Raw genomic sequence first — 70,927 nt, forward strand, 5'->3', positions numbered from 1 at the left:
CACACAAGCTAAGCAGGCACTGTGTCACTGAGCTGTATCCCAAAGCTTCTTCTGTTTATTAATTATAAGACAGGGTCTAAGTTGTCCAGGCTAGTCTGGAATTTGTAATCTCTCTGCCTCAGTTTGACTGCTTATTTTTCGGCCCCACCACTCATGTTGGTGTGACTACAGGTGAGTTCTTTTTTTTTTTTTTTTAATTACATTTCCTTGGGGCTGGAGAGGTGGCTCAGTAGTTAAGGTCTCTCCTCAAGGGAACCAGGGACACATGGTGGCTCACAGCTCTCTGTAACTCCAATCCCAGAGGATCTGATGTCTTCTAGCCTCTGTGGGCATAGGGTGTGCAATGGACATAGACGCAGGCAAAATACCCATATCCATATGTCTTAGTTAGGGTTTCTATTGCTGTGATAATTTACCAAAGGCAACTTGGGGAAGGAAAGGGTTTCTTTTGCTCACCCGTCCACATCACGGTTCATGGACCATGGACCATGAAAGGAAGTTAGGGCAGGAACTCAGGGCAGAAACTGAAGATAGGCCTTGGAGGAACACTGCTTAGTGCTCCCCATGACTTGCTCAGCCAGCTCTAGTGCCCCAGGAACACCAGAGGTTATGGCCCTCCCACATCAATCACTAGTTAAGAAAATACTGTACAATCCTGCCTCCAGGCCAATCTTAAGGGAACATTTTTCTCAGTTCACAGTGAACTCTAGCTTGTCTCAAGTTGAGGGGGAAAAAAACCAGCAACAAACAGCTAAGACAAAGTAAAATAAAATTTTAAATTGTGGGGGGAATGAGGGATACCTGTCATAGCACATGGGTAGAGATCAGAAAACAACTTGCTGGAGTCAGTTCTCTCCTTCCACCATGCAGGGCTGGGGGATGTAACTCATACGTCATTAGATTTTGCAGCAAACTCCTGTAGCCATCTTGCCCATCCCGGGGGTGAGCTCTTTGATCTCTCTGTCTTGCTTTTCTCCATCACATAGGAATACAGTAACGGTTCAACAAAATTCAATGGGCAGTCAGAAGAATCTCCCTGCTATCTCTCTGTCCTAAGTAAGGACAAGACAATGGGAACCGATGAGGACCAGCACACTTTGGTTTCAGACAAAGTTCATGCCCAGATAGCATGCCCAGTGTATGGGAGTGATGGTTTCATGCTCGAACACAGAACAGAATGTGTGTCTCTCTACCTGTAGCCACAGGTTCTCAAGGCACTGGTCTCGGATCCTGGGTTTTTGTGGGTTGAACAATGTCTTTACTGTTCCCTTTCCTTATTCTGAGTGTCTGTTATAAAAGACACCTCTGTACTTGGCCCGAAACCATGGCCAAATTCCCCCTCCTGTGTACCTGGAAGAATGGTGGAATTATGATGATGAGCGGTGGGCATCACCAAGATCTCTCTGCTGTTTGCTGGGTGGCCGCTCCAACCTAGTCTGTCTCCCAACTTCATAGCAGTGGGATTACAAGCACGTGACACACTTTTTACTTGAATTCTAAGGAACAAAGTCTGGGCTTTGGTGTCTTGCTGGAAACATTTTGTTTCTTAAGCTTGTTTTAAAAAAAATGAAAAACGGTAGCAAATTTAGTTTTAGTTGACCTTAACTTAGAATTTATGCTTGGAGTTGCCCCCCCCCCAAGTCTTCAAAGTATGGTGAAAGCTCAGATGGTCAATAACAGAATCTTAGGTTTCTTTTGGGGGATTGGATTTGTTTGTTTAACATGAAACAAAAGATGTCAGATGACTTCAGCCTACGTGATTGTCAGGGTTTAGAAATAAAAAGACTTCCTTAGTAGGATGGGGGAGGTGGGCAACTGCAATCTCCTGCTGCTGTGTAAAAAGTTCCTTTGTTGGGGAAATCTGCTTCCTTAACATTTCAGTTGGGCTGTGTGGCCTGGCGCAAGGGTGGTGACATCGAGGTCTGGTGGCAATCCTATGACTGGGTTTTTCCGTTCTGATGTGTTGGGCTTTCATACTTGTTTGAAAGTTTCTCCTGGACTCTTAGTTTTACTACAACCTCTAAATTACAGCTTAACTCAATAGAAAGCGAAAACGTGGGCACTTCAGTTATAAACATCATCCATTCGCTCCATTAACCCAACTACTTTGGGTTTGTTTGTTTGTTTGTTTGTTTGTTTTTGAGACAAGGTTTTACTCTATAGCCCTGGCTGCCCTAGAACTCAGGCTGTAGACCAGGCTGGACTCAAATTCACAGAGATCCTCCTGCCTCTGTCTCTGCCTCCTGGGTGCTGGGATTAAAGGCGAGCACCACCACCCAGTCAATTAATAAGATTTTAAAGAACAAATCAAATGGCGTTGGCGCTTACCTTTAATCCCAGCACTTGACAGGCAGATTTCTCTGAGTTCAAGGCCAGCCTGATCTACACAGTTAGTTCCAGGGCAGCCAGAGTTACACAGTGAAACCCTGTCTCTTTTCTTTTCTTTTCTTTTCTTTTTTTTTTTTTTTTCGGAGCTGGGGACCGAACCCAGGGCCTTGCGCTTGCTAGGCAAGTGCTCTACCACTGAGCTAAATCCCCAACCGAAACCCTGTCTCAAAAAAACAAATATATGTGTATTTGGTGTGTGTGTGTGTGTGTGTATGCGTATGCGTGTGTATGTGTGTGCGTGTGTGCATACCACATGCATACAAAAGTCTAAGGAAGTCAGAGAAGAGTATTAGATTCCCGGGAACTAGAGTTGTAGACAGCTGTGCTCCGGGCCATGTGACTGCTGGGAACTGAACCCAAGTCCTCTGCAAGAGCATTTTCCGAGCCATTTCTGCAGTTCTTCACCTAACCATTCATCACTGAGAAATGATTTGCCCCAACAAATACATAGTGGAAGAAGTGGGGAAGAACTGTAAGAGACAGAGGATCGGGGGTTTGCCTTGATGGTGTGTCTTGTAGAAATGTCAGAAGCTACATCGGAAAAGGCTCACCAACATGACAGCCCGGACATGAGCTGTGCAACAATAGACATGCCAGGAAATGCCCATGAGGCCTCAACCCTACACACACACACACACACACACACACACACACACACACACACACACATACACACACATACACATACATATATACACACATATACACATACATACACAAACACCGCACACACACATACACACAAATATACACAGAAATACCACACACACATATACACACACATACACACATATACACACACATACACATACATATATACACACATATACACATACACACACAAACACCACACACACACATACACACAAATATACACAGAAACACCACACACACATATACACACACATACACACACATAGACACACATATACACACACACATATACACATACACACAAACACATATACACATACATACACACATATACACACACATACACACATATACACACATATACACATACATACACACACATATACTATATATACACAAACACCACATACACACATACACACAAACATACATAGAAACACCACACACACATATACCCACAAACACCACATATACACATACACACAAACATACACAGAAACACCACACACACACATACATACACAAACACCACACACACACAAACAACAACAAAAACAAAAAAACAAAAAACCTAGAGGCAGGAAAGAAATGCTGAGAGCAGCAAAAATCATCATGCCCAGGGAGGAACAGACCAAATTGGTCTTAATACCAGTCAGCCCTGAAACTGTACAAACAAGTAACCTTATTTAGAGTGAGTAGGTTGTATTTATGTACATAGAGCAAAATGATCTTTTTATATTATAATCTTAAAAAATAATTTTGAAAGGAAGTGATTTAATTTCTCCCTGAGGACAAGGCTTCCTGTCATCTGCAATTAATTTTTGTATCTCATCTGGTATCAGAATTTCAGAAGCAAAGACAGTAAGAAGTTGAATATGTTTTTCCATCATTTTCCTATGTCCATAAGTGAAAGGCAGGAAGAAATTCATTTTCATTGTGCTTCTGCTCGGTATAGTTGGGCTGGCATTGCAGTCTTATGACCTTAGGAGTTAACATCTAAGGAGTAACAATTTTGTTACCGAGTAAGTCCATGCTAAGATTTGTACTTCTGTTGTACCCAATGCTGAAAAGACATTTCTGCTCACAGTTGTCAATTGACTGTGTCCGAAATGCATTTGTGTCTTTCCACATGTCTGAATTTATCAAACAGTGATAAGTATGCAAGCTACACCACTTCTGTTGGCTGTAACTTGCCAGAAAAATCCTGATTTCACTTGATAGCCTGGCCACTGGCAAGCGCAGATTTCTTTCTCTTGTCACCTTAATTACTAAGGTGACACATTGCACTACACAGTAAGATATAAGTTACAGAGTAACGGGAAGCAGTTAAAGAGGCTAGGCTGGCTCTTAACCCCTCTTACTCTTTGTTCTTCTCTGTTCTTGCCCCCTTCCCCCTCCCCACCACTTGCCCATGGCTGGACTCCTTTCCTCTCCTCTCCTCTTCTTCTCTCATTAAACCTCTCCACGTGGAAAAAAAAAGAGGCTAGGCTGTTCAAAGCAGTCGTGGTAATGATGGAGTCAAGGTCTGATAGAGTCTCAGGAAAATGTCTCTGTAGGGTACCAGATAACGCAGAGCTGTTCAGGATGCGGGGGTGCCAGATGTGGGTCTAAGCGAATTCAAGTGGGCCACTTTAAGCAGGGAAGATGCTGCTGAGTTGAAACCCTGGGATACAGTTAAGGTTCTGTTGCCTGTGATCCCGGGATGCACACACAAAATGGTCTGACGGCAGGTTGAGGGGCGTCAGCAATGTCCTGTGGGCTTATATATGAGGTATCTCTCCTACTAAGTGGTCTCTGTAAGAGGATATAGCCTTTGTTGGTCTGGTGTGTCCGATGGATTTATGGACCTGGCTTTTCTGGTGTGGTTTTCATCTGCCAATGTGTCTGTGTGTCTCTGATTTATTTGTGTAAGTTTGTAGTTAGTGCTGTCTGACCCGTGTGACTAGCTGGCTGTCAGTTTGTGTCACGGTTTGTGGGAGAGAGATGATGACTGTTAATCTGGCCACTGTGTCTCAGTATTTGTTCTCAAAATGGAGGGAAGTGGTACTTCATGCTTTTTCCTACAATGTGGAGTACACTATGGAGCAGGCACTGAATGATCTTTATAATCCACTCCCTGATTCCTGAGATCCTGAACCCAAGGTTCTGCATCTTGAGAAACCACACATTGTTCCTCTTATACAATGTATCACAGAGGCTGATGACATACTTTAAGCAGAAAAAAAAAGTCAAACAAACAAAATTACTAGCAGAGAGAACAATGTTTAGATAGAGCCGGAGTACACTGGACAAGTTAGAGTAGCCAGTCATAATCTAGATGAGGGGCCCAGTAGATGGTGAGCTGGTACCTGATGTGTGTGCTTTGAGGACTTTATGTGGAAGAATGTGTACTTCGAGAGCTAGCTTTACTTCCTTTGGCCACTACAGCTGGGTCTGTAGTCACTTTTGTTACTGCTCTCTTGTTGGGCTCAACTGAACCCTTCACATCTGCCAGCTGTTTGTGCAAGGCACCAGTTGTTTCCACGTCTACCCAGGAGAGTTCTCGGGGACAGGCAGGTCTCTACATAACATTTCCTGAGCACGTGAGGCTGGGAAGAATTTTCCATCCATCACTACATTAAAAGTATTCATCAACCTTACATATTCTGAGTCTGTAATAATCCAAGCTTTTCATGCTGAGTACAGGTAGAGACCCATACCTTAGTGGTTGATTTATGGCATATCACCTATATACAGTCTTGCATATTCCTAACATACGCAGATAGAGTTGTCATATACATTGAGCCTATGGTGAGGAAAAAATCCATATATAAATATATATATGTGTGTGTGTGTGTGTGTGTGTGTGTGTGTACATACATACGTACATGCATACATGCATACATACATACCATTATCCTGGTGTATATAAGTGTCTTAGTTAGGGTTTCATTGCTGTGAACAGACACCATGACCACAGCAACTCTTATAAAGGACAACGTTTAATTGAGCCTGGCTTACAGTTCAGAGGTTCAGTCCATTATCATGATGGTGGGGAGCATGGCGCCACACAAGCAGACACGGTGCTGGAGGAGAAGCTGAGAGGTCTACACCCAGATGGGCAGACAGCAGGAAGTGAATGCCAGGCTACCCCTGGCTTGAGCATTTTAGACCTCAAAAGCCACCCGCAGTGGCACTCTTTCTCCAACAAAGCCACACCTACTCCAGCAAGGCCACACCTCCTAATGGTGCCCCTCCAAATGAACCTATGGGGCTGTTTTTATTCAAGCTACCACAATAAGCCTTTATATGTCATGTATGGTAGAGTCGGTTTTTTAAAGTTTGTACTCTGAATCCGTTGACTTGGTAAGATATTTTGTCTCAGTGAGAGCTTATGGAAAGGATCCAGTGAGTGAGTTTCCTACAGTGTTGTCTGTAGGCTGACCTGTAGAATTTATGACCGTGCTAGAGGCTGATATACGTGTACTACAAACAGATGGACAGCAGCCATACTGCCTGGAAAATAGGTGAGATGTTGTAGCCATGGTGACGTAGATGATGAGATAGGAACAAGGCACGATGTCCGAGTGTGAGGAAGCATGGCTGACCACTCCATCACGTCTTGTCGCGCTAGGACATGAGTGTGGGGACACAGATGTCACAGCTGCAGTGCGATCACTGGGACTCGCCTCTCTCTGGGCTGCCGTACAGGTTCTGACAGTGTTACTGATGTCGCAAGTAGTCAGAACGACTGTGGATGTCAGTGTGGGCAATGTGGTTCTCTCACTAATGCTCCCAGCTCTTCAGGCTGACAGCATTGCCCTCTTGTTGCTGTTCTGTACCCTTGTGTCTGGTTTACCAGTACGTATGTCTGTCTCTGCCTGTGGGATTACTTCCATTGCTGGCTTTTATAGCCGTGAACAGCATTTCTGATTCTCCTTCCTTCCTCCTTCCTCCTTCCTTCCTTCTGCCTTCCTTTCTTCCCTTCTTTCTTTCTTCTCTTCTTTGTTTTTTCTTTCATTTTTTCTTCCTTAGTTCCTTGGTTTCCTTTGGTGCCTTTTTTTTTCCCTGAGACAGGGTTTCTCTGTGTAGCCCTCACTGTCCAGAAACTCCCTCTGTAGACCAGGCTGGCCTTGCACTCAGAGATCTGCCTGCCTCTGCCTCCTGAGTACAGGATTAAAGATGTGCACCACCACTGCCCGGCACTCCCCTTGGTGTCTTTAAACGGGAGTTGGGCCCCCCTTGATTCCTTACCCTCTCTAACTAGATGGAAACATGACTGAAGCAGTTCAGTTGGAAAATTGATCATCTTGGTAATAACTGAAATACTTTTTCAATGCCCCATTAAATCTTTGCTGCTATGTGGTCATATGGTGTGGTGATTTTAATATGTTTGGCCAGGAAGTGGCATTATTAGGAGGTGTGGCCTTGTTTGAGGAAGTGTGTCACTGTGGGGTGGGCTTGAGGACCCTCCTCCTAGCCACATGAGAGATAGTCTCCTCCTGGCTTCCTTCAGATGAAGGTGTAGAACTCTCAGCTCCTCCTGCACCAGGCCTGCCTGGATGCTGCCATGTTCCCACCTAGATGATAATGGACTGAACCTCTGAACCTGTAAGCCAGCCCCGATTGAATGTTTTCCTTATAAGAGTTGCCTTGGTCATGGTGTCTCTTCACAGTAATGAAACCCTAAGACATATGGTAAATCAAAATCTTATCATATTATGTAGGCTTTAGTGCCCCGATTATAAGATTATAAGAGTTGTTAACGGTTTAGCTGCTTCTAAGTAGAAATATAATTAATTCTATATAATTGTTGCTGTTATACTGTCCCTGTAAGTAGCTTGCTCCCCCCCCCCACCTCGCCTCATCATCTCCTTTACTTCTCTCTCATTGGTGCATCTCTGGACAGTTGGACTCAGGACTCATACTGGCTCTAGTTAGTGACCATCAGTGTCACTTTGGAAAATTAAATTATTTTACGTACTCCTCCAGGTGCTGGTGGATTAACTCAGAACAATCCAGCCGTTAATAGTGCACAGGCTGAGCCACTAGTAACTTGTCCACATGGGTTCCTCTCAGGGCCTCGTATATGGAATATACAGCCCTCTCATCACATCTCTTATGGGGAAGATGCCATGGAATTCAGAAAGAAGATGCATGTGTTGAAATAAAAGACACAAGTGGGCCGTTAACAAGGCTACCGGAATTAGGAGAGCGCCGCACCCAAGGTGGAGTATGATGGGAAATTATTATCCTTCTGGCTCTGCTCCATGGAGGAATCTGTATGGGACCATACTGGTCCCGCCTGCAAGTTTTACACCTGACTCTGGAATAACCAGATTCCCTTTTCCTAAGGCAGTACCTGAGTTTCCTCACTCTCCTTTAACGGCTGTCCCTGGATGGCCTTTGTTGAGTGAGTCACTTCCTTGGCTGCCCATCTCAGTTCTGCCTGCCGCAATGAATGGGGTCCCTAGCTGAGAGGCATGGGAACCAACTCCATTTTAGTGAAGCCAGAAGACAGAGCAAGAGGAGACTACTGAAGAGGAAAGACCATTGAAAAGGAAGGAGCGGTAGGCAGTCATCCACAAAACTATTTGGACCTCACCCCCTGGCTAGACCCAGCTGGTTTGCCCTGAAGGAAGAAGGCTCTGGTTAAGCTCAAGTAGAGAGATGTGTAGCTTTGCTGTGAGGGTTAGGGTTCCAGGGTGCAACAAGCTAGTCAACAAAGTTTTCTTAAAATGAAACAAGGCAGTGAAAATGTTTCACATTCCTTCCTGTCTTGTCTTCTCTTCTCTTGCCGGTGTCTACTGAGGTTAAGAGATACCAAAGACTGTCTAATGTCAGTGCTCACTGACTGCTTCTATTCTTCCTCGGCAGGGATGGGTCAGAGAATGGAGCCTTTAGCAGCCCTTGTCTTCAGAACAAAGGATGAAGCCTGTTGGTGGTGGTGCACACCTTTAATGCCAATGCTTGGGAGGCAGGGGTGGGTGGATCTCTGAGTTCGAGTCCAGCCTGGTCTACAGAGCAAGTTCCAGGACAGCCAGGGCTACCCAGAGGAACCAAGTCTCAAAAAACAAACAAACAAACAAACAAAAAACAAAAACAAAAACAAAACAAAGCAAAACAAAAAAAAAACCAGAAAAACAAAAAGCAATAAACAGAAAAGAAAGAGAAAGAGGAAAGAAAATCCATCCTGTTCTAGGAGAACCCAGCTGTCACTGTCATACACCTGTCCTGATTTAGCTCCTCAGGGATCAATAGTGGTTGGCACAGCTTTCAGGTCAGGTGCTTTCACCTCTGACCCGTGAAGCCTGAATCACAACATGGGGTACAGGATGTTCTGCAGCCCCAGGACCACTTGCTGTTGTCTGTGTGGTGAGGACCCAAGAGTCCCCCAGAAAACAAGGGATAGTGTCCTACCCACGTAGCTTTGTCTTGGAGGGTAGTGGTGTAGGAAACCGGACTGGCCAGTTGGTAAGGTGTCTTAGGACCTCAGGATTTGGAGGCGAGATGATCTGGTCCAGTTAAACTTTGCCTTGGGAAATCCTTAGGACACTCCAGTAAAATGCAACTGAGAAGATCTCCTTTCTCGGGAAAGCAATTTTTTACGATCAACAGGGCGTCGTTTTGAGAGTAGAGAAGTCACTTTGTTTTGGTTCAATCATTTTTATCATTGCCACAAAGAACCCTGGTGGGACAGGCCAGATGCAGGCAGCCTGATCCTTTGCTCGGCTGTGGTGGATGGAGAGGCACACAACTGTGTTCCTTAGTTCCTCTGAGAGCCCAGAGGCTGTGAGGAGTGGACTGTGGATAACCTTCCATTCCTTCCAAGGACAGAGATCTCTGCACGTGGCTTCATCTCCCTGCAGCTCCTTCCTGTAGGTCTCAGTCCCAGGACCGACCAGGCTGCCTGTGCTTGGTGAACCCCAGGTGCCAGAGGCCCAGGGCTGTGCCCGCTACCCCCTGGTGTTCTGTTGATGCGTCTGTGATGCAACTTTAGAGATGATGTTGGCACCCAGAGGCAGCATGGTGACCATGGCACACTTCTGTACCTGCGCCATTTGGTGGGCAGCTAGGCTGAGGGAAATGGCAATCAAGAGATGCGAGTTCCAGATCTCTGTGGTGGAACATGAAGGGCATCTGGTACAGTTTGGCTATCCTCACCTCCCCCAACCCTTACACTAGAGCCTCTTCTTGTTATATCACAAGGAAGAATGCCAAACTGACAAGTGGTTATGTTGTCTAGGTCCAGTATTTGCCAGACCTCCAGTTTGAGAGGGGTTTGGCCCTTGCATTTTGCAGCCGTTGAGAAGATCCTGGAGGGCAGAACTGAAGCAATCTTCAGACTGAGGGCAGAGCCCTCTCCAATGCCTTCTGGGGACAATGATATGAAATACTGCTTTACTCCCAGTGTGGACACTAGCAACCCATTCTTTGGGGTAGGGAACAAATCTAAGTGACCTGCAATATCACCTGAGAGCTGTGGTTGGAACAGACACCAGAGTGAATGGATTCTGGTTCCAGTGTCCATAAGGACAACATACTACTTTATTCTGAGGACACTGCACTCTACAGTATGAAACTACTGTTGATGGTTTTCTAGAGCTCAGCAGAGGGCTTCCACTTTGCTCTAAAGCCTTCCTCCTGGAGCTGCAGGACACAAGCCCCACTGAGATTTTTCCCAGCAAGCTTAAGTCAGATCCTGTCTGTGGGTTGCTGTCAATCTAAACATGGCCAGAGGTAGCAAATCACCGTGGGCTTTGTCCCAGCTCAGACGGAAATGTAGCCAGAGTTTCCTTGTTTAAATGCTGTCTCTGTGGCTCTCGTGAGGATCCGGTAAAAAGAACGGGAGGCACCACCTTTCAGGAGGCAAGAATAGGGAGGGGAGAAGGCTGTTTGAGAAACGTGTCTCTGCTTGTGAGGAACACAGGGAAGCTTGTACAGTCTGATGTCTCCAACTTCAAGTGAATTCTGCAGCTTCTGAAGGTCTATTGTTTGCAGGCGAGTCCAAGGGCACTTTAGAGTTTGTACTATGGCTTCAAGTGGGAAGAAATCAGGACACTCGGGATCCTGCATCCCTCCAGTGTAGGGAAAAAGCAGATCTTCATCTCAAAGATAAAGAAGACACCCTGGCAACAGGAGAGTATTCCTAACAGCCTTCCCACAATGGAGCCTGCCTGCTATACCCTATGTCTTGCCGGTTACATCCTATGTCCTGCTTACAGTGTCCTATGTCCTGCCTGCCATGCCCTATGTCCTGCCTATTGTATCCTATGTCCTGCCTGCTATACCTAAATGTCTTACAGCATTTTCTGCTATTTGAACTGTGTGAACAATGCCTCCATAGCCCACTGACCATGCAGACCTCAAACTTACAAAATGCAGCCACCCCCGTGGCTCTTCCTCATCATGGCCATTGCTGGGGCATTCCAGGTAATTAACTGGTGCTTCCTGGCAGTTTCCTGTCCTTATATAGTTAGCGTAGAGGTTCATATTTGAAGTTACAGGAAGAGCCCAGGCAGCCATGAGGGCCTTTGACAATATAGTCAGGATCATGAGTTCCGTGCTGGCCTTGTCACTGGGCTGGGTGATTTTCCATAGTGACAGAATCAGGATTGTGGTCCCTACCTCTTTAACAACACAGCAACACTGTAAGACCCAAGGCCATCTATCTTATACCCTCTGTGCTCAGGCTTGGTAAATGCATTAGGACCTACTCCCACATCTTTTGTTTGAAAAACTGACCCTCCTCCCTCCTCCCCCTTCCCTCCTCCCTCCTCCCTCCTCCCTCCTCTCTCCTGAGCTCCCTCCTCCCTCTTCCATGCTCCCTCCACCCTCCTTCCTCCACCCAACCTCATGAAGCAGAGAGGCTATGCCTGTGCTCTAGAATTTCAAGTTGCTTTTCTGTGTAAACTTCAGAGACAAATGTACAAGAGGGCAGCCCCACCACCCCTCTTTTGGAGACGGAGAATCAGGGACTTTATGCAGTTGAGCTGGACTAGAGGCCGTCATCTTGGGAAACCCATAGAGTCAGGCAGCATGTCTGAAGCCCAAACAATCATCGAACGCTCTTTGCGTTAATTAGCCCTTTAATTTGCCTTTCTCTGGTCATGTGAGATGCTGCTTTGTTTTGGAAAGGAGGTGAATAAATAGAAACGTAGAGTCAGCCGTAGCGTGTCATACTGGTCTATGCTTTATAGAGTATTGGAGAAATAATTATGACGTACTTCAAGCATGCCACTCTGAAAGAATTTCCATCATGTCTAATGACTCTCCCTTCTAGTTCCTGGCACCTTCCCCCATTTTGCATGTTCTTACATCACACAGCACGGATTATGGAAAACCAGGTGCTGAAACCTTGAGAAGTCCTGGCTAGAGTCGTTTCCTTGGTAAGACTTCTTTCTCTTCCGTATTGATTTATGTTTGCCACTCTAGCTGGGGGTGTTTTTCTTCAACTACCTACTCTTCTTACCTGTCCATTACCCTAACCCTGATGAGCACCGAGCATTGTTGGCGTTGGAGTAGGTTCAGGAAGAGGAATACTGCCAAGAACTGGCAAACTAGCGTGAAGCTTCCACATTTAGCCAACTGTGCTGGGTCAAGAACAACTTTGTTTACCTTTCGGTCAGAGAGAAAAGCTCACTTTGAACTGTGGAGGCCAGTGGGAATTTCTGAGACTCATGAGAGTGGTTCTAGGTGTGTGATTGTTCTGCTTTTGGTGACAGGCTCTTCTGTACTCCAGGCTGGCTTCTAACTCAACTATGTACCTGAAGGCCACCCAGAGCTGGGCTTTTTGCCTCTACCTCCTGTGTGCTTGGATTAGAGGTGTGGACAATGACCATTTTATACTACGCTAGGTATGGAACCCAGGGCTCCATGCACAGTAGATCACTTGTGTCACATCCATAGCACACATGGATCCCCTTCCCCCTATTAAAGGGTCAGAGCAGTCCATTGTGAACCAGTAGTGGCTGAAGGGAATCTTCTGGCCAGACCTCTGTTCATCTAACTCCTTGCTGATACTGTATTCTCTTGGAACTTCTTATCCTTATGGGGAACACTCACTAGTGTTGTGCAAAAAGATGTGTTTCTTACTCGTTTTTGTAAGAACCAGACCCTAAACTGGGCATCGGTGGTACACACCTCCTTGGGAGGCAGAAGCTGGCCAATCTCTGAGTTATACCCATAATTCCATTCTGCCAGTGTTATGGCTTTTCCTAGGAGAACCAAACTCTTCTTTACACCTTTGCACTTGATAGAAACTTTCTTCTCGTAAGACCATGGTGACCAGGGTTTCTGGAAACCCTGTGTAAGGGTCTTAGGATAGCAACTTATTACCTTAGAGTGGAAAATACTGTGTCTATCCATTCACTCACCAACATCAGGATTTCCCATGGTTTGGGGTACGTGATAGGGTAGACATGTGCAAAACAGCAACAAGCAGCAATCGCTGAGCGCCCTAACCGCTCTCCTCGCTTCTGTTGCAGGCGAGGGCTTCCACAGCTACCAGCACGCCTTCCCCTATGACTACTCTGTCAGTGAGTACCGCTGGCACATCAACTTCACCACGTTCTTCACCGACTGAGACAGCATGGTTGCCCTTGGCCTAGCTAATGAACAGAAGGGTGTGCAAAGCCTCCCATCTTAGCAAGGATTAAAAGAACCAGAGATGGAGGCTACAAGAAGGGCTGAGTTTAGAGTCATCTTGGTCCCCATTCCAAAAATTATGTGGTCAGAAGCTTACTGTTCCAGGATGCTAAAGATGACTGGCTTACCCTGCTCCGGTTCAGAAAAGAAAAGAAAGGCTCAGTACCGGAAGGTCACGCCGACCTTTCTGATGCTCACACAGATCTTCCTCCCTTCTCTGTCTTCCATTTCCGCCCTCTTTGTTTCCCTTTCTGCCACCCTCGTCTACCCTTTCCCTCACTGCAGCTCCTTGTCACCACTTTTCAAAACCTAGAAAGCTTTCTGCAGTTCAAAAGCAAAGGTCTCTCCTGGTAACCTGGTAACTCGTCCCTTGAGTTGTCTCGAGCCTGGGGCCATCTCTGGAGAAGGCCCAGTTGATTTTCTAGAGCCCACAGTTTGCTCTGCAGAAAGAGAAGAGATCTTTAGTAGGCAGAAAACTTATAAAGCAGGTGAATGAGGGGTTAGAGCTAGCCTACAGGGTAGAATTCATATACAACATTGGCTTGGAGCTGGAATAAGCCACTAGCAACGGCTTTCACAGTCTCTCCACACAGCCTTCTTTCCCTCCCGAGAGTGTGGAGATAGGGGGGGTGGGGGTAGGGTGCTCAGGCACAACACCAAGTTTCCATCTCACCTACACAGTGGATGAAGAAAAAGCATTTCCTTAGTAGAGAATGTGGTCTCTGTGGGCAAGGTCCCTATTCCCCATTAACAGCAAGTGGATTTCTTGTTTGACGGAGCAGAAGCCTGCAGGTTGGGTGAGTCCAGAACTGTCTGAAACAGAGTTTTGACGATTCGTCCAGCACCTTTTCATTTCTCTACTCATGGTATTGGTTGCTGCTCTCACAGTAATAACCAATCGATAACATTTCCAGGCATCTGAAAAGATTTAGCAAGCCAAGTTCAGTGGCTCATGCTTTGAATGAGAGTCCCCAGGAGGCAGAGGTGGGTGAATGTATGTAAGTTTGGAACTAGCCTGGTCTCCACAGCAAACTGTAGACCAGACAGGCCTAACATAGTGAGACCCTGTCTTAAAAGGGGAGGGGGGGAGCTTTTTACTAGGTAGTGTTGGAGCAACCCAAAATTTAAGGTGAGTTGAAGAACCAGCCTGCCTCTATTTTTGGCTTGAAAAATACCTTATAGTGAAGACAAGGCTAGGTTCATTCCTGTTTTAAACCTCTGTTTCTCAAGGATTGGGCTGTGCCCTGCCTGTAACCATAACTGCAAACAGTTCTGTACTGACTGTTCTAGGGATGGCAGTCACGCCTTTTGATTTCACAAGTTTCAAAAATTTAATAACCCTCTTGCAACCCTACCTTTGTTTCAAAAGGTTGTATGACCACCTATGACTACCTGGTTGTGACTGTCTGTTGCTATGACTACCTTACTCTGACTGACTGTTGCTATGACTTCCTTGCTCTGACTGTCCGTTGCTATGACTACCTTGTCCTGACTGCCTGTTGTTATGACTACCTCGCAACTGTGTCTATGTTTCAGGAGGGCTTTAGGACTAAGTATTGTTATGCTTGTTCTACTTCTGTAACCCCAACTATTTTGCCCACCAATTTCCCCACTTGGAAACTGGTTTTTCCAGGCAGAGTTTTTCTAGTGTAGCCCTGGCTGTCCTGGAACTGCCTTCCTATCCCTGAGCTATAAAAACCTTGTCTTCCTCCCCTCCAAGGCTGAGCTCTCCAACCCTGTCTTAGGTGGAAAGCAGCCCATGTACACAAATAAGAAAGGTTGCTTTAATTAATTGCTTGCCTGAATTAACTTTGCCATGATAATTTGGGTCAGGGGTCCTCCTCACATCTTTGGGATTAACAGAATGATATATTTGACTGGGTCCTGAAATGTTCCCACACATTTATCTCTGAGAGGGGATGCTGAAGAAACTTGGATGAAAACAGAATGAGCTGGGTTACCCATTCTTTCTATTACTGGGGAGGATATGGAACAATTAAGATAAGAAACTGGGTCTTTCCAGGACAGCCAGGGCTACACAAAGAAACCCTGTCTTGGAAATACCAAAGAGAGAAACAAAAGAAACAAGGTCTGCGGGCTGTTTCTTGTTTTTTGAACAAAGGCGTCCAGGGATTGAGAACTTGCTGAGTGAGTGACTGGGCGTGCTGATGAAAGGAGTTTGAGGCTGGGTCCTTTCGTGAGCCCCAGTTTCTCTGTGACGCATCATCGGTAAAACATTCGTTGAAAGACCGCCCAGCTGGGCATGGTGGGACACACCTGTAAAGTTGGCACTTGAGATACTGAAGTAAATCGATAGGGGGTCAACAACGCATGCCAGAGTGAGTTTCATGACGCAACTGACTGCTGAGAGTGATATATTGAACAAAAAGAGTCATGAAAGATGACCAAGGCCTTTCCCTGAGTTTTCTATTATCCCAATTATAGTCTCTGGTTTATAACTCAAATGAGTCAGTGGGGCATATGAACAAGTTTGCCAGCCTTTCCTTTGCTGGCATTTCTAAAGCTAGTTTTACTGATGTTTGTGCTTGCTTGCTTTCCTTCTTTCTTCCTTATTTTCTTTATTTCCTTCTTTGGGTTTTTCCAGGCAGGGTTTTTCTAGTGTAGCCCTAGCTGTCCTGGAACTCACTCCATAGACCAGGCTGGCCTCGAACGCATGGCTCTGCCTCCCGAGTGCTGGGGTTAAAAGTGGCAGGCTGCACTACTGACCAGACTACACTGTTAGGGAAGCTTTGGGGCTTGGATATAGTCTCCCGGGACCTGCTTCTGGCCCACCACTCTATCCAAGTCCTGCACCTTTAAATATCAAAAGGAAGCAGAATCTTCAAAGGCTGAGTCACACACACCCCAGTAGCCTACCCTTCCTAAGAGTAATGTGGGGTTAAACTCTGACAGCAGGAAACAGAGTCTGCTGGCTTTAAATCAAAAACTCCACAAGCTGACAGCACTGCCTGAGGAAACATTAGGACTCCATGAATCATAGGATCACAAAGACTCCATGTGGAGATCCTGGGAGAGGCTGAGAGCCACAAGCAGGACATCTGCCTAGGAGAGTTCTTACCTAAGAGCCCAGGTCTGGGAGTCAATTCCTGCATACAAGAGTGCCTGCCCCCAAGAAACAAAGAACCCCCTAAAATGCTGTTGCCTGTTGACCTTAGGAGAGAAGGAAGCAGATCAGTAATGGGCTCCAGGCTCCTAGACTAGGCAGTACTCCCTGGCCGCAGCAGGGAAAGGTAGGTTTTGTTCCCTTTTGATTTGTTTTTTTGCATTGTCTACTCGAGCCAGCGCAGGCAGACTTTACAGTCGTGGAACCTCTGTATTCCTGCACGGGCTTCCAGGCCCGCATCTTGCCTTCCAAGAGCTGTTGGAACAAGCTGTGCCCGCTCGCTTCACTTTCTAATTGGAGGTTGGCCTCACTCTGGATGAGATCACGGCTCGGAACTATTCTGAAGGTGGATCCCAAACAACCGTCATCTCATCAAAGGCTGAACACACTGAGGTGTAATTTGATGGTGACGTTTACTTTAGCATTTAAGACCTGGCTTTCTAACTATGCGTGTGAGCACGCTCTTGTCCACACGCGCGCGCGCGCGCGCGCACACACACACACACACATGCACACACTCACAGACGAAACAGTTCTAATTAAACTATCTGAAACAAACCAGCGCACTCTATGTATTTTGTTGTTGTTAATTCAATATCGAATACATTAAGAAAGTACTGACAAAACCCGTGGCTTTGGTTAAAGGAAGCACTCTGTACTCTAAACCCCAGTATCGTGGGGCCCACCATCTCAAGGTCAAAGGAGAAAAAGACTAACAATATGCCAAAGGCAGCTGCTTTAACTGGAGAAACTGATGGGAAATCCAGAGAATGCGTTTCACTGGCAAAGGAGGTGCAGGGCAAGGCACGGTTCTAAATACAACTTTCTTTAGACTCGGAGATGTATGTTCTGAGCAGGTGGAGGACACCATGATGCATCAATGACACTTGCCCAGTCCGATGACACATGGCAAGCTAGAGGAGACACCGCTGTATCAGCAGCAGATACTGTCACTGACTGACTTTAGTTCACCATGTAGGTGAGTTCCCCTGGAGAAAGACAGCAAGAGAGTAGTGTGTCTCCAGAATCCCGGCTTTGCCTCCTTGTGTGGAGGAGTGAGCATCTTGTTACACCCATTAACTGCCTGTTGTGCTCAGTTACACCAAGAAAGGAAGCCAGTGGAGCAGCCCTACTTCCTGCCTGGGAATGGTGGGAGGCGGAATTCACACAATCATTCCTGCACAAGCTCCTTTTGTTCTTCAGGAACCCCACTCAGTCTGACCACAGGACCATCTTAATATCCAGTCACGCCTAAGGTTTAGGCCATACCCTGATATCAGAAAAAGCAGGAACTCCATCTCTGCTTTTCCAGCCCAAGTCTGGTATCCTTTGAAATGCTTGCTTCTCAAGGCCAGCTTTCTCCTTCTGGGGAGCAGGGGAGAGAGCAGAGACTGAAGCAAGGACCTTTGCTATTCTAGGCAAGGGCTCCACCCCTGAGCTACATACTCGGTTCCAGTTTTCTCTCACAGGGATGGGCCGGTAACCAGTCCCCGGCTATAAGACCTGTCAACCAGGAGAAGAGAGGAGAGAGACGAAGGCGAAAGGCAGAGGGGGACCCAGAACTCCTCAGGGCTCCATACCCTCCTCATTTTTTTAGAAACACTTGAAGAGCAGCAGGATTCTTCTAGAGTCTGTGATTTCTGACACATACACACACTTACACTGAAGGGCTTTTCACAGCATAAAATTAGCCGTTAAGTCAAACGCTGCTGTGACATTTAGTACAGTCATAATAATGTGCCATTGTTACCCTTGGTTCTAAACCATTTTAAATCACCTCCACGGAAAACCCATTCTCATTCAAGAGTGGTTTTCCCCCCAACTCCAGCTCCTCCCAGCTCCCTTACGCCTGGCAACAATTAACGCTCTGTCTCTAGGATTTGCCTATTGGTGGTCTTTCCCAGGAACAGAGTCACGCAGCCGCATGACTTTTTGTCCATTCATTTCGTGATGTCTATCAAGAGCCCATTCCCATTGATCTGCTGATCGATGGTGGGCTGTAGTGTACCTTTTGTTGGTGTACACCTTTCAGTAAGTGTGAAATGTGTTGCTACAAGTATTTCTTTGCAAATATTTAAGAACCGGTTCTCAGTATCCTCTATGTGTAACCAGGAGCGGATTTCATTGCTCCTACGGTAACCTTTATTCTTGTGGGACATCGAACTGTCTTTCACAGGGGCTGCACCGTTTTATAGCCCCACTACCAATGACTGTCCCCCTTGGGTATCCATGCACACCGCCATCTGGTCCTTTTCTCCTCATTTATTCCAAAGTCCCCCACAGATCTTCTGAATTCCTCTTGCTCCTGGGGCAGAAGGTGAAGAAACCGCCTCTAGTATCCAGCCTTGTCTTTTCTCCAGTAGAGCAGGCTGTCAACACCCTGTATCATTAAGGTACACACTGCCGTCATTTGTGTGACTCCTACTATCTCCACCACCTCTGTGGTCTCTCTAAACTTCCTATTAAACTCCCACATAAGGAAGCTGGGGCAGTAGGAAGATCGATGTGGAAACCTAAGTTCCGAGGAGCGCACGTCCCTAACGTCCGTCTCCTCCCTCTGCCTCTCTGCCGTGGGCGGGCCTAGGGGCCCAGACGCCTTCAGAGACCTGGGGAAAGGCGGCCCCTCCTCGGGGTTACTCTCGGTCAGCACACACCCCCGGGGTTACTCGCGTTCACTCGGCCCACAGCGCCTGACCTCTCGTAGCCAATCAGCAGCCGCGCTGTGGCTCTGCGGGTGCCGGCTCCAATCAGGAGGCGCCGCCCCTGCAGCCTCCTAGCTGCGGGGGGGAAAAAGGGGGGAGGGGAAGGGGCGGCTGTGGAGCATCTTTTGCCCCCCCTCCAGCCCCCACCTCCCTCTCCCCGCCGCCCTCTTCCCTCTCCTGGCTCTGCTGGAGCAGGGGATGCGCGCGCACCTCGCAGACATCATCCCAGGTGGCGTTGATGGAGAGTTTCCTGGAGATCTAACTCCCCCTCCCCTCTATAAGTCTCCCTCTTTGACGAGATGGAGCTCGGAGTTGTGGGCCCTACACAGCCAGCCCTGCCCCACGTGCGACCTTGGGTATGGGCTCCTGTCCCCAACTGCCTCTTTCGTAGAGGGACCTGGCTAAGCAGGGCGGGATCTTACTGCTTCCTGTAGGTATCTCTCACGTAAGAGGCAGAGCTCCCATTCAAAGAAAGACCCCACAGTATGTCGCCATAAAGGAAAATGGTACAGAGAACAAAGCAAAGCGATTAGAAACGGTTCAGGCTGGTGTCACTGGGCCTGAAGGGGTGTGGAGAGGAGAATGTGCAGGGGAGGCTGTGAATGCCAGGCAGGCACACAGAGTCTAGATTGCTCGGTGATAAGGAGTCATGAGATGTACTCCAGCCCGACAGGAAAATCTATGTTTCAGAAACTTAACTGTGGTGGCCAGGGCAGGGCAGAGAGGACTAGATTAGGGCTGGAAGGTCAGAGCCAGGCTTTGTTACAACTCCTGTGAGCGAGTGGGATTTTCATTTATTAACAGTGTTAGTGGGAATGTCAAAGGACATCTGAGATCTTTCAGAGCAGAATTAACTGCACTCAGTTATCTGCGTGGGGTGGGGGGCATGGAGATGAGTCTCGGAGCTTAGTCTAAGTGTTTCCAGGAGCCGCACTCCTGCTAATTTTATGAAACGAATTAACTTTTTTTACGTGGAACTTTATTTTATTTTTTAAGACACTCGATGGAGACCAAGCTGGCCTCGAACTCAGAGATTCGCCAGCCTCTGCCTCCTAAATTCTGGGATTAAGGGTGGGTGCCACCACACTGGCTCTTTATTTTTTATTTCAAAGTGTGATGATCAATCTATTGTTAATCACTTCAGTATTGGGCAGACTTTCTCAGATATTGGTAAGGTAAAGCTATTATTTCAAGGAAACAATGTATGACAATGGCATAATAATTCTTGAGGCAACTATTAGACGTTTGGGAACCTTGCATATGGCACAGTTTGACAGCTTCCCAATAATTTAAGGCTTGTCTGATAAAATCAGTGGTGATGTTAATGAACATTTTTTTAATCTTGTAAAATGAAATACGCTAATATTTTTGGAGCATTTTCCTAACCCAGTGAACCAAAAACACCACATTGCGGAAACCCTGCATGAATAAAAGATGGCTTGAAAATACAGGTAAGAGCTGGGTGTGGTGATGTAATGCTTTTAATCCCAGCACTTGGGAGGCAGAGGCAGGAGACTCTGAATTGTGGACCAGTCAGATCTCCGTAGTGAGTTCCAGGACAGTCAGGGCTACAGGGCTATGTAGAGGGGGAGAGAGAGGGGAAGATTGGGCAAGACTAATGGATTCTTATTGTAAAGAATATGAAAACCCAGGGCCTAGGGCACATGCCAATTGACAGAAAGACTGCAAGAAGCCATTCTTACCTGTACTTCATACAGCAAACAGAGCATGCTGAAGTAGAGTGCTGGGTAAATATCCTTCGAGGAGTCACGAGTACTGTGGCCTGAAGCTTTCTGAGTCCATGCTTTCCCTCAGCTCACTAGCCAACTCCCTTTCTCGGGGTTGCCCCACTCCCCAACTTGTTTTTGAAATAAAAACTGTAGATTTGGCAAACCTGGAAGTCGCTATGTAGACCAGGCTGGCCTGGAGCTCGGGGTTACTCATGGCCCTCCCTGCATTAACAGAAGGAACTGGAAGGAGATGGAGGGCTAAGAACCCATCATCCGTCTGTCCGAGTGTTAATGCCTTGGCTGCTGTGAGTCCCACTTTAGGCGGGCAGATAAGGTCCTTGTGAGATGGAGTTCCCAGAGGAAGGAACCTGGGAGAAAGTCAAGGACTTGGAGTTGAGAAGGCAAAAGAGGATGGAATCCACCTAGTTTTGATACTTGTGGCCCCAGGGAGAAAGCATCAAGTGACAAAGAAGTACAGCTGGTGATGAAGCCTTCTGCAATAATCCTGGAAACACAGGTCCCAGAGTCACGCAGTCCTGTGTCCTATGGTCCCCTGGTGTGGGTGCTAGGGTGTAGCCACTGTGGATGGGTGGGAGTTGAAGAAATGTGAAGATTTGGGAGATTCCACACAGAGTGTCACACAACCGTAAACTCAGGAGACTAAGGCAGAAGGATGGAGAGTTAAAGGCTACATTTGATAAAATGCATTGCGTGTTATGTGAATGTTTCACTATTTTAAAAAGTTCAACACTGCCCTGGCTGTGGGAGGCCTGATAGAGAGAGTCGGTGGTGGAGGTTGGGGGATTGAGAGCTTGAGGGATGGGTTTCTAGTGGACTTTGTTCACCTTAAAAGTCTCTTGGCAGCCAAGATGGTGCAAACCTTTGATGTTAGCTCTCAGAAGGCAGAGGCAGAGGGATTCAGAGAGTTTAAAGGCAACTTCCAGGCCGGCTGGCTCACATTAGGAGAAAAGAACAAAAAAGTTCCTTCCAGTTCTTTTTCTTGAGATACAGTTTTACATAGCCCAGGCTGGCCCTGAACTTCCTCCACCTTCTGAGTGTTGGGATTACAGACATCTGTTTCCATCCTAGGTTTTATTCAGTCAGGGATCAAACCTCAGGCTCTGTGCATACTAGGTAAGCACTCTACAGATTTGCAAAACATCCAGATATATCTGCTCTTGGGCTATGGCCAAGTTAAACCTGTATATAACTTTGAAGGTGAAATAGTTTCATTAGGCTTGTTTTGGACATAGAAGCACCCCACTTTCCTCCCCGTTTTGTTCCTCAGAAGAACACCTTGAAATCATTTTGAGCTGACTCTCCAGCACTCCTTTCTGTATTCCTAAATGCATGCTTCTTTTTTTTTTTCTCTTTTTCTTTTTTTCTTTTTTTCAGAGCTGGGGACCGAACCCAGGGCCTTGTGCTCGCTAGGCAAGCGCTCTACCACTGACCTCAACCCCTAAATACATGCTTCTATCACTGAAGAATTCTGTCTACGACCTCACACCTTGGAAGACTGAAACATAATTTTAAAACAACCACCACCGTGCTGACCATCATCCGCTCAAGCCTTCGGGAAGGAACCTGCACCCTTCATTTTCTCCATCCTCTCAATAGAGTGTGTCATAATTTTATGTAAATCAGTAACTGGTATTTGTACTACAGTGACTGTGTAAATATCATTCACACGGTGGCTTCATTATTGCACAACTATCTTTTTTTTCTGGACAGGAGCACTGCTTTTTTCCCCCCTCCTGCTTTTCCACATACTTCATCACTGATACTCAACCCCTTCTGCCTCTTTGTCTTTACCTCCAAGTTACACATTGTTACACGTTACACATTGTTACAGGTTACACATTGTTACACGTTACACATTCGGCAGCATGGGGGGGCCTGTGTGAAGCAGTCTCTCCTGTGGCCCCTTCACCGGCTCTGACCAAGACAGCTCCCCTCTGAGTCTATCCCGTAGACCCTGTGTAGTGATTCCGTTTTTCTTTCTGAGTGTGGATCCTCCATCCCTGGGTTCTTTCTTACTCATTTACTTTGTTGTTTTGAAGAGTCATGTCTTAGTCACGGGAGAAACTGTTTCGTTTTTTGTTTTTTGTTTTTTTTTTTTAAGATATGCTGGTTTCAGTTTTTCCAAGTATCTTATCGAATTGTCAAGGACACTCATTGGGCCCTTCCCACTCTGAAACATTTGATCTTCTGAGCATTTTAAAAATGTAATAATTATTGAGTCCCTCCTCACCTGATTTTTGTTGTTTGCTTGTTTTCTCTTTGATTTTTACACTCTGTCCCTCTCTCCCTCTCCCTCCCCACCCCTCTGTGTGTGTGTGTGTGTGTGTGTGTGTGTGTGTGTGTGTGTGTGTGTTCCAGAGAGCCCATGCCACAGGTTGAATGGGATAATCTGAGGACAATTTTCAGGAATTCTTTCTTCCCATCATGTGGGGTCCAGGAATCAAACTCAGATAGATCTCCAGGCGAGGCAGCAAGCAGCTCTACCCACTGAGCCATCTCACCAGTCATGGTTCATATTTTAAGATTCTGGTGTCTTGCTCTCTAGAGAGGGTCGCTCACACTCATTGCCTGGGTGTGCACTAACATTTCTTACCCCCTCTTTTTCTGTCTCCATCCTTCTTTCTGCTCTCACCTCCTTTCTCCCCTGCCTGTCTCTCAATTTAAACTGAAGTCTATGGACACTTTCCCTCAACTTTGCTCCAAAAAGTCAAATAAAAACCCTTTCATCGCTCTCCTTTTGAATTTGGTTTTATCTGAACTTGCAAGCTTTCTTGGAGATGGATTTGACAAGCAAAAGCAAAACAAAACAAAAACTAAGTGCATAAACTAGCCTGGTTTCTCTCTAGAGCAACCTCTTAGTAGAATCTCACCCCATGCCACGCACGCACGCAGGCAGGCACGCAGGCACGCATGCATGCACGCACACAGTCTTATTAACTCTATCTGAGAACCGTGCTCTATAAATGAGAGGAGAACGGAAGAAGAGAAGGAGGAAGAGAAGGCGAAAAGCGTGGCTTTAAATTCAGTTTTCAGAAAAATACAAACTGTAGCCATTTTGAAAAGATGAGCTTTGAATAAGTTGACTTTGAGGCTTGGCTTTGTCTTTTATTAGGGTAGATTCAGTCTCATGGATGATCGGACCCTGAGGAGCAGTGAGAGACAGTTTACACAGAGCAAAGGCAGGGGCACTATGTGGGCAGGATGTCACATTACACAGGTCTGGCTTTCTCTACTTGTGACATGTGGCTCTCAAAGGACTGCCTAGCACATGTTTCTCCTACACCTGAATTATTCCCTGCCAACTGCTTTATAAAACACTCGTCCGCGATTCATAGCTATGGGGTGAAGAGCCCAGGAGCTATTTAATTTAGACAAGGTCTCGTAATGCAGCTTAGGCTTGTTTTGAACTCAGATTCCTCCTGCCTCCCACTCCCAAGTATGGAATTTACAGGCGTGAGCAGCAGCACACAACTCTCTGCCTTTTCTCTCTTTTTTGGAAGAATAAAGTGGAAAACAAGAGACCCCAGGACCCTAAAAGAGAAGAAACGCCCACATAGTATGGGTTTACAAAGCAAGCTAACAAACTTTTCAATAAAATTAAGAACAGAATGTTCCTTTTACCTTAACCCACATAGCTTCCTAAACTCGAATGATAGCTCTTGAGTAATAGTTCTCAAATGCTTCAGAGTTCTACAGCGGAAAGAGTAGAATGGGCAGAGCTTCAGTCCCTCTCTCTAGCCTCTTCCAGAAGGAAGATTACCAGAGACTGTTTCTCTTGACCCTCCTTAACCAACCAGTCACCTCGCACCAGGCTGCACCTCTAGGGGTGGTGGTTGTGTGGGGGTGAAGTGTGTTTTGCTTTCCTGACTCAGGCTCAAACATTCTCCTGGATAAGGGCTCTTTAGGGGTTTACACTGCAGCACCTGATTCTAGACATTTCTGCCCTCTGGAACTCCAACCACCCAGAGGACAAAGACCTTGCTTATGCGATGTCTGAATGGATGTTTGGATTGGAATTGTTTGTGAAGGAAAGAAAGGGAAGGGGAAAGGAAAGGGGAGGAAGGAAGAGGTAGAAAGGAGAGGAAGGGGGAGGGGAGCCAGATGGGTAGAAGAGTGACTAAAAAGGTTGTTACTCATTTACTTTCCCTATGGAGCTTATGGGAAGGGCTGACCTAATTCCACATCAGACGATGCTTACTTTGTATCTGAACCGTGCTGGGGAATAAAACCGCTCACGGTAACTTTGTTTCTTCCTTTCACTGAGATGAGATCACATTGTGGCAGTCATTTACCATGGAAAAAAGCTGAGAAAGGGGTTTCTCTAGCAAGTGCCTTGCTGAACAAGGACGAAGCAAGCAGGCAGAGCCAAGCCTGTGGCTCTCTCCTCTCTGTTCTCTTGGCCTGGTTAGCTTCTGCGGTTGGCTTAGATGTGAGAGTTAGAAAACATGCCTCCGTATCAGACTTACTGCAAGGTCAAAGGCCATGCTAGAGGAAGAGTCTATTCACCTGCCACATCTGCATACTCGAAAGTCCTATGACTTGTCATCCCGAGAAGTAAGGAAACAATGCCCACCTTGAGATGCATTTTTTTCACAACTCCTTTACTATACTGTTCATCCATTGCTTAGAAGAGAATGGTTCTGAAAGAGATAATAAAATAGGTAATATTTCAAATATCTATTTATGATTTATGAAACAAGTTCAGTGAACAAACAGCTGTTTAAAGCCCTTCTTGGGCCAGGCACTCAAGCCCGATTTTCTTGGTAAATTCCAGTACAACTGTCAGAAAAGTAGAAACCACACGACATGGGGAGCCAGCCTGGTAAACCATTGGGTGATTTAAAGACAAAAACAAAATACAAGCCCAGGAATCAGTAAGGTCAACAATGGGTAAAGGTTGGAGGGGCAGAATGCTCTAGGAGAAGGGAAAGGAATATTTTTAGGGCTTAATAGTGAAATATGGGACTGAAGAGAACTGAGGACATTTAAGGCAAAGACATAAGCACGGAAGGGCCAGGACCCAGAGGGCCTCCAAAGCTGTGGTAAGAAGGACAGGCTTCACACTATGGACAATAGGAACTCCCTACAATATTTATTTAATATACCAATGTGGGGCTGTTTTATTCTTACTCGTTTGAATAGAAGGGTCATTAAAAACCGCCACAACATCTTGTATCCTTTTCATACAGAAAAGTTTATAGCGCTTGTCTCCGTCTTCCAAGCATACACTGTGCACCGCTGGACCAACGGAGCCTGCACCTCTGCCCTGCATCCCTGCAAGCACTCATCCTGTATAACTTTTAACTTGATGCCACTTCATGATTCTTGATGCCAGGCCTCATGCTGTCCCACATAGCTTTATTTTGTGTACCCTTAGGGACTCCTGAGGTCGGCTCACATGGGATGGGCTAGGCAGCATCCTATCTTGCTTATCAACAGTTATATTGTCTCCCACCTTTTCTTCCTGGAACTCCCAATTAATTCCTCTTCTAGGTTTTCAGAACTTTCTCCCCAAGGCTGTAATTTGTCTTGGAGAGAAACATAGGACTACGGTTCTACACCATTGTCTTGGCAGGCCCCCCTGGCTTCCTCTGATAGACGATGAATGCAGATGGCAGATGGCTTAAGTAGCACCACCAAGCAGCACTGATGCAGGCAGCGCTGTGGACTGCAGGCTGAGAAAATGCAAAGACGAGTTTGTCTCTGACGTAGTGATGTCTTCAGCAGCAATGAGGCATCCCAAAGGAAACACTGTGTCTTCTTCCCCAAAGTGACACTTTGAAATCTGAACTCATCTGGTGAACCGTCATCATCAGTATCGGGAATAGAAGCTTGGAGGGTGATGCTTCAACTCTGTGGATGATGTGAGTGTCCTTTTAAAAGAGACCCCAGGGGCTGGAGATACCACTCTGCCATTAAGCTGAGCATTTGCTGTTCTTCCAGGGCACTGGAGTTGGAGTCTCAGTCCTCACATTAGGATTGCCTAACTCCAGCCCCTGGGAACCAGTCACCTCTGGCTTTCTCAAGTACCTTCACTCATGTGTACACACACACACACACACACACACACACACACACACACACACACGTCCATATAATTAAAATAAAGTAATACTAAACCTTTTTTTTTTTTAAAGAGAAACCCCAGAGACAAAGCTCACTCCTTCCCCATTGAACACAGAGATGGCCACCTATGAATCAGAGGCCCATTCTTGGCAGAATCAAACCCCCCAACCCCAGAACTGGGAGAAACCAGGATCTCTTGTACAGGCCTCACAATCTAAGGGAGTTTGTTTTTAACAGCCAAGGACAAAGAACAAACCCACGGCTGGTAAAAAGAACCAAGCAGATCAGACATCGCGCAGACAACCCAAGGGGGGGAGTGACACCTCCACATAACTTCGCACAGAATTCTGAGCGGCCGGCGGCCAGCCATTTGCTGAGGACACCTGGTCATGTTCAGCATTCTTGGCAATGGTCCGCGAGCCAGGCCTGAAATGGAGGTGTCTGGTCATAAGCCAGAGAGTTGGCAAGCCCCTGAGATCAAAAGGCAAGAGGTCCGTTTTGGTCCCAGGAAATGTCTGGCATCTCTCTTCTGGAGGAGACCGATCTCTACCAATCCCTTCTCCTGGAAGTGGGCGACACAGTATGGAGTGACCTGGATGGACGTGTTATCAGACTTGGTGAATGCGCCTGTCAGCTCGGCCAGCTCCACCACTGGCCGGTTGAACATCCCACCTCTGTATGTCCCTCTGTTCCATTCTTCCTGTTTGAAGTGGAAGAACGGAGGTACCCACTGTGCCGTCATACTGAGGCTTGCAGTAACAATCTAATATCCACTCTCTTCCTGTTCCACATGGGGCCCCTCGGCCAGGTGCTTTTCGATGTTTTCAATGTAGAAAACTGCAAACTTCCAACGTAACACAAGTGTCTCCTAAAGGTGTTACATACATTCGGGAGGCGTGAGGACCGGGGTGGGATCGAGCTATTGCTGACTGGCCGTGGCTGTGCTCTCGTGGAGTGTGCACAGTGACCACAGTGACCGAGCCTAGTGTGAATGGGCTAGCCACAGATCTTTGAAAACTTGATTATGGCACCAGAGTTCCAAGTTATTATCTGCTAAGCATCCTGGAACTGGTGGGTAAGGCTGAGCCATTGTTCCAAAAGGGACTACAGAGGCGCCTGTTGGGGAGAGAGGCCCCTCTCAGCTTTGCTCTCTGTTGGTGGTAGCCATTTCCCCTCCCACGCGCCTCTAGAACTGCAAAGACCGGATGGAGTTGTGAGTGGTCGGCGCAGTAGTGGCTTCCCCACTTTATGTACCTCTCCAAGTCTTCCTGTCCTGGTAGCCCACCCCCACTGCCAGATTGGGTCTTCTCTCCCAGAGAGAGCGTTGAATCGCCCCCGTGGCAGGGTGGGGGCTGGGTGGAGGACCAGCGGGGGATGGGTGAGAAGCCAAGAGCAGAAAAAGAAGGGAGGAGGGGGGAGGAGCTGGAGGCAGAGGGAACAGCAGATTGTGCAGAGCCAATGAGAGCAGCAGGACGAGGTGGTACCAAATTCCCATCGGCCAATGACTAGCCAGAGTTTACGAAAGCCTCATTAGCATCGCCCCCCTCCGCCTGGCTAGGGATGGGACAATGCGGTGTTGGTGTCTGCAGTATTCTGACTCCTGGACACCGGTGGCTGCAAGCTGCGCTTTTGGCGTCCTCTCATTTTTCTATCCTTATCTCCGTCCGCGGCTGCCTTGGCCAGCCAGTTTTTGATTTTTTATCTGTTCCTTGATCGATACAACGAACCTAAGGACATACAGGACATTAATACCCAACTGCCAGCTCTGGCCCAGGGCTTGTACTGTGCAGCGGGCTGGCTGCAGAAACTTAAGTCATAACACTCTTTGTCGCTGAGGTCTGAAGCTCTCTGCACGTTCTCATCCCTGGGAACGTGACCCCAGCATCCGACGCCAAGATGCCGGCTCACATACTGCAAGAGGTGAGCTCCCCCCGACGGCCCCTCCCTCTCAGGTTGGCGGGTGCAGATTGGACTTCTAGGTGGGTGGCTGTTGAGGGTTGGAGAGAGTTCAGAGCAGCTGGGAGCTTTTAGCCATCATTTCCGAGTTGCTCAACCTTGATTGATTGTTTCTGGACCGGGTGATAACCGGGTTTTTACTCAGTACAGTTGATTCCCCCAACTTGTGTTTCTTAAAGTAAAACCTGACCTTTTCTCGATATGCGCAGTTTTTCCTTTGTGAGTTGCGAAGGGCGCTGCTAATAAAACATCTCTCCTGCCCCTTCATCATAAGGTTTATTCCCCACGGCCTGCACATTTCAGTGTGCCATTTCGTGGTGCACCCCCACGCCCCAAGCCATGCAACCTTGGCACTGGGTAAGGCCTCTATTGCACCCTTCCCGCAGTTACATTAGAGGGAAGTACCCCCTGCTGCCCCCACGCGTCTGCAGCCCTAATTCTCCACCCCCTCTCATTGCAGATCTCTGGCTCTTACTCGGCCACCACCACAATCACAGCGCCACCTTCTGGGGGACAGCAGAATGGAGGAGAGAAGTTTGAAAAGAATCCTCACCACTGGGGAGCAGATGTTCGCCCTGAAATTAAAGATGACCTATACGACCCCAGCTACCAGGATGAGGAGGGGCCCCCGCCCAAGCTGGAGTACGTCTGGAGGAACATCATCCTCATGGCCCTGCTGCACATTGGAGCCCTGTACGGGATCACACTGGTCCCCTCCTGCAAGGTCTACACCTGCCTCTTTGGTGAGCAGCTCCCCTTGTCTTGGGCCAGTGCCTCGGGTTTCTCCTTGCTCTTTAAAGAGGTGGCCTCTGACCCAAGGCGTGGCCCTTTCTTTTTGGTTCTTGTTGGAGCAACTGGGCTGGGAAAAGAGCCTCGTGGTGTTAGAATCGGGGAGACCTGAGTCTTGAGAATCTCCTAACATTGATGCTGAGGTCTCTGAGCAAGCTTTTCTGTATGAGTCACTGATGGCACCTGGCCCAGCCTCAGAGACATTAGAGGCAAGAGCTAGATCACAGGCCTCGTGGGTGACCTGTTGAGTTCAGTGAGGGGACAAAGCCATGGGGTGGAGTTTAGGGGGAAGAGAACAGAGGGGGTTAGAAGCTCAACCATTGGACCTTCCTTGCCTGGCTAGACTAGGCTGGTTTGCCTGGAGGAAGATGAAGCAGGCTCCTGTATATCCAGATTCAAAGGTGTATGGCACCGCTGTTCGGCACAAGCTAGTCAACAAACCATTCTTAGAATAAAATAAGGTTGCAGAGGGGTTTTGCCTTCTATTCAGCTTGCAGCCCCTCTTTCCCTGTGTCCACATAGTGCTGTGGCACCTTTCCCTCAAACACCACACCCAACACATACCTCCTGGGCAGGAGGAGAGCCTGAAGCAGCCTCATCCCGACTATTGTGATGTGTGCCCCTGTGTCACTGACCTGACTAACTCAACTCCTGGGGGAGCCATGTGTAGAGGTTGGTGGCAGTGCTGCCCCCTAGCTGCACACACGTGCTTTGCAGGTGATTTATCAACTGCACCTTGAACCAGGAAGGAGGGACTGGAGGTCTGTAGTCTAGGACCTCTTGCTGCTCTCAGAGAGGTCAACAGCAAGGGGTGGTCTTTATAACAGTTGGAGGTTTTTCTGGAACAGTATCTGAGTGTAGGTACCAATGGCAGGTCTCTTGGAGGATGGCGTGTAGAATGGCTAATGGTCAAGATTGTTAGCTACCTCAGTCCTCCTAGGTCCTACAAGTGGTGAGATAGGATCCTTGAGAGTTTTCCAGGTAACAAACTTTCCCCGCAAGACAAGGCTTCTCTGTGTAGCCCTGGCTGTTCTGGAACTGGGTCTGTAGACCAGGCTAGCCTCCAACTCCTCCAAGATCCGCCTGCCTCCACTTCCTGAATGCTGGGATTAAAGGCGTTTGCCGCCACCACCCGGCTCCCAACTCATAGTCTTCACAACACACCTTCGTCAAGAGTAGGGATGGAATCCTTTAGATTAGTTTCACGCCCTGCCAGCCTTTTTCCTGGCTTGGTTGTTTTAAGAGTCTTTTGTACCTTTGTGATTCTGTAACCCCAGAACTGAATTTGACAGCACTGAAAGAGTTTACAAAGCTCCCCCCAGCCTGTTTCTGAAGTTAAAGCTATGCTATGATTCCTATCCACCATCGTGAACACTTTGGGAGACAGAGTATGGATCTGAGTCTCCTGTTTGTTGGACTGAGAGGCAGACTGAAGAGGCTGCCTAGGTTTGTGTGTCCTGTGTGGTTGCACACGCACAACATACTGCCCCACCCACCACCCCCCCCCCCCCCGCAACACACACACACACATCTGTGTTTATGGATCCAATCTGCCTGGGTCATCTGCAGCATGAAACAAATAGGGGTGTTCCTTTGCTGCTCAGCTAAGGGCTTCTGCTCTGCGCAAATTCACCCTGTAATACAGGGCTCTGGCTACCTGAGATTTTTCCAGACATAGGTATGAAGGCCTTTCATCCCATGGTTGCTCTCCCGGGATCTTGTAGGAGGGATGGGAGTTGGGAAGGAGGGAGAGAGCGTTCTTAGGAAACATGTTATCTGACTGCAGAAGGACACAGTACAATGTGAGGCGTTTCCAGTAGCAACTAAGTTCTGTAGCCTGTGAAGGTCCTTTGTTTCTTGGTGTTTTCTTGGGAGGCAGCCAGTATTAGCCATTCTACCAAGGCCCCTGTTCCCTAGTTCTGCTAATGGGTGCGAGGGTTGGGGGGAGGGATCAGATGGGCAGACCGCTCTCCTTCCCAGAGAGATCTCACGATTGGCACTTTCTGAGCTTTTTCTGCTTCAGGGACAGTGAAGCAGTGTCCTTCTGCCAGCTTTGAGCATCTAACATTCAGGGTGAGAGTCTGGATAGACAGGACCATGACCAGGGAGAGAAATGGGAACGGGCACACAGATCTTGGGGGCTGGATAGGACTGAAACAAGGGAAGGCGGATGGAAAATCCACCTTTAACAGTAGACGAACGACCTTCCCAGAATGTGTTTCTTCAAGAGATATACTTGGTACTGTTAGAACTCACCTTGTTCAAGGTGTGTGGAGAATAGGACAGTATCAGTGTCCTTGGTAATGTTTGAGTTAGTACGCTACAGTATTGAAACGCTTTTTCTACCTCTGCTAAAAGCTTTGTGTATAGTTAGCTACTCGGGCTGCCACTGCTTGCCTCCTCCAATTAGCCGTTGTCCACTGTTCTGGCTGGTGCTTCAGAATGGCCCTTGGGATGCGTTCTGGGCTGAGGAAATGCAGTTTCCTGACCAGAAATCTTTAGAGGGCTGGTAGAGGTCAAAGAAGATCAGCCCTGGGATGAAACCCAGTGATACCCAGACTCGTGATGACCAGTGGCATGTATGACAATTCACAGACTAATGCATCCCAGGGCTGCAGGGAAAACCGGGCCTTTGCCCAAAGGCTAACAGAGAAGCTGACTAGTGCCAGGAAACTGTCCTTGGCATCTTGTCCCTTACGGATCTGGCCTGTTGGTGACACCCCAATTTTCCTGTCCTACAGCATATTTGTACTACGTAATCAGCGCCCTGGGCATCACAGCCGGGGCTCATCGCCTGTGGAGCCACAGGACTTACAAGGCTCGGCTGCCCCTGAGGCTCTTTCTCATCATCGCCAACACCATGGCATTCCAGGTAAGAGGCTGCTGCTGTGGCAGTGTCTCCGCCCAGTGGTGGGCAGTTAGGGATCTGGATACTTTACTAGGACAGCCATTATTCTTTCTAGTCCCTTGAGGCCTCCTAGAGTGCAGACTCGAGTGCTGAAGTCCATTTTCGATAGTCACGTGTGAAGGGGAATAAGAAAGGGTCCTTATGTGCTGGGTCAGTTTTCATTTCAGGGTCCCAGTGGTGTCACAACATGGCAGTTGGGGGTCTTTAGCATAAAGGACACATGAGCTGGCTACTGGGCTGGAGAGATGGCTCAGTGGTTAACAGCACTGACTGCTCTTCCAGAGGTCCCGAGTTTGAGTCCCAGCAACCACATGGTGGCTCACAACCATCTGTAATGAGATCTGATACCCTCTTCTGGTGTGTCTGAAGACATCGACAGTGTACTTACATATAAATAAATAAATCTTTAAAACAAAACAAACAAACAAACAAAAAACAAAACAAAAACAAGAGCTGGGTACTGACTGGTTTCCTAGACCGTAAGGGAACAATTCACTTTAAGGTCTTACACTATACCTCAGTGGGACAAACGCACAGGTGTCATAGACCCTGGGGTTCTTTTAAGTCCTCACACCAGATTGAGGAAGAGGTCACTGTTGTTACTACTCCTGGACAGATGAGGAGACACACCTAGAGATTGGCTGGTGTAAGACTGTGGTGGGAAGAATAGTCAAGCCGCAAGCTCACAGCAGAGGAAAGATAGAGACTTGGTAGAGGACCCTCGAGGCTCCAAAGATCTAAGGACACTGGATAGCCACTTGTGGGTATAACTTGCAGCAAGAGGAAACTAGGAAATCAAATTAGTCCCCTCTGCCTTGTCAAGATTTGAGGTGATCACCAGGTTTGCCTGACCGTCTCTGTCATGGCAACTTCTGCTTTCAAAGATTCCTAGTGTTCTTGGTGGGGGAAGGGTGAGGTGTGGAGGAGGAGACGGTGGTGTGTTCTTGAGGTACAGAGGGCACAGACAGGCCCGGAGGTCCTTTGGAGATGTGCCCACGCTCTGGAGTTACATGCTGGCCTTGATACTGGGCAGAAAGGGCGGCCACTTGGTGAAGGTGTTAGGATGGGTTTCTCCACTGTTTCTACGGAGAGTACCTAGGAGCCAGGCCCCTTGCCTTGTAACTAACTCTGTTACCATAGGATAAAGTGGTCTAAGTGCACCCTGTCCCACAGTCACTGGTTGAAGAGCTGCTATGTGGGTCATCAAAATGGCTCGTTGGGTAAAGGTGCTTTCTGTGCAAGGCTGACAAGTTTGATCTTGGGCTATGGAAGGGGAGAGCTGATTCCTGAAAGTTGTCCTCTGACCACACATGGGCCATGGCACACATGCACCTGTACCCACACACATACAATTAAAAGGATTCATTCTCTTGCTAATGAAACATGAGGACTGTGACTTACCCCACACTTGCTTTCCTATAACCTCGGGGTGTGACCGTACCGTCCCTCCGCTTCGGGACCTTCAATTGCTTTTTCTATGTGTGCGTCTAGGGCACGTGTGAGGCACGTGTGCATATTCTTGAGTCAGAGTCTTGAGGACTTTGTGAGTCGGGCTGAGAGTCCAGTCCTTGGCAGATGTCTAGGTCCTAGCAGGCTCCTTGGAGAACTTCTCTTCTTAGCACTGGGTTCCTCTCTCCCGTTTCCAGAACGATGTGTACGAATGGGCCCGGGATCACCGCGCCCACCACAAGTTCTCAGAGACACACGCCGACCCTCACAACTCCCGCCGTGGCTTTTTCTTCTCTCACGTGGGTTGGCTGCTTGTGCGCAAACACCCGGCTGTCAAAGAGAAGGGCGGAAAGCTGGACATGTCTGACCTGAAAGCTGAGAAGCTGGTGATGTTCCAGAGGAGGTGCGTGAAGAGGGGTGGAGGCTGAGGATGGGAGCCCTGGGAATGCGCCAGTTCACACCGTGTGCATCTGCCATTAGGAATTACAAAGACAAAGCCGCGGCTTACCGTGTCCACATGTTCAGATCAATTTTAAAACTTATTTTTAACATCCTGTAGGCCACAGAGATAAACCGATGTGTGTTATCTTATTGGAACCAATTAATTGCAAAACAAAACAGCCCTGTTCCTTGTCCTAGGTGGGGGGAGACAGAACTGAGTGAAATAGAGACCTTATCTTGAAGGACTAAGTGACCTACTACAAGGGGGCTGACAGTCACCAAGCAAGTCAGGATTGGTCTTAACCCAAGATACAAAGAGCAGGGAGCAGGCTTAGAAGGAAGTGGTGTTGAAGCCGCAGCTGCATAGAGACAGCAAGAGTGTGCCAGGGAGAGGCTGTGCAGACAGTGTGGTGAGCTAAGAGTATTCAGGGTTGCAGCCCTCTGCTTGAAATCCCAGGTGTGAGAGAGAAAAAGAGCAATGAAGGAAGGCATCGCCAACGTCCTTCCTACGGACTCCTCCATGCATACTTAGGTAGTTGAGTTAGCAACTGAATTACTGATGGGTTCTCTAGCAGCGTGAAGCAGAAGTGTTGCCCACTCTTGGGAAGGGCACAAGTGAGGTGGTAGGAAAGACTGAAGCCGAGAAAACAAGGAGTTAGGTGCAGGGAACGTCTAGGATTTGAGAGGAAGATGTGACTCCTGAAGGACATGGGGATTCAGTTCCCTTGGAGTTTCTATGTCCTTGTATACCTCAGGGAGAGGGATAGTGTTGTGGTCTGGTCAGAGGCCTACCGTTGGGGGCAGAGGGTGGCACAGAGCTAGGAATGCTGGTAGCAGGAAGTGGAGATACAACACCTCCATTTCATGCCAAGTGAAGATTTCTAATGGTTATGAAAGAAATGGAGATATAACACCTCCATTTCGTGCCAAGTGAAGTTTTCTAATGGTTATGAAAGAAACAAAGGCAGGGGCTAGAGAGATGGCTCAGTGGTTAAGAGCACTGACTGCTCTTCCAGAGGTCCTGAGTTCAATCCCCAGCAACTACACGGTGGCTCACGACCATCTGTAATGGGATCTGATTGCAACAGTGTGCTCACATATATAAAATAAGTAAATCTTTTAAAGAAAAGAGAAAGGAAGATAGACAGACAAAGGTAAGCCAGGAAGCAAAGGGGCTAATAGCGTCAGCTACCGCATCTGTATTGCCCCATCTAAACAGTGAGCTAACAGCGTTGGCTCTCTAATATTCCTCCACAGTTTTCTGGACTGGTTCCTTCTACTCTTTACTCATGGGACACGGGGACAATCAGCCCTGCCTGCAGGGAGTGGATAGTCCATGGGAGTGTGAGGGTCCTCTCTCCATGAAGTCTAAAATGTGCTGTGTCGTTGTAGGTATTACAAGCCCGGCCTCCTGCTCATGTGCTTCATCCTGCCCACGCTGGTGCCCTGGTACTGCTGGGGTGAGACGTTTGTAAACAGCCTGTGCGTCAGCACCTTCTTACGGTACGCTGTGGTGCTCAACGCCACCTGGCTGGTGAACAGCGCCGCCCACCTCTATGGATATCGCCCCTACGACAAGAACATCAGCTCTCGGGAGAACATCCTGGTGTCGATGGGAGCTGTGGGTAAGTCCCCAGCAGGACCGCATCTGGTGGCTTGCTGCTAGACATATTTGGCCAGGAACCAGAGGAGTTTTGATGAGAAGATTTTTTGAGATTTCCCACTCTGAGACTTGGGGGATGTAGGGGTGGTCATTTTTATGGGGGAATCTTTTTGAGAGGCCATAACTTCTCTGGAAAGGGTGTGGATGTATCTATAATGGACCCTTTCGAGTTCCTCTGTTTCCTGATTACCTCTGGCAGGTCTCGCTCAGGGCAGGGGGGTCAGAAATAGAAATGTAGGGTCATCTCCATGAATGCAAACCTCTCATTTATTTAGCCACGCTGTCTAAAAAGGTAAAGTTAAAATTCAGTGCGAGTCATTCCAAGGACGTATGCGGGTAGCATTCTTATCTCTCTAGAGTACTTGGGCGTGGCTTATCCACTAGTGACACCCGTACGGTGGCCATTAGCACACAAACCTTCTCACCCGGCCACCCTCTTCCAGCTTATCCTTTGCTTTTCTTTTTTTTTTTTTGGTTCTTTTTTTTCGGAGCTGGGGACCGAACCCAGGGCCTTGCGCTTCCTAGGCAAGCGCTCTGCCACTGAGCCAAATCCCCAACCCCATCCTTTGCTTTTCTGATTTCTCCAGTCCTACCGGATCACTTGATCGTAATTGGTTGGATCTAAGGTATAAATCCAGTCCCGGTTGTCAGGACGAATGCCCGTGTGTGCCTCTGCTACATGCGCCCACATCATTTTCCTTTCTGAGAACAGAGGCCTCAAGTTTTCCCTATGCAGACCTGTGGCATAAGAGCTGTGGTCATCCAACAACACTGCTCAGATTGGTGCTTGTATATCTTGGTACAACACTCAATAACTTAGCCACTTGGGATGGATGGAGACACACACACACACACACACACACACACACACACACACACACACACTAATTTATTATGTAAGTGCACTGTAGCTGTCCTCAGACACACCAGAAGAGGCATCGGATCCCATTACAGATGGTTGTGAGCCACCATGTGGCTGCTGGGATTTGAACTCAGGACCTCTGGAAGAGCAGTCAGTGCTCTTAACCGCTGAGCTGTCTCTCCAGCCCCCACTTTGGTTATTATTAAAAGCACCTTTTCTGGGTTGGCATGAAGGTTCAGCAGGTAAAGGTACTTGCTGCCAAACCTGACCAGCTTCCTTTTGATCCCCGAGACCCACATAGTGGAAGGAGAAAACTGACTCTTGCATGCTACGGCACGCATGTGGACGTGCATAAACTCATACAAGTATTAAAAATAAATTTGAAAAATACCTTCTTTATAGCTTAGGTATGTCTTTTCCAGAGCCCCACAACGGGTCATGTTCTTTAATTTACGTTTGAAATAAATTACCCGTACGCTATAGGACTGCTATGATCTTCACAGAAATGGGATAATTCGGGCAAGATGGATAGGTCCCAGAGTGATGCCTTTTGGTGGTGTCTGTCTGTTTGTTCAGAGTAAAAGAAACTGGGTTTAGCCATTCCCTCACCTGCAGTCCTGACTCTCCAAAGTCTGGGGAGAGCCCTCTGGGTAAGAGGTGTGCAGAGGAGGAAGCCACAATCGCTGAGCCCCTAACTCCCCTCCTTGTTTCTGTTGCAGGCGAGGGCTTCCACAACTACCATCACGCCTTCCCCTATGACTACTCTGCCAGTGAGTACCGCTGGCACATCAACTTCACCACGTTCTTCATCGACTGCATGGCCCTCCTGGGCCTGGCTTATGACCGGAAGAGGGTGTCCAAGGCCGCTGTCTTAGCCAGGATTAAGAGAACTGGGGAGGAGAGCTGCAAGAGTGGCTGAGTTCGGGGTCTTCCAGTTCCTGTTCCAAGAGCCGGCTTGGCAGAGGCTTACTGTTCTGTTAATTAACTACTGAGTATTGCTACCCAGATGCTAAAATGATGAAGTTAACCCATTCTGGTACAGTATTGTAAAACGGACAAATATCGGAAGTCAACAGCTCTACCTTTTGATGCTAAGCTGTTCTCCCCTTCTATCTTCTTTTCCCGTTGTCTTTTTCTTCGCTTTGTCCCCAATGACCTCACCCCTCATCGCCTCCCCTAAGCCAGCAGCCACTCCGCTGTAGTTCAGAGTTCACCTTCCAGAGCGTACCAGCTTTTCAAGGGTCTACAGTAAAGGTTCACGCCCCAGCCCCAACTTAACGTTGCTCCAAGTTACAGATAGAAGAAAAATCTTGAGAAATTTCTCCTGTTATTTTAGTCCAGACTTTGCCAGATGGAATGGGAGAAAAAATAGTTTTATTTGGCAGAGAGCTTGCGAAGTGGGTAAATCTTAAGGGGCCAAATTCAACACTCGGGCTGTGATTCATCAAAATTGTGGGAGAGGGGGATCTCCTGTGATCAGGCTCCGCTCCGTCTGGCCGAGGTGCTGGCGTCTCTTGACACAGCGTGCCTCCTCTCCTAATTCTGATTGGGTGACAGCCGTGGAACTTTGTGACACTAAAATATGGCAACACATCGGTATCTCAGTGTACTTTAGGCTAAAGATTTAAAAAAATAGAGAAGTGAAAAACAATTTGTAGGAAAAGTGGTCTTTCCTAAAATAAGATTTTCTTTTCCTTTCATAACAAGGACCTGGGGCCAGGCGTCGTGGCACGCGCCTCAAAACAGTTGAGAGGAGAGGGGCAGGTGGGTCTCTGAGTTTGAAGCCAGCCAGGGCTAGATAGTGAGGCCTTGTCTCAAATAGAAAAGCCAACAATTAGCAGGACACACGGAGCCGGGGGTCCTCTTGCGAGGCGTGTCTGGAATCCATGAGGGCGGTCGCTCGTGGTTTTTGAGCTTCCTGTGAGCTGCACCCCCAGACACTTGTAATTCCTGTTCTTCCGTCTTTCGGATGCAGGTTGCTCCCACAAATTCAGGATAGCTGTGGCGTTTCCATGCATCCCACAATGGAAGGAGTGTAAGACTTGAGCTTGAGTCACAGCTAAAACCCAGAAGACACAAAGTCAGTCTGTCCTGGATCCTACAAACACTCAACGAGTGCCTCCCTCTGGAAAAGATGGTGAACACCTTCCTTCCACTGTTGGGCAGTGGACAGGGAAGTTGGAGGTCGCTGTAGGCAGCTCCAAGGTTTCTAGGGGCACCTTGCCAGGGGACCTCACAACTTTGGCGGTCTCTAGTGGAGCAGGTTAGGTTTTAGCTCCCTTTGGTCCCGCTGTGCTTTGTGGTAAGGCTTTTCCCTGGGCTGTTGCCTCATTCCTCACTAGCTCTGTGACCAGGTAGGACTCTGGGATACATGGCTGAAAGCTCTTTGCTCTACCACATCTGCCTCTCTTTCCCTACCCATTTTTTTGTGTTTCGGGGTGGTATTTTTGTGGTGGTTGTTTTGTTTTATTTCTTCTTTCCTCTTTGACGTTTAGTCTTGCTCTAGGCAGAAACGTCCTGGATATTTACGGTCAGTAAAGATGTCCGGTCCCAGCAGAGATACAACCTCTATCTGCAGTAGGTAGAGAAGGCTGTCCCTTTCCGGTGGCTTTCAGATTCTCCACCTCTATCCCTCCCAGGCCTCTGATATTCTTTAAACTTTAAAGGAAAAGTTTGGCCGACTTTCTAGAAACATCCCTGGCTCAGAGAGGCTCTCTGTCTCCTCGGTTGTTCTAAAACAAATGGTCCGGGTGGTGTGGGTGCTGGCCCAAGACTCGATTCCTCTGAGTTAGGGCAGAGCATGCTCCCTGCACTCAGCAAAGCCTCTCGGGCTGATCAGTGCTCCTGGGTGATGCTGTGGTGCTTTTAGGAGGAAGACAGTGTTGGCTGGCTGGAAAGCACGACAGTTAAGGTTGTGTTCTTAAGTGCCTCAGTTTGAAAGCTTTGGCTAGGGTAGGAGATCTGAGATGCCGTGGACTTTGCAGAAGAGATTTTGTGCAGCAACGCAGAAGCCTGGCTGTGTTAAGATTGGCTGTACAGGATAGCGAATGCTGTGGTTGGAGGGCACAGTCTTCCCGTGTTAGTTAAATAGAGAGGCTTTAGGACGTCTCTGCGCCCACTTGAAGGTAGCCTTATCCTTTAGCTGTTCGCTAAAATAGAATCCTTGAGAGATGACAATATATTTGCTGGCCTGTCGCCCTATTCCTTGGAGAGGCCTTTTGAATGGTTTTAATTCCACTGGTTATCCGGTGCCCACTTAATCAAATGTGAAAAATAAAAGCAGCTCTCTTCTTAGCCTGCCCCGTGGATCTGAGGACCCCGTTAGATACAGCTGTCGGTAAGGGTGTACCAGCTCACTAAGAAACACTACTGTCAAGATTTTAAAGCTCAGACCAAGTGACACGTTAATAAGAAACTAAGATCTGATTGAATTTTCTAACAGTCCTTGCCTCGTGGACACGCTAAAATTCGACTTGGGTGCCTTACCTCTTTTCTAGCTAGTGTTACTCATGGGCCTGCGCTCCCTTCCTCTGCGGATTCCTTAGAACCGGAGAGCCTGTAAGTGTGACAGGCTCAAAACTGGCCTGGCTGGAGGGTTAGGTGGACTTTGATCTGCAGTGTTCCCTCTGGGGTCTTCGTTTGGGGAATATTTCTTGGGGCTGTTTTGCTGAAGTGCCCGTAGCTGATGGATGGTGGAAGTAATTTGAACGTACGCGATTTGTAGGTTTTGTTATTTGTTTTAAGATTTAAAGGCTGGTTGTAGCATTTAAAGTGAAAGCTTTTTCTTCCTGGTTTGCTAGTGTTCTGCGTGTCTTCTTTAGTTGAAATAGGTTAGTGGAGAAGTTAAGAAAGCGGTGGCCGTGTTACGCTGGTGGTGAAGGCCAGGGCCGCCTACAAACTCTCAGTTTTGTTTTGTTTTGTTTTTTTTATAACAGTCCCACTCTGACAATAATGAGTTCACTCCTTGGATAAGGTTGTTAATGAGGGAAGAGCCCTTCAGACCTAATCAGCTCTTACTGGACCCAGCTGTCAACACTGTTGCATTGGGGATTAAGTTTCCAACCCGTGAATCATGGGACAGACTCAAACCGTAGCACTGGGCATGTCGCCTAACAATATAATGTGACTCAGTATTCTGTGAGACATGGGATAATATTCCTGACCTACCTCCACGGGTAGGTGCGAGCATGAGCAAATGCTCTTTATAAAACATTTGGGGATCCTCAGCAGAGGAGTATTTAAGTCCTGCACATTTTTATAGTAACCGTCCACCATGGACTTGACACGTGCCTATGTCCCAGACGACATTGTTAATCTACATCATTCTTCTCAGAGGTTGAATGGATGCATTAGATAATGTATACTCATTGCTATGGAAACCTGCAGGACTCCTTTTCCTTCCTTGGGTGGGATTTTTTTTTCCTTTATTATGTGCAACAGTAGCTATTTGTAATCTAATAATTTTCATTAATACCAACTCTGAAAGTATTTCTACTCATCTGAGGTTGTGTTTGTTCATAATAAAATGAAATGGATCTGACTGCAGAATGTCTCACAGTGTTTGGACTTCGATCCAGTCTCCCGGGAGCCGGGGGTGGTGGAGGAACTCAACTTTAATCCCAGCAGTAGGGAGGCAGAGGCGGGCGAATCTCTTTGAGTTTAAGGCCAGCCTAGTTTACAGAGTGAGTCTTGGGACAGCCAAGGCTACACAGGGAAAATTTTAGAAGTTTTAAAAAAAAAAAAGAAAAATTATTTAGAAGCCATGAAGATTGAGTCATATGCCCGTGGCCTTCCCTGCCTTTCTTAGGTGTTATTTGAGATTCATTTCCAAGGTTAGGAAACCAGCAGTCAGCTGATATTAAATCAAAAATGTCATCAGCTGGGCCTTGACTTGGAGAATGCCAGGTCTCTGAGTAGCTCATGGCCAAACACGCCCAGCCAACAGAAAGTCTGAGAGCAGACCTTTTCCTTGAAGCTCAGGATGGGCAGCCCAGCTCGTTCTAGTCTCAGGAGCACCCTGTCTGTAGGGAACAGGGTAGCCTCTGAAAGTGCTGATGCCGAGGAAAGTAAGTCATCCAGGGAGGGCGTCATGATCACAAGATGGGGGCGGCAGAGCGTGGTTTCCCTCATGTTTTCCCCCTCAGCCTGTTCTGCTTCCTCCCAGGCTACTTAACGTTCAAAATGGGAGCACACAGATTGTGGAAGACTGGGCTCCCAAGAGTACACAGGGTGATTGCCTCCAGTTCACCACAATTCCTGAGTCCGTTTTCACCTGAGACGTCTGTTCTAAAGGACTCTTGCAAGGCCATGGTGCAGTCCTGTAATTCTAGCTACTTGAGATGGTGAGGGAGGCGGATCTTACCGTTCAAGGCCTGCTGGGCAACCTAGTGAGATTGCCTCAAGATTTAAAAACGTAAAGGGGACAGCCAGGAGGCCTGGTGGTGGTGGTGTCTAGCATGAAGGAGACCCTGAGTCAATGAAGGTGTCTTCCCTAGCAACTCTATCGCTCTCGGCAATTTTGAATACCCCAGTCAGGCACTGTATGCTGATTCTTTGCCAATTCTTGGGAGCCAGGCCAACAGTTGTTTCTCCTTGTTCAAGGTAAATAAACATCTCTAGAAGACAGCAGTAAATTCTGTTGGGTTTTATTGTTGTTTTGGAGGCTAAAAGCAGGTTAAGGTCCTAGCAAAATTAAACCATGTCACAAAGGGGAAAGAAACAAAAGATACTGATGAAGACAAGTGATGCCCAATGCCCAATGGATGCCCAATGGCCACCAGTTTTTTCCTATAGAAAAACCAGGAAGTGCCCTCCAAGATGTCTACCGGGGCAGGAAAGGGGGAAGAAATAAAACCAAGGCACACATGTAACTATTGGAGGCCAGAAATAGGCAAATTTACCTCCATAAACTAGCAATGAATAATTTAACAATGACGTGGAACTGGATTGCCACAAGATCTAAAGCAACGGCTGTCATGATCTGGAAGAGCCCCAGGATGCTGCACAGAAGTATGAAGTACCAGGTGGGCACAGCTCTGATCCCAGCACTTGACGTATGGGGATAACAGAGGGAGGTGGATCTCTCTGAGGCCAGCTTGGTCTACATAGTGAGTGCCGGGCCGGCCAAGGTGCACAGCGAAACTTTGTCTCAAGAAAAGTATCAAGTGCTATTGAAGGAAAATAAAAATAAGGAAGAGGAACATTATAGGTTGGAGGCCTTAATATTACGACGGTAAAGCTCCCAAAACAGACCTGCCAGGTCAAGGCAATCCTTAGCAAGTGAGTTTCCACTTAGGTGGATGAATAGATAAGATTGTAACATTCACGGAGAAATTCAAGAGACCCAGAATAGAGAAATGGAAAAAACAACAAAACCACACACACACACACACAACAATGGATGAAATTTATTCTTTCAAACTTTCTTCAAAGGGCCATTAATAAAAGTATAAAGCCAGATCAGCCAGATCAGCCAGATCAAATGGAGTAGAAAATAGATCATACATTTTCAATTAAGTGTCTTTTTTTATTTTCATTTTTTTAATTGTTTTCAATGGAGTGATACTTGACAAGCATTCAGACAGCTCAACTGGTAAAGAGACTCTTCCGGCAGAGTTAAACAAGTGGAGATCCACATGTAACTGTTACTGTTGTTGGCCCACTATGTCATATCACATACAGCTGAACGCAAATATATCATGTGAAACTAAAAATCTCTGAGGAGAGAACGCTGATGTGCATTTCCCCTCCATTACATAGGATGGGTCAGGGCGATAATTTCTTGGATGTGACAATAGAAACAACAACCCTTTTAAGTATATGAATTTGGTTTTATCAAAATTGAGGCTTCAGATCTTTAAGAGATAACACCGGGGAAACTGAAAAGGTAGATTGGGATGGGTGACGGCCTAGTGCTTCAAGTCTATGAAATGCATGCCCTCATTTTGCTGTTAGCAGGACTGAGCCAAATCCTGCACGGAAGCAAAAGCTACACTACTGAGCTAGACCCACAGCAAAAGGACCCTTAAGGTCAACGACAAAAACGAAGATACAACAGTAAGTAAATAATACCAGTAGATATCTGGTAGTAAGCATAAGGTATTTGAGTAGAGGTTTGTGAACCGAAGATCCACGGGTGAACATTAAGGACGTGGAAAGGTACTTGGTGTTAGCAGCCCTCAACTCTACACCAAGCAGCATAACTCAAATACCTCATTTCCACTAAAATAGCTGTAATAAAAAATAAAAAGTATGTCTCAGTCAGGGTTTCTATTCTTTTTTTTTTTTTTGGTTCTTTTTTTCGGAGCTGGGGACCGAACCCAGGGCCTTGCGCTTCCTAGGCAAGCGCTCTACCACTGAGCTAAATCCCCAACCCCTAGGGTTTCTATTCTTGCACGAACATCATGACTAAGAAGCAGGTTGGGGAGGAACAGGTTTATTCAACTTACACCTCCACATTGCTGTTCATCACCAAAGGAAGTCAGGACTGGAACTCAAGCAGGTCAGGAAGCAGGAGCTGATGCAGAAGCCATTAAGGGATGGTGCTTACTGGCTTTTTCCCCATGGCTTGCTCAGCTTGCTCTCTTATAGAACCTGAGACCACCAGCACAGGGATGGCAACTCCCTACTCCCCCGTCCCCCTGTACCCCCGCCCCCATTGATCACTAATTGAGAAAATGCCTTACGGCTGGATCTCATGGAGGCATTTTCTCAAGGGAGGCTCCTTTCTCTGTGATAACTTCAGCTTGTGTCAAGTTGACACACACAACCAGCCAGTACAAAATAAGTGTTGGGCTGGAGAGATGGCTCAGCGGTTAAGAGCACTGGCTGCTCTTCCAGAGGTCCTGAGTTCAATTCCCAGCAACCACATGGTGGCTCACAACCATCTGTAATGGGGTCTGATGCCCTCTGCTGGTGTGTCTGAAGGCAGCGACAGTGTACTCGCATACATGAAATAATTTAAAAAAGAAGAAAAAAAAGTTAAGCGTTGCTGTTTCACTCACTGCTGATGCGAAGCGGGGATTGTCCATCTCCGGAAAGAAGATCAGCTGTCTCCCAACCCGTTAACAGCATGCAGGTACAGACCACCACTTCTAGGCGTCCACCCAAAGGCTGTGGAAAGGTTCGTCCACACAGAAACCTGTATATGAATGTCCATACCTGTATTGCATGACAGTGCAAAGGCAGAAACAATCCAAATGTCCATCAGCACACGTGTGAACACAATGTGCTTTCTTTTTTTTTTTAACATTTATTCATTTATTATATATAAGTACACTGTAGCTGTCTTCAGACACACCAGAAGAGGGCATCAGATCTCATTACAGATGGTTGTGAGCCACCATGTGGTTGCTGGGATTTGAACTCAGGACCTCTGGAAGAGTAGTCGGTGCTCTTAATCGCTGAGCCATCTCTCCAGCCCCCACACCATGTGCTTTTATACAGTGTAGTATTTCTCAGCCATAGGACGAAGGACAAGAAAGAGCATTTTTCCAACTCTGACGTAAGAGGGACTATTTCTATGAAGCGTCTGAAATAGGCACGTCCAGAGCCAGCAGGCAGCCTGGGAGTTAGTGGGGTCAGAGAAGTGTGGGAAGGAGCGAGCCCTCTTTCATGGCAAATAACCGACATTTCCAGAAGTTACATGGTTAGTTTTTGGTTTTTCAAGATAGGGTTTCTCTTTGTAGCCCTGTCTGTCCTGGAACTCTCTTCATAGAGAGTCTGGCCTCAAAGTCAGAGATCCACCTGCCTCTGCCTCGCCGCAATGGCGGGCTTAGTAACCATGCGTTTTTAAAGTGAGATTTTATGGTTTACGGACCACGTCTAATAGCAAACATTAAATGAGAAGAGCACTTCGTGTTGTAATGTTTTTAGTCCTAAGAGAGGCTGAGGTTGGATTGCAAAAGTACCAAGACACCACCGGCGAAATTCAAGTCTTTGATCGAAGGATACTCTGTCTTCTATATTCTAATTCAATAGTGATGTGGTTTCTGGACTTCAAACAAACAAAGACTAAGCAGGTGACAAAAGCAGCTGCTATAATGTAGCCTGTGAGATCATAATCTGGCCCCATCAAATTACAGCGGTCAGGGAAAGCCAGATCCCATCTTCTATATAAACGAGAGGGTTTGTGCCAAGCGCAGCACCTTTTGAAAGGCAGACAGTCAAGTTCGGAGGCCGGAAGAGGCAGTGGTAATGCCAGTAACATTTCTCTGGTCAGGTGTGGGGTGGTGGGCTGTTAAAGGTATCATGGTTCCGGGTTGAGCTAAGGCTTGAAACCACGGTGACCCTAAAGGGACGGTAGGCATTTTGCCTGTTCCTGGGCTCCAGGCCCCTGTCACATAGCTACAGCTCCCCCCCCCCCCCCACAGCCCTATGTAGAGAGGTTTGTGGCCATCAGTCACATAGGAGCAGCACCCCAAGCCCTCCCACATGTGAATAAGCTATCCCCAGGCTCTCAGACCAAGCCAATAGGAAGCACCTATTGTCAGACCCTGACCCACCCCAAAACTGTATGTAAGGATCCTATCCAGAAGGAATAAAGGTGTGCGAGAAATATTCCGTCATCTGAGAGTTTCTGTCATAAGAGCTGTAACCCTGCTGCTTGGGGAGGAGATCTGCTCTTCCAAAAACACGCCGTTGGAAGCTCCCTCGCACCCCTCGCCCCTCGCTGGCTAGTCGGCCTCCTGCCGGTTCAGCCCCGGGCGACTTCTTGGAGCCACTGAAGCAGCAGCAGCACAGACAGAGGTGGAGCAGCTGCAGGGAGGCAGCAGGGGAGATTGCCCCTCCCTCGAGTTCCCTCCCTTTTGCCTGAAGCCTCACACCAGGCTGGCCCGAGATCTCAGTGGAAAGCCTCTCACAGGTCCACAGTCAGGCACTGAGCCAAAGGCTGGAGGATGTCTCACATCAGAAGCAAGGGATGGGAGCATTTCGGTTTGGCCCGAGTGGTAGATGAGTTCATTTAGAAGCAGCAAGAGTGGTGCTGCTGCAGTCAGGCTCCACAGAACCCCAGACACCTTCTCCCTTCGTGAACTCTGAGAACCAGGCCACCAAACCAGCTCACTCTGCTCACTCTCCGGCTGTGACCTACCACGCCCGAGTTTTACACCCACCCCTCAGACCACATAAACAGTGCTGCCATTTCCTCTCAACTACAGTCTGGGCTCCTGTAACGTTCTGAGCATCGCAAGGGCAGCTTCCATTACTGCAAATGTCTCCCTGCACCTCAACAGTGGGACTCGGCGGCAAATGTCACGGGAAGTGGGCGTTCTCTTCGGTGACCTGTACTTGATGCTCTATGCAACAAAGAAAGCACTGAGTTTTGTACAATGAATTCTGAGCACGCGCCACCAATCCCAATGATAAGCTCTCCAAGGCACAGAGACTCTGTCCTGAGGTCGCTGGAGGCAGAAAGAGCCCTCCTCCTCTGGAGACCACCCCTCCCACACTGTCAGCCCAGCCTGCTCTGCCCAGGCGGCAGAGAGCTCACAAAAGGGCAGTGTGTGCTGTGCTGACTCATGGTGATTTTGGTGCTGGGGACATCCAAGAGTCCACTGACATCTTGGCCATTTCCCACCAGAAACAATGAGTAGTCAGGGTCAGGCTGTGAAAGACTTTGTGAACAAGAACAGGAAACGAGAGAAAACTGGTTGTGAAAGGCATGGCTGACCCAGAACCACGCCTGGCTCTAGTCCTACGAGTTTTTTCTTTTTCTTTTTCTATCGAAGTGGAAGAGGGAGGGAGGGATAATTCTCCTGAGTCTCTTCATGTTAGCTATGCTTGTTAACTGAGGCCGCATGTCCTCGATGTGGAAGCGATTCACACTATAGAAAGAAGGCTGTTTATTGATTTATTGTTTATTTTTAGGGCTGATGATGCAGGTACAACTCTTGTCAGGCATAGATGCCCTGGACTGCATTCCCAACACTGGAAAGACAAAACAGAAAACCTAACTAAATGAATAAGGGACATCATAAAAAACACCATTTCAGGGGTTGGGGATTTAGCTCAGTGGTAGAGCGCTTGCCTAGCAAGCGCAAGGCCCTGGGTTCGGTCCCCAGCTTCGAAAATAAAATAAAAGAAAAACAAACAAAAAACACCATTTCAAAGGTCACAAATCCATAGTACATGGGTTTGTATACTTCTGATACTGTCTAGTCACTACCACTTACTACTACAACAACTACTGCTACATCAGTCAGCTGGTTCTTTTGAGACAAGGTTTCTCTCTGTATCCTTGGCTGTTCTGGTTTCTCTCTGTTAGACCAGACTGGCCCCTGCCTCTGCCTCTCCAGTCCTGGGATTAAAGATGTTTACCACTACACTAGACCTAACTGTCTTTAGTTTTAAAAACTTTTATTATCCTCACCCCAAAAGGAAACACTACGCCCATTTGAATGACTCCTCGTGGCCTTCCCACCGCATCGACAACCAATAGGCTGTGTCTGAGAATTGGATGTTCTGCTTATGTCAGAGAAACAGTCACCCCCTGTGTGTCTGGGAGCCTCCCAGCATGATGTTCTATGTGTCTCTTTGTAACAGGCCCCCCAGACCTTAGTTGGCTCCCAGATCTTAACACAACTAACAGGGCGAGCTGATGGAGGTACTCTTCAGGACATGGGACCCAGCACGTAGGCAGCACCATTTGCCAAACTGAAAACAAAGACCTAATTCATCAGAGTCCATAGTTTTGTACTAACCTTGTTTTTTGGCTTCTGTAGTTTCCCTTCTGGGTAACTGTTCTTGCTGAGCTGTGGCAACCAAAGACATGTTTTGTTTTTTGTGCTTAAAGGCTCACCCTAAGAGAGCTGGAGAGATAGCTCAGCGGTCAAGAGCACTGACTGCTCTTCCAGAGGTCCTGAGTTCAAGTCCCACCAATCACACGGTGGCTCACAACCATCTGTAATGGGATCTGATGCCCTCTTCTGGTGTGTCTGAAGACAGCGACAGTGTACTCACATAAATAAAATTCATTAAAGACAAACAAAAACCTCATCTTGAGAAAAGCTCAAGACTATAGTTACCGGCCAGCTAATAGACTTTCTACTGACTGAAATCTGTACCCAAGTCATTTCTCTGAGCTCATCTTTGATAGATCTCTAACATTTTTCACATGGTGGCAAAATCAGTTTTTAACTCCTCTTTATGATTAACGGTCCATTGTATTTATGGTGAGCAGTTGAGTGCCCCCCCCTTCATTGGCCACTACTAATAGTGCACTCTGCACATCCTTGTACGTATATTTTAGCTTCTGCTTTCTGTCCATTTGTGTACACAGGGATGGGATTCTTCTGTGATAATTCTGTTTAAGTTTTTTTTTTGGAGTGAACAGTTTTCAACAGCAGCAATGACACAGTCTCATCCTTCACCGTAACATTTCTCCCCATTTTTTCCTTTCTGCTTTTGGGGAAGGCCAGACCCCTTGGAGTAGAGTAGAAACTTCACTTCCACTATAACGATTCCTTTATCCAAAGTCTCGAACCGTGTCTTTAACCTCGCCTTTTCCAGGAGCAGACAGTGTGGCCTACCTCCCTGAATCACTAACGCACCCTCCACCTCACTCCCGCCAAACACACATACACAGCCATGTGTCATCATAAATTACTGTCTTAGTGACCTCTCATGGAGCCCTACTAAACTGCAACTCAGGTTAAGCTGAGTGCCCGAAATAGAAGAAACATGCAACGCTCTTTTTCTTCCAGTCCTGGCCCTCTGCCAGTGCCTGCCGGGCGAGGTCCAGCTAGGGAGAGGAGAAGCAATGGGCAGGCATGCGGGCCCCTCCTGGAGTTACTATCGGTCAGCACTGGCCCTCGGAGTGATCCGCCTTCATTCGGCCCACAGCGCCTGACCCCTCACAGCCAATCAGCAGCGGCACCGGGCTCTGCTCCCGCCGCTCCAATCAGAAGGCGCGGCTCCTGAAGGCAGTCCTTGCACCCTGGAGTCACAGATGGAGCCTATGGAGAGCTTCCTAGTGATGCAGCGTCTTGGACTGTGCAAGGCCAACCCTGCCCCCACCACCATCCGGTGACCTTGAATGTGGGCTCTGGTCGCCAGCTTTCTCCAAGGATGGGGGGATGGGGACCCTGGCAAAGCAAGGCGCGTTTTATTTTCGTCTACATAATGCGAACGCTTATGGGGCAGAGGAGGCAGAGCTCTAGGAGTTAGCAAAACAGACCTCAGGTTGGGTCGTGGTGTAGAGGAGAGAACGCTGAAAAGCACAGCATTAAAGTGTTCAGGAACGATGTCAGCCCTCATGAAGGGGCGTGGAGTGAGCAGTGGGAGGGAAGAATGCAGGGGAGGCAGTGAGAGTCTGGAAATCTCGATATTTAAGAAAGTTACTGTGGTGGCAGAGGGGACCGCGGGGCGGGGGGGGGGGGGAGGCTGGAGAAGGGGAGGGTTGGAAGCCTAAATCCAGGCTTTGGAAAACTCCCGGTGAGGGGCTTGAGAATGGAAAAGGAAGTACACATCTGAAAAGTAATTTTGGAGCAGAATAGACATTCAATGGCTGGAATGGTAAAGTGGATGCATGTAGGAGGGGGCCCCATGGCCGGTTTTTAGCTTGAGTCACTGCAGGGGGTTGGGGGGGCAGCCTCTGCACCAACTTAAAATAAGAAGCTTGAAACAGAAGCAGGCTTGGACTGGGAGCAGGAAGTCAATATTTAACACGGGAGTGGGAGTTGTAAAAGGTTTGCTAGGATTAAAGGCATTAATCACCACACAATCTTCTTAACGTGCTCTTAAATTTGGATTGCAAGAATTGCACTGAGAATTTTTTCTGTCTCCATGTTCATCAGGAAAAAAAAGGTTTATAATTTTCTTTCTTTCTTTCTTTCTTTCTTTCTTTCTTTCTTTCTCTTTCCTTCTTTCTTTTTTAATGTGTGTGCTCTTAACCAGTTCACATACTGAGGTAATGCAGACTTTGCAGAATGAACTTGGTAGTGTTCCTTGTACCATATGGAACCGTTTAAGGAGGTTGGGTTTAATCCTTTCCTTAAAGATTTGATAAAACTTGGCAACGAATCCATCTGGTCCTACCTTTTGACTCTTGGGGAAACTCTTGGTTACTGTCTCCGTCTTACTGACTTATGAATCCGTTTAAATCGTTTATATCCTTTTGGTTTGATTTTGTGAGTCATCTATGACTAGGAGTTTATCCATTTCTAAGATGCTGGCTAATGTATTGCCAATTATCATGGAACTGAAATGGTAAAAAACAAAACAAAACAAAAAACCCTACTTTAGAGTATTAAGAAGTGAAGCCCGGCAGTGGTGACACACAACTTTCGTCCCAGCGCTCAGGAGGCTGAGCAAGGTGGAGCTCTCAGTTCAAGGTCAGCCTGGTCTACAGAACAAATAAATAAGACTGTTAGAAAGTTAAAAGGTATTTGAGGTACAATCATACATGAATGAGATGAAGACGGTGGTCAGAGAAAGGGAAAGACTAGGAAAACAACTGAAGATAGAAGGAGAAAGAAAAGTAGGGAGAAGCCGTGGAGGGAAAAGAGCGGGAGCCTGGGAAAAAAATAAAGATAAAGAACACACACAAATTTGTCCCAAAAGTGTAAAAAGGTGTTGTTCTTTAAAGATTGAATTCACTTTAATTTTATGAATATGGACGTTTTGCCTGACTGTATGCCCATGCTTAGTGCCCACAGAGGCCAAAAGAGGCTGTCAGATCCTCTGGGACTGGAGTTACAGACGGTCGTGAACTGCCATGTGGGGGCTGGGAATCAAACCCTCTATAAAAGAAACAAGTACTCTTAACAGCTGAGCCATCTCTCTGACCCCCAAAAAATGGGGGTGGGTGTTTGAAGTAGATAAATGTAAATGCAAAAGGGGGAGTATGAGACTTATAAACAAAAAAATAGGGCTGGAGAGATAGCTCATCGGTTAAGCGCACTGACTGCTCTTCCAGAGGTCCTGAGTTCAATTCCCAGTGACCACATGGTGGCTCACAGCCATCTGTAGTGGGATCTGATGTCCTCTTCTGGTGAGTCTGAAGACAGCAACAATGTAGTCATATTCATAAACAAATAAACAAACACCCAACAAAACAAAACACCCAGGCTGGGTGGTGGCTCATGCTCTTAATACCAGCACTCAGGGGGCAGAGACAGGTAGCTCTCTGTGAGTCTGAGGCCAGAGCTAGTTCCAGGACAGCCACATTTGCACAATGCTGTCTGGAAGAACAAAACAACCTCCCTCTTGGGGTGTGGGGTGAGGACAAGAAGAACAAAATAAGTTGAAATATTGTAAATTAGAAGAGAAATGAGGAAACTTGGGAAAAACAAAAACTAAGGTAACAGAAAAAAATATTGCCCAATAATGAAAATGGGTAAGCAAAACTGAATGGATAAACAAGGGACAATATCCAATACGGCATCAGAAAAATAATATATAAATATACAATTATAGTAAGAGGGAATCGTGGGATTAAAAACAAAAGATGGGGTGCCAGGTCAGCTCCTTTCTGGGTCCTCAACAATAGAAGATTATTAGTTATATGTCTGGAGGTTGAGGAGGTCAGCTGAACTCGTGGGCTCTTGCCTGTCCTGTGTGTGGTTTCCGCCATTGCTGAAGCTGTTGGATTGGTAGCTGATTTCTACAAGCTGTACCCTCACCCTGGAACCTTTCCCCCAACGCACACTAGCAACCTCTGCTGGTCACACTTATATTTAAGTTTGTGGTCTGGTTGAATTCTCTCTCGACGCCCCCCCCCCCACTCCCGCCCCTTTGTAACCCTGGGCTTCGGTAATGCTTTAGCTGTGAGGCCTCTCCCAAGTACCTTGGGAGTGTGGACACAAACAACAGCAGTGAGATTGGCCCCTGCCTTTGTGCTTTTAAGACCTCCTGTAGATTGACCACCCTGCTGGAGGGGTGTAGCTGTGAGTATCATACGCACTCCTGGAACTTTTGACCTCTGTGGTGGTCAGTGGCAGGGGGAAGACTCCAGAGACTTACCCACCCGCTGGGCTCAGGCTCAGAGCCATTACACTCCAGGTTCATTCTCAGTTCCTGAGAACTGCATCCAGCCACCCAATCTTTCTCTATCTAACTCCCAGTTTGAGCTTAGTCTCCTGCTGCCAACCCCTCAGCCTGTCAGCCTCTGGCCCCCTTGCTTCCCACAACTGTCTCATATTCCTGTGGCAGGCCCAATTGAGGTCCCCCAACATGTGGGGGGTCCCCTGATCCCAAGACTTTAGAGTAGCTCAGTTTCAAATAAATTAGCTTTAAAAATGACTCCTGGTGCTACTGCTACTGTCTAGTTTATATGAGAGAGAGAGAGAGAGAGAGAGAGAGAGAGAGAGAGAGAGAGAAACAGAGACAGAGACAGAGACAGAGACAGAGACAGAGACAGAGACAGAGACAGAGAAACAGAGACAGAGACAAAGACAGAGAGAAGGAGGGGGAGAGGGAGGGAGGGAGGGAAGGAGGGAGGGAGGGAGAGAGGGAAGGAGAGAGAGAATGGGCTTTCTCTTTACTTAACTGACAGAGGAATCTAAAGATGAAGCTGGATTGAAGGCCTGTGAGGGCTAAGGGTTAGTCTTGGGGCAGGACTGCCAGTCTCTCCTTGTCACGGCCACCTGGCTTACCTTTTGAAAGCTATTTCTGTTTGCCAACCTCACTAAAGGGGAACTGTGCACTCGAGGATGTGGCTGATTTGTTGGTACACTGCCTTTTCTTCTCTGGTATCCTTTCTTGATGTCTGAAGCATCCCTCTCTTTTTTTCTTTGGAATAGTGTCTATTGCCATGGACCAGCCTTGGCTTGGAGAGGGGTACTAAGGAAGGGGTGTTTGGGAGTAGCAAGAGAATCAACTCAAAGTCAATCATGGGGTGCAAGCTGAAAGCCTTGTGTTCTGCTTGAGACAGCTCTCTAGAGGTCTCCAGATAGTTCAACTCCTCTTAGAAAAATTCTAAAGGAGCTGTGTTCATTCTCCAATCAGTTTTCTCTGAGTAGCTTTCTCTCGGTGACCAAAACCCAGCCTTTTATTTGCATATCAATTCATCATTTGCCCAAGTTCCCTTTCGATTATTCCATAAATCAACATTCTACAACCTTAGTCCCTTCATTCTTAGGACTCAGCAAGTATACTTTCTTTTTTAAACACATGGCAAATGAATTCAGAGATTTGTCTGCCTTTGTAAACATAGTCAATAAACTAGTTGGGTGGGGATCTTGCCCTATGATTACCACTCCCCAAATCTCTTTATCTCTTTCCTTAATATTTTTTTGTCAATCTGGTTCATAGTGCAGCTGCCCTCATAATTTGTATTGAATCCTTATATTTTGTATGGTTGAGAAATTACACATTCTTGAACTCTTGTTTTCAGAGTTCTTTCCCACAGCCTTGAGGGCTGTCCTGAAGGTCACAACAGTCACTAAATCCTCAACTACCAGATTGTTGCTGCTTCTATTTATTAAGGAGTCAATAACTTTGGCATAGAGGGCATTCTCTGATAACCTTGGAATGGAGAATGTCTCTTGGTTGAGGAACATAAATTATGTAAATTATATAGACAAGCCCCATGCTCAGAGCAACTGGCAGCACTTGCGGAGGCCCATGCCCTACTGGGCTTTGTTCCAGGGGTGGGAACTGAGTCACACCATCCCTTCCACACGGAAGGACTTGGGAGTCTATGTATTCTTTTTTTTTTTTAAGATTTTTTTTATTATATATAAGTACACTGTAGCTGTCTTCAGACACACCAGAAGTGGGCAACAGATCTCATTACAGATGGTTGTGAGCCACCATTTGGTTGCTGGAATTTGAACTCAGGACCTCTGGAAGAGCAGTCAGTGCTCTTAAAACACTGAGTCATCTTTCCAGCCCCCAGTCTATGTATTCTTACTTTGCTTCTACTTCCCTGGCTTATGTGGAGGCAGCTCACACTAAGCCATAAGTAGCTACCTGTCCCTACCCTCTTGCCCCCAGGTTTTCACTGTGTCATCCTGGCTGACCCAGAACAAATTATGCATATCAGTCTTGCCTCCAGCTCATAGAGAACCATCTGCTTCTACATTCCCAGGTGGTTGAAATAATGGCATGTGCCACCATGCCTGACATCGAATAACATTTTAAATGATATTAATTGCTATTAAAAGATGTGCAGGCAGTAAGCCAGACAGAGACAGTGAGGGGTGGGCAGAGGTCTGAGGAGGTGGTATGATGATTAGTTTTCTTGGGCTGGAAAGGGAAGGTGCATGGCGGAAGAGGGGAACGGAACGTTTCAGAGCTGTTGGGTAAACTTGGCATATCATTGTGTTAGCTGCAAGGCTTTGTGTCTCTGGATGCTAACACACAGGATTTCCCGTCCAAATTGACCAAGATCTCCCCCACTATTAAAGATTCAATCATGAAGAATTGCTGGTTGTTAATTCCCAGCATGGACTGTACCATTAAGATAAGAATTTGGGGTCTGCTGTGGGAAAAGTAGTCAAGAGCTAAATCAGCAGCATTAGAACCATCTTGATTATGGTGGGGTTTTGTTTTCTTTTTAAATATATATGTATATGACATATACATATATAGTAAAGATTTATTAACCTGTTTTATAAGTACAGTGTAGCTGTCTTCAGACACACCAGAAAAGGGCATCAGATCCCATTACAGATGGTTGTGAGCCACCATGTGGTTGCGGGGAATTGAACTAAGTACCACTGGAAAAGCAGTCAGTGCTTTTAACTGCTGAAATATCTCTCCAACCCTTAAAGATTTGCTTATTTTATTTTACATGAGTATGCTGTAGCTGTCTTCAGACATACCAGAATATATATTTAAATATTTATTAATTTATTTTTATGCATGTAAGTATATTCTCTGTGTTAGTGTGTGTGTGTGTGTGTGTGTGTGTGTGTGTGTGTGTGTGTGTGTATCAGGTACATGCAGTACTCAAGAAGTCCAGAAGAGGGCATTTGATCCTCTGGGACTGGAGTTACAGCCTTATCATTCCTGTGGGTATTGGGAACCTAGTTGGAGTTCTCTCCAAGAGCAACAATTACTCTTAACCACTGAGCCATCTCTTTAGCCTCACCATCATGATTTAAATAAATCCGCTTAAATTGTTTTTATAATCTAGACTAGATATACTTAAAGTATGTAGACATACTTGATTGCCACTAATGGTCTGTTTTCTAGCAATGTCATGGATTGAATTCAGGGCCTAGCACTCTAAATGAACCCAACCCCATACTCTTAGCCTCTGTGACCTACAGTTATAACTAGTCCTACAGTAGCAATTTCAGTATAATTTTAGTATAATTTTCATCATACTTTTTACCCATATCACTTGTTTAATATGTGTAGCATAATAGAGAATACACTAGATTGAGAATTATTAAAACTTAGTTTCAAATATCAGTTCCATTCTTTACTAACTTCATAGTTTGGGGAGAAAGCAATTAATGCAGAGGCTCTCAATGAATTACATATCATTCCTGAAATCAACCCAAGATGTGTTAAGGACAGCCAGGAGGCCAAAATGACTCTTACAAAATTACAGGGCCTTTGTCCCTTTTCAACACTGTCATAGAGTCACTATTGCTGTTAGACACCATGACCAAAGCAACTTGGGGAGGAAAGTATTTATTTGGCTTATACTTCCTGACCACTGTTCATCATTGAAGGAAGTCAGAAAGAAACTCAAGCAGGGCAAGATCCTGTCAGTAGGAGCTGATGCAGAGGTCATGCAGGATGCTGCTTTCCTACCATCTTGCTCCTCATGGCTTGCTCATTCTGTTCTCCTATAGTATACAGAACTGTAGCCTAGGGAATGACACCACCCACAATGGACTGAGCCATCCCTGATCAATCACTGTTTAAGAAAACGCTCGATAGACTTTTGGACAGCTGGATGGTAGGGAGGCATTTTCTCAATTGAGACTGCCACTTCCCCAATGAATTTATTCTGTGCCAAGTTGACATAAAACAAGCTAGTACAACCAACAAATATTGACATTTGTATTGATGGTAACCAAAGCAATAGTGGGTGAAATCTGCTGTAACAGCACTAAGGCAACAGCGTCAGAGTACTTGTGCTGGGTTTCTCGCTGCCTCGCGCTGAGGATTCAATTACATTCCTGGTGGTCTTCATTAAAGAAGCAAACTTCATTAAGGGACTTCAGTCTTTAACCTTTATAAGACAACTTTTAAAGAAAACAGAGGTGTACATGAAGCTTTTCTGTTTCATGTACAGACCATTCAAGGATGTATGCTCATCGCTCATGAGCTGAATTAACTCAGTCTGAGTAAGAAGGACCTCCATAGGATCATGTACTGAATGCTTAGTCACTGAGGAGCAGAACTGTTTGAAAGGATTAGAAGGGTTAGGAGGCGTGGCCATATCAGAGGAAGTATGTCACTGGGGTTTGGTTTTGACATTTCAAAAGCCCACACTAGGCCCAGTTCTGCCTATCCACCCCGCCATGAATTAGGATTCATTCTCAGCTGTTTCTCCATCACCATGTCTGCCTGCATGCCACCGTGTTCCCTACCATGATAATAATGAGCTAACCCTCTGAAACTGTAAGTCAGCCCCAATGAAATGATCTCCCTTAGTCATGGTGTCTCCTCAGAGCAATAGAACAGTGACCAAGACCCACAACATCCTTGTTACTTAAAGGAGCGACTGACAGCTCGTCTGTTAGTTCATCCCAATAACCCAGTGCCTGAGAAAGTCAGCTTACACCATGCACTTTATTTGGGAATCTGGTTGCAGTAGCTCTGGTCCATGGGGGGGCTCCATTGCATCTCGCCCTTGGTAACACAGCACTATGGTGTGGTAGAGTAAAGCTCTTTGCTTCAGGATTCAAGTAATAGCATTTAAGCTCTTGAGAGAGATATTTTATGCAGCTCTGAGGTTGTCAGCCTCTCAATTATTAAAGACCTCCCTGATTACAGGGAGAAGGCTAATGAGTGTGGCCTCGGCCTTGCCAGGTCTCCTGCAAGAGCAGAAAGTGTTGAGTCATTTCTCTGGGCAGACGCATCACATTTTAAAAGCAATCTTCTGAACACCTGCTCCTGAGCGTTTATTAAGTTCATGGTAGCCCTTCTTCATGTAAACACTTACCCAGGGTCTTCTCCATTTCATGATTCTTAAATGAGTATTTCGAACACGGGGGTTTGAAAGTATTCCTAGTAAGTGCTAGCTTTTCATCTTAACTTTAGAAATGATTGAAAGCTTTTTAATCCCAACTCTTTCCTCCAAAATATTAAATATTCCCTATTGGGCCAACAAGATGGCTCAGTGGGCAAAGGCAACACAAGGTCAACAGCCTGAATTTAATCCCTGGAGCCTACAGAAGGGAAGGAGAGGACTGCCTCCATAAAGAAAGCTGTCCTCTGATCCCCACACTTGTGCCATGGTGTGCACAGCCCGGTCCATCCTCTCACCCTAAATTAAAATTAAAGGCTGGAGAGATGACTCCATGGTTGAGAACACTTGTTTCTCTTGGAAAAGACTGGAGTTTGGTTTCCAGCACCCACATAACAGTTCACCGTCTGTAACTCCTGTTCCAAAGGATCCAGTGCTCTCTTTTGGCCTCCACACACATTGCACACACATGTAGGGCGTAGACATACCTGTAGGGAAACACTCATGCTCATAAAATAAAAATACACACAACCTAAACATAATTAAAATTTAAGTGCCCATTTTTTTCTTTGTTTACCTGAAAATAAGATACTAATGTTGTATCACAGAGAAGAGAATTGTGTGGGTCAAAGCCACAGGCAGGGTGTGAGTAGGGAAAGAAAGATCGGATAATTCATGCTTTGTTAAAACTTGAAACATTTAGGCTTCCAACGAGACTATCAAGGAAGTGGTGGCACACGCCTTTAATTCCAGCACTGGGGAAGCAGAGACAGGTGGGTCTCTGTGAGTTCGAGGCCAGCCTGATCTACAAGGCAAGTTCCAAGACAGCCAGGACTGCACAGAAACCCTGTGTCAAAGAAAGAAAGGAAGAAAGAGAGAGAGAGAGAGAGAGAGAGAGAGAGAGAGAGAGAGAGAGAGAGAGAGAGGGGAAGGAAGGAAGGAGAAAGAAAGGAAGGAAGGAAGAAAGAAAAGAAGAAAGAAAGAGGACTGGAGAGATGGTCCGTTGGGTGCTTTCCAACAAGCTTGAGGGCCTGAGTTCAATGTTTCTTTTGTACTTAACTAAAATAAGATCCCACTCTCCACCGTGTGATACTGTGCTGTGAATGCATGAGCCCTCTGGCCTACCAGCACCGTTCTAATTTTGTCCTCCTGCTTCCTTGTTTATGTCAAAGCTTCCTTTCCATCAGAGCTAGTAGCATAGTCAATGAGGGAAAGGGTGAGTTATTGGTGATTTTATAAGTGAAGGGTAATATTATGTATAAACGGCCTAGGCTGAGAGTACCTTTGCCTCTTATCCCCAGGGAGGGGGACAAAGTGAAGTGCAAAGGTGTGTGTGTGTGTGTGTGTGTGTGTGTGTGTGTGTGTGTGAAGGTGTGTATATGCTCTATGTAGGTACAATACACATGTGCGTTGAAGCTAAAAGTCAATGTCAGGTGCCCCTTCCTTCTTTCCCCTTCACCTTTGCTCTGAGACAGTCTTTCACTGAGCCTGGCGCTCACAGATTGGCTTGCATGGCTGACAGGCCACACACCCCAGGATCCTTCTCCCTCTTTTCCTCTCCCTCGAAAGCCTGGGATTAGAGGCATTCCGGGTCACTCCTTGTTTTCTACATGGGTGCTGGAGGTCTGGACGCAGGTCCTCATGTTCACCCACTGAGCTATGAGCCAAGCCCCTAGTTGGTTTTTTGCACTTTGATGAATAATTCACTTAGTCTACACGTCTCAGTTGCAGGCTGCTTCTGCCCTCCGTGGTTGTCTGACTTCCATGTGTTAGGTGAAAAACTGAAAACACGTGTAATAAAATGAGCCAAAAAAATTTCAAATCAGAAGCACTTTATCCACCCTTTGTGTACTTAAGTAGCTCACAGATTCTCACAAAGATGGCCTCTCTGCCCTACAAGGCTGTAGGCTGTGTGGCTGGGTCATACTCAAACCCAGGTCGCAGGTCCTGTTCTTTTTACAGACCCCGGCTCATTTTAGTTCAGTGTTCTTGAGAAGGAAGGATGTTGACTATAGAGATCTTTCAAACATGAACATGTCCAGACTCTAGGTTCAAGTGTTCTCTTTCCTCAGCTAAGAACATCCCTGGGTATGTGAGAATTTTTAGTTGAGACCTTTGTGCAAATATGAGGAGTGGGGGGTTAGTTTGTTGTTTGTTTGGTGTTGCTTTGAGATAGATTCTTGCCACGTAACTCTGGCTGCCTGGGAACTCATTGAGTAGACCAGGCTGGCCTCAGAGTCATAGAAATCCAACCACCTCTGCCTCCCATGTGCTGAAGAGGATTTGATTTTTCTGCTTTTGAAATAGAGTCTGGCTTTGTAGCCCAGGGTGTCCTCAAGTTGCTAATCCTCCTTCAACCTCCTGACGGCTGGGATTAGAGCACTCGCTCGCAGGCCTGATGACATGTGAGATTGAGTTGTCTGACCTAGTTGCTGATCATCCGTCTCCAGCTGTGTGTTGGAATGTCGGACTGCTCTCTCCTTAAAACAAAACCCATACAAGCCTCAGCTTCTCTAGCCGAGGCAGAGGGATTGATGTCCCAAGCCAGCCTGAGTGACATAGTGAAACCTCTCAAAAAACCAAGGGCTGGGGAAGGCAGCTCAGTGGCAGAGCCCTTGCCTGGTGTGCACAAGGTTATGAATTTGATCCCCCGATAGCCAAAAGTACATGCAAACAAAAGACACGAAAATTCGCCCTAATGAAAGTTACTAACGAAGATAGTTTCTCAGGAGTGGAAATTTCAGAGCATGCACATTGATTCTATTGGGTGCTGATAGATTTGCTGCAGAACAGCTGGGCAACTTCCAGGCACATCAACACTATTCAAAGTTTCCATTTCTCTAACCAGCAGTAGAGAATTCCGCAGTCTGCTTTCACAACTGCTGTCATAGGTTCCTTCGGATCTCATTTAGGAATCACATTTCAAGCAAATCATGATCCTCACTGTCCCTCATCATATCCTGCAACTCATCTCTCTTCTCTGGGAAGTGATTGTTGAATAATTAATATCTGTAAGAACTCCCATAATGCGCTAGAGAAACGAAGGAAAGGTCAGGGGTCCTACCACGAGGAAGGCTTATGGTTTATGGTGAGATGGACTTGCAAACCATTTTGTTTGTTTGTTTGTTTGTTTGTTTGTTTGTTAGTTTGTGTTGTTGTTGTTGTTAGTTAGTTAGTTGGTTGTTTCTTGTTTTTCCAGACAAGGTTTCTGTCTATAGTCCTGGCTGTCCTAGAACTTTCTCTGTAGACAAAACTAGCTTCAAACTCATAGAGATCCACCTGCCTCTGTCTCCTAAGTGCTGGGATGAAAAGTGTACATCACCATGCCCAGTGTAAACAATTCTCAATATAGCTGTTAAAATAAAACTGTGAACAACACAAAATCTGTAGGGGATCCAAAAGTACGTGGGGTCCCTCACTATGTGATGAGATGGGGAGAGGATGGAGGGACCTAGGAAGCTTTCACAGAGGAAGAAGTTGGCCATGTTTGCCCTCACGCAGTTTCCTTTGCGGGTGGGGGAGATGTCTGTCTCAGGAGACCTAGTGAAAGTGAATCCCTGCAGTTCGAGCTTTCTTGCCCTGCCATGGAGCTAGTGAAGATGGGCTGTGAAGCCATTATGTCTTTGGACTCTAGGGCAGCATCATTGCTGAGCATGATTTAAAAGCTTTGACCCTGGCATCATACCTACTGTGAACAGTTTCTAGCTCTGTGAGTCACTGGTTCCTGGGGCCACAGGCAAATTATTTGCTCTCTCCTTAAAATCACAGATCATGGATCATGGAGAGACATAAAAAAAAACTTTTGCCATTAGCTTGTAGAAATCACTCAATAACCCGCTCACTCCTCTTATTTCATACGCAAACGTTTGCACCTCTGCTGCCTGTCGGATCACCTGTCAGAGATCCTCGCCTTTTCCTTCCTTCTAGAAGACTCCCAGATTCCACCCGGATGAAGGTTCTCCAGACCTCCCCTCTGCAACAGATGTTCCGGAGGCAGGAACACAGGGAGGAATTAGATGCTAACGTCTGGAGGTGGTTGTCCCCCGTGAAAACACGTCCTATGACTGAGTGTGGGCTCAGACACTCAGCCCTGTGCGTGTGACTGTGTGTAAGCTGGTCAGAAATTCTGGGATTCTGCTGAACATCCTGGGCAGGTGGGTGGGGAAAAGCCACCATTGACCTGTGGTGCTAAGAAGGCCAGCTATGCACCTGCTCTTGTCTGGAGATGTGGGAGTGGAGGCCGGTTTCCTCCTCCCTTCCCCTCTGTCTCCCTCTCCCTCCTCCCCCCACCACACCTGATGAGTGGAAAGAGAAGGTGGAATTGTGATGGACACTGATGAGGTGTCCCCACTGTGTAACTGCCCCAGTGTGGCACATTTGCCAAGCACCTGTGCTAGTCCTCCGCTTAGACTTGACGCTCACCCCCAGACTCAGTCTTCTCCCATTTTGAGAACATTTTCTGCCCTCTATGAAGCTTGGGTACTGGACCCCAGCTTCCTCCAGCCAAGATGCTGGCAGGGTCCCAGGGGCCATAGAGATGAATTCGAGGAGATTGGTGCAAAGGGCTGTCTGCCAGTGCGACAGCAGATTTCTGGGTGCCAGAGCCGGGAAGACAAGAAAGTAACACATTCCCCTGTTCAAAGCTTGCCAGAATGCTGAAATACTCTATCTCTCTAGGAATGTGGACAAAAGCGGCTCTCTCTTAGTGTGCGCGGTATCCCATAGCCTTGCCTTAGGTGAATGTGGGCTTTGCTGGCTGTCTCCTCCCCTCTCTCGCCTTCAGCCCTCATCTCCTCATGGGGCTGCCTTGACTAGCCGGCTCTGAACCCTTTATCCTTTGTTGGCAGTCGTGATGCACATCTGAACAAATACCAGACACAGTCACCAAGTGTCAGCTCTACATACCCTTTAAATCCCAAGCCTGGAAAGAACCACACACGGCAGGACTGAGCGGCGACGTCTGTACGGTTAGCCAGGTACACGGTGCGCACAGTATAAGGTGGCCTCCAGACTCAATGCTCCATCTATCCTCAGTCGCTGCAGATTCGGACCCTGCACTCTCTGCCTTCACAACAGGACCCAAACTTCCGACGAGCAAGATGACGGCCCTCTTGCCACGAGAGGTCAGCTTTTCATCAATGACCCCTACAGCAAAGGATCTTGGGTACCAGGTGGGGCTTGTGCTAACTGGGTAGAGGCCAGAGCTGAGAGCTAGAGACCTCTTGGATATCTTTTTGGATTTGTATGACCTTCAACTAAGGGATGTGACTTTTATTTTACTAGTTGACTTTAAAGGAAAGAACCCCATCCCCATCTAGTCAGTACCTTTCTCCACGCACATGCATTCTCCTTTGTATGTTGCTTGAGGTACAAATGTTTTACTCCCTCTCCTGCCCCTTCATGGTGAGGTTTTATTGTCAACACATTATATGTAGTTTCTGGGAAGATTTTTTTCTGCACTATCTAGTACATCTGTAGTCTGTCTTCATATGATCTGGGCACTGGGGTCTCTGCTTCTACTGCCTTGGCTCTATTACAGGAGAAATACCCCCTTGCTACCCTGTGTGCTTGTTCTTGATTCTCCACTCCCTCTCACCGAAGATTTCCAGCAAGTGTGGCACTACCACCATTGTAGACTCTCACTCCTGGAGACATCAGGATGGAGAGGAGACGATACCCTTCCAGTCAGAAGACATCCGTCCTGAAATGAGAGAAGATATCCATGATCCCAGCTACCAGGATGAGGAGGGGCCCCCACCCAAGCTGGAGTACGTCTGGAGGAACATCATCTTCATGGCCCTGCTGCACGTGGGAGCCCTGTACGGGATCACACTAGTCCCCTCCTGCAAGGTCTACACCTGGCTCTTGGGTAATCCCCTAACCCTTCCGTCCTGGGCCAACACTCCAGGTTTCCCCCGCCCCTACTCTTTAATAAGGTAGACTTTGATGCTGAAAAGTAGCCTTTCTCTGTCCGGATTTTTTTTAATCATCTCACTACTTCCTGAGATACTGGTAACTAGATAGGGAATCGAGTCTTGTGGGACTGGGGTGCAAGAGTCTCTTGTCTGGCAGCTCAGTTCCTAGGGGGATCTGAGGCTGTTCCTAGGGGGATGCAGGGCTGGCCCCTAGCCCCACACATGTGTTTTCAGATAGATTCGCCTCTGACTCCCAATTCTTAAATCAGGAAGAAGGAGGGGACTCTGTAGGCCAGAACCCCTTGCTGCCTTCTGAGGAATGGTAAGCCAGGGGACCCTATCTGGGAGACAGAAGATTTTCTGGTAGCTGCCTCTAGGAGGGCAGTAATGTAGAAGTTGGCTACTTGGTGTTGGCCACCCCTACCCTCTGTCTCTTAGTATCTGCAACAAGCGAGCTCTGGTCCTTAGAGCATTGCCTTAAAAGTTCTGTAGGTGCTAGGGAAAGACAACTGAGGAGAACCCTTCTTTCAGGATGACAGTTTTCTCAGGAACCAAATGGGGACAAGAGTGCTTTGTTGTCATTGGGAAGGTCATGTTCCTCAGGCTACTTCTGTGTTTTCCCAGTATTTCTCCTAACTTGGCTACTCGGAGAGGCTTCTGTCCTGCAGGGGTATTGGCATGGGATGCTAAAAGAGGAAAACCCCCCAGCCCACCTCTTAGAACAATGCTAAAAGCTGTTGCTTATTAACCACTAAGGATACAACTAGACTTCGGCTGTAGGTCATGGGACTGATCTATTTGAACCGAGATGTCTCTTTGACAGTCACAGGGCTGAGAAAGAGGCCATCCATGCATTGTTTGGATTCTTGTCTCAATTCCCTTGTGCATACTGAGAGTGTTGGAAAAAACCAATGTCCTAGAGACACCTGTGACATAAAACTAATACGGGGACTTTGGGGTGCTCCACTGAGGGCCTCTGCCTTGGCCAAAACACTTTCTTTCCTCCTGTGATTGCAGAATCCTGGCTCAGAATCTGTGGCTCAGAGTCAGATCATCTACGAGAGACGAGCTCAATCTAAATATAGCCAGAAGCAGAAAATCACTTCGGTCTGGTCCCAGCTCAGAGAGAAAATAGCCAGAACCTTCCCTGCCTGCACACTGGCTCTGTGGCCTTTGTGGGGAACCCAAGAAGGACGGTGCAGGAGAGGGAGATGCTGCTTAGAAACCTGTTACTTCTGGCTCACCCAAGAGAGTTTATACAATGTATTTTGACTTCAAGCTGAACCAGGAGACATGGTTTCCAGCTGCCCATAGGAGAGAAGCCTGGTTGAGCATCTCTACATCCTCATGGGCATAGCCTTAGTCGAGGGGCAGAGTAAGGGTAGTCTGTTTCCTTCCCTATTAACAACTGAGCCTCCTAAGCCTTTGACTTCAAAGACAGTGAGTAGGACATGGTAACCATTCTTAGTCCAGGGTACAAATATAACAGCGTTGACTTGCCCTAATCTAGGCACCTCTAGCTGTCAGTTTTAAGCATTTACCCAGCATTGTACTGGCAGTAAACATCCAGACTGACAGAGGGACATGGCAGAGGAGAGGTTTGGGATCTCAGCGAAGATCTTGGGGGTGGACGGTAGGACTGGACCAGTGCCTTATTTACAGGAAACTGGGCTTTAGCCTATGGCTACAGTAGGATTCTGTGGAAACACGTAGCCCTCTCTTCGATCTAATTCTTCAAGACGCAGGAGAATCACACCTACCACCCCGAGTGTACAGTGATTATGAACATATTAATATTCTTGGTGAAGCTTGTGCCACCGTAAGAACATAATTCCGTGCAGGGCTGGCTCACCCTGATACAGGCACGTGTCTGTCATCCTATCAAAATGTTCCAGCTGGTGAACTGGCGCAGATCTGTGGTCTCTTAAGATTTGAGGGTTGTTGTAATTGATCGAGCCAAACTGCTCTGGTTGCAGTTTTTTAAGGCACTGAGGGCTCATCTGTCGCCCTGAACAACTTAGATCAGAGGAAGGTCATGGTTGGTTAGCTCAGGGTACTGCTCCCTGCAGACAGTCGGTGAGCAGCTCCCTGCTACCTGTCTTGATTTCTGGGGTTTCTTAGCTTATCTCCATCTATAGATAGATAGATAGATAGATAGATAGATAGATAGATAGAAGACAGACAGACTGACTGGTGCATAATGCAACTACTCAAGTGTTCAAACCAAAGGATTACTAACCTCTGAAGAAGCAGCAGACTAGAGAGTCAGCAAAGGGTCCTCACGCCCTTGGACCAATAGGACCAGCAATGGTTGGTGACCCTTCTGCTGTCTCCTGACAGGAATATTCTATAACATAGTTGCCGGTTTGGGCATCACAGCTGGGGCTCATCGCCTGTGGAGCCATCGAACCTATAAAGCAAGGCTGCCCCTGAGGCTCTTCCTCATCATGGCGAACACCATGGCTTTCCAGGTAAGAGGCTGCTCACAGAGGCTCTGTGTCTACTTTGCAAAGGCTGGGGGCAGTGAGAAGCAAGCTGGCACCCCAAGAGGAGCCAACGGGACAACCACTGTCTTTCTCATTTTCCTGTAGCCACCACAAGTGCATGCTTGGTACTGAGGCTCATATAGCATGGGGCATCTTGGAGTCACCAGGATGGAAAACAGTTAATTGGAAGAGTCTCTGGTTATAGGGTCACTGTTTCCCCAAAGGTCCCCATGTTACACTTCAATGACAGGAAGAATCCTAGTGTTTGTGACACAGATGAACCCATTAAATCCTCAAAGCGTCATAGGAGATGGAGCCCCACTATGCACTTGGTCACTAAGGGGTTGGACAGGTAAACACTGGGATCTATACGTGACTGCCGAGCTAGACAAGTCAACTATTAGAGTTTGCTGAGGTAAAAAGTTGTAACAGGAGAAACAGTGAAAGTGATAGGGGCCTGTTATTGCTATCGGACTTCGGCAGTGAGCTCAGGATAGCTCATGGTGTGAGCCTTACTTATCCTTCAGCAAGAGGAAATCAAACCAGCCCCTCTATCTTGACATGACTTGAGATGCTCACTGCACCCGCTAATCATTCCTACCTAACGACTTACTCCTCAAAGGCTCCTGATGTCCTAGTGGGACAAAACCAGAAGGGGACGCTGTTGCAGTTTTGAAAGGGTAGAAAGAGTTGCAGTTAAACCAGAGGTCGCTTGGGAAAGGGATGAGGATGATGAGTAGCATACTGGCCCTGCCACTGGGCTGGATAAGCTGTCCTTTGTAAGGGTATCAGGATGGCTGTCCCTCTACCTTTTTGTCAGAGCAGAATCCATGTTCTCAGGGGCCCTTACTTCACAGTCTCTGCACCCAGTGACTAGGTATTTTGTGAGGAGCCTGCCTCACATTCCTTTCTCCGAGAACTAGTCTGTCTTGCCTTCTTCCCTTCTGGGCTTGTGGACTTCATTGTCTCCCTCCCCTCATCCATGCACAACCAAAGGAAGAAGCAGTGTGATTTCTGGGCCTGGGACTGTAAGTTGCGTTCCGACATATGCCCCAGGGGCAAGTGTGCTGGAGAGAGTGCTAGACAAAGACTCCTCTGGGTCAGAGTTCTGAGGGCTTTGTGAGTTGGGCTGAGAGTCCCAGGCCTTGCAGGCTCCTTGGAGAACTTCTCTTCTCAACACTGGGTTCCTCTTTCCCGTTTCCAGAACGATGTGTACGAATGGGCCCGGGATCACCGCGCCCACCACAAATTCTCAGAGACACACGCCGACCCTCACAACTCCCGCCGTGGCTTTTTCTTCTCTCACGTGGGTTGGCTGCTTGTGCGCAAACACCCGGCTGTCAAAGAGAAGGGCGGAAAGCTGGACATGTCTGACCTAAAAGCTGAGAAGCTGGTGATGTTCCAGAGGAGGTGAGTGTAGGGGGGGCAGGGGTGAAACCAGGGTACCTCAAGTTTAAGGACTCTATTTTTCCTTTTTCTTTTCTTTTATTGGATATTTTATTTATTTACACTTCAAATGTTATCCCCTTTCCCAGTTTCCCATTCATAAAACCCCTATCCCATTCCCACTCCCCCTGCTTCTATGATGGTGCTTCCCCACCCACCCACCCACTCCCTCCTGCCTCCCTGCTCTGGCCTTCTCCTACACTGGGGCATTGAGCCTTCACAGGACCAAGGGTCTCTCCTCCCCTTAATGTGCTACAAATACAGCTGGATCTGTCCATGTGTACTCTTTGGTTGGTGGTTTAGTCCCTGGGAGCTCTGGTTGGTTAATATTGTTGTTCTTCTTATGAGGTTGCAAACCCCTTCAGCTCCTTCAGTCCTTTCTCTAACTCCTCCATTGGGGACCCCATTCTCAGTCCAAAGGTTGGCTGATAGCATCCACCTCTGTATTCTACTTTTCCTAACAGAGCACATCAAATAAGAGTTGAAGGATTTTGTTCTGTTTGCTCGCTCACAATAATTTTTAAAACACAATTCCCCAGTGTCTCACAGGCCCACAAGCACAGATTATATTGCTGAGTTCCTTTCTCTCTGAGATATTTCCATACATGCAGCAAATGTTCACTGACCTAGAGTCACAGACACAATAGGAGAAGCAAGGGGAATCTATTCTTCCAAAGGCTGTGTCCTGGGAAGGATGCAACTAACCAGAAGCAGAGCAGAATGCTGTCTACACACTGAGAGCTTCCCCCAGACCAAGACTTCTGGGAAGAGCTGTTGAAAAAAGAACTGACGTGTGTGTGTGTGTGTGTGTGTGTGTGAGAGAGAGAGAGAGAGAGAGAGAGAGAGAGAGAGAAAGGGGGGGCGGACACAGAGACAACACAAACACAGCACTTAAGACTGAGCATCATGGGGCAGAGATATGTTTCAGAGAGGCTGCCCCAATACAGGTGAAAGGAGCCCTTGATTGACAGGTAAAGGTCAGGGGACCGTGTTAGCTATGGAGGCCCCAGGTCAGGGATGCGGAGGTAAGAATAGAAAGGGAAGGAGCTGGATGCGGATGATGTCAGTGCAAGTTGAGTAACAGACTGTTGACAGATATTGATCAAATCCCTTGCAGTGTCAGTGGCTAGGAGTGAAGACTGAGTAAATCCTCCAAAGGGACAGGAACTGCAGGTGGCCAATGATAGGCTATTTCTCCGGTGAAAGGAGCCGACTGAAACCAGGTTAGATTTTATTCAAGACAGGTTTACTGGGAAGCTGCTCTCAGAGGGTGAGTTCACTGGCCCCAAGGACTGAAGCCAGGGGAGTTGCCAAGTGGTTGGGGGGGGGGAGAAAGGGCTCATGCAGAGAAGAAAAGAGGAAGAGAGAGGGAGAAAGGTGGTGGTGGGGGGCAAAACATCTGGATTATATTGGGATATCGGGAAGATCCTCTGGGGAAGGGCAGCCCAGCCCCTGGGCTGGAGAGTTCAGGGTTTGGGGCAGAGTAAACCAAGTAGGGACTGAGAAATGTTGGGAGAACCTGGAGGAGGCCTGGCCTGCTTTGATATGTAAATTATGCACTCCAGTCCCTTGTCCTCACAGAAAGTAGGAGCAGAGATCTAAGCGGGTAGTAGCAGGAAACTAACGCTTGTCGCACATTCTGTGTCAAAGATGGAGGTGAACTCAATAAATGATCCCAGAGGCAGCTGGACAGGAGCCTAGGCCGCTGAAGTTAGCAGATGAGCTCATGGTTTGATCCTGACCTGTTTGGCCAACATGGCCTTACACTTTGTGAAAAGAAACAATGGGTTTCTGGCCAACAGACACACATATTCTAACACACATTCCACTAGTGTTTCTCATCTAACAGTTGAGATAAGGACTCAGAGGTGGCTCAGTGGTTAAGGGCACTGGCTGCTCTTCCAGAGGTCCTAGGTTCGATTCCCAGCACCCACATGGTGGCTCACAACTTGAAAATCCAGTTTCAGGCAATTCAATGCCTTCTTCTGACCTTTTTGGATACCTGTACACACATGATAAGCATACATACATACATGTAGCAAAGCAATCACATGTGTGTGTGCATGTGTGTGTGTTTAAGAGTAAGATGATATATACTCCTCCTTTATTCATAGTATAAGAGAAAAGACAGCTCAGCTCAGTGAATGTGGCCTTTTCAAGTTTGCCTGTGGTTCCTCTATACAGACTCAGTGTGTTAGCATTTTGTCTAAGCACCACCCCACAGTGACCTGGCAACAGCCAGGTATGCCTGACTCACTTTAAAAGGGGCTGCCCCTTCCTTACTGTCTTACTCATGCCTTCTTGCTCCCTGCTCTGTCCCCTCGCCCTTTCCCACCTCTCCACATGCTCATGGACAGTCTCTATGCCTCTACTACTCCTCTCCTCTCCTCTCCTCTCCTCTCCTCTCCTCTCCTCTCCTCTCCTCTCCTCTCCTCTCCTCTCCTCTCCTCTCCTCTCCTCTCCTCTCCTCTCCTCTCCTCTCCTCTCCTCTTCTCTCTCTCTCTCTCTCTCTCTCTCTCTCTCTCTTTTTCCCTCTTCTCTCTCTACTACTCTTTCTGACTCTGTCTCTCTGCCTTTCTCTGCCTCTATTACCCTCTCAACTCCCCTCCG

At 47.2% G+C, this 70,927-nt stretch overlaps 2 protein-coding genes and 1 long non-coding RNA gene across 6 annotated transcripts in view; 2 read left to right on the plus strand and 1 right to left on the minus strand.

The window, feature by feature from the left end:
* Positions 1-12,108: 12,108 nt before the first annotated feature.
* On the minus strand, positions 12,109-26,839 carry LOC108349475 (uncharacterized). Of its 4 annotated transcripts, XR_005499696.2 has the most exons (5): positions 26,376-26,608; positions 25,819-25,885; positions 24,867-24,935; positions 19,488-24,387; positions 12,109-19,172 (listed from the first exon to the last, which is right to left on the minus strand). It is a non-coding gene; the product is annotated as an uncharacterized LOC108349475 (long non-coding RNA). The 4 variants fall into 4 exon arrangements; XR_001836153.3 differs by having other exon boundaries at positions 24,867-25,885; positions 26,376-26,509; XR_005499698.2 differs by lacking the exon at positions 26,376-26,608 and adding an exon at positions 26,701-26,839 and having other exon boundaries at positions 19,488-25,885.
* Positions 26,840-28,863: 2,024 nt separating this feature from the next.
* Positions 28,864-41,923, plus strand: Scd2 (stearoyl-Coenzyme A desaturase 2). The gene is made up of 6 exons (NM_031841.2): positions 28,864-29,231; positions 29,728-30,010; positions 32,798-32,928; positions 34,611-34,816; positions 36,247-36,479; positions 38,099-41,923. Exons 1-6 carry the CDS (start codon positions 29,208-29,210, stop codon positions 38,296-38,298), a joined length of 1,077 nt encoding a protein of 358 aa, NP_114029.1. The 5' UTR covers positions 28,864-29,207; the 3' UTR covers positions 38,299-41,923.
* Positions 41,924-63,005: 21,082 nt separating this feature from the next.
* Scd4 (stearoyl-coenzyme A desaturase 4) overlaps positions 63,006-70,927 on the plus strand; it is a 12,698-nt gene continuing 4,776 nt past the window's right edge. The window contains exons 1-4 of the mRNA XM_574671.9: positions 63,006-63,593; positions 64,072-64,339; positions 66,726-66,856; positions 68,076-68,281. Of these exons, the coding sequence (XP_574671.7) occupies positions 63,486-63,593; positions 64,072-64,339; positions 66,726-66,856; positions 68,076-68,281 (713 nt within the window). The 5' untranslated portion in view covers positions 63,006-63,485. The remainder of the gene's footprint in view (positions 63,594-64,071; positions 64,340-66,725; positions 66,857-68,075; positions 68,282-70,927) is intronic.

Source organism: Rattus norvegicus, chromosome 1 (genome assembly GCF_036323735.1).
Source record: "Rattus norvegicus strain BN/NHsdMcwi chromosome 1, GRCr8, whole genome shotgun sequence".
Lineage (NCBI taxonomy): Eukaryota > Metazoa > Chordata > Mammalia > Rodentia > Muridae > Rattus > Rattus norvegicus.

Excerpts from the sequence above, each read along its gene's own strand:
- Scd2 (NM_031841.2), top strand. The coding sequence starts at position 29,208 with ATGCCGGCTCACATACTGCAAGAG. Across the intron at positions 30,011-32,797 it reads GGTCTACACCTGCCTCTTTG|CATATTTGTACTACGTAATC; the intron begins GTGAGCAGCTCC and ends CCTGTCCTACAG. Across the intron at positions 32,929-34,610 it reads CCAACACCATGGCATTCCAG|AACGATGTGTACGAATGGGC; the intron begins GTAAGAGGCTGC and ends TCCCGTTTCCAG.